This window comes from Bufo gargarizans, chromosome 3, assembly GCF_014858855.1.
Source record: "Bufo gargarizans isolate SCDJY-AF-19 chromosome 3, ASM1485885v1, whole genome shotgun sequence".
NCBI lineage: Eukaryota > Metazoa > Chordata > Amphibia > Anura > Bufonidae > Bufo > Bufo gargarizans.
In genome coordinates this window covers 13,992,722-14,064,810 of record NC_058082.1, presented here as the reverse complement: position 1 = coordinate 14,064,810, position 72,089 = coordinate 13,992,722, and the positions used below count along the sequence as shown (strand labels likewise).

The following is a 72,089-nucleotide window of genomic DNA, read 5'->3' as shown; positions in this document are numbered from 1 at the left end:
CGCTGTCAATCAGGAGCCGGGTAGATTCTTGGGGGCTGGGGGTTGGTTCTGCAGGAGGCGGAGTGCTGCTGCTGCTCGGAGCCGGGGCAGAGGACTCTGTGGCACTGGCTTGTGCCACGAGAGCCACTACTTCCTCGGCATCCTGAGAGGAAATGGGGCGGCTTCCACGCCCAAAAAAGTAACGAATGAGGCTAACGCCCCTGACACCTGCGCCAGCCCCTCCATGGGTAGAGGAGTGGCCTCGTGCTGGCAGCGGTCCAGCACTGGAACCAACTCCCCTACCAGTGCTGCCTGGACGCTCACGTGAAGTACGCATATTACTTTATATACAGTATGCAGAAAATAACAAAAAAAAAGTGGAAATTGGGAAAAACTTTATTGGGATGGTGACTATGGGGCAAAGATGTAATAAAATAGAATAGAATCACTAACACAATAACTGTAAAAGCTTTGTTTTGTGTAACTAACAAAAGACGCAGACAATAATCAATACAACAACTAAACAGTAAGAAACTAACACTAATAAACTTTTTTCATTTTTTTTTTTTAACTAACACAGACACTAAACTAAAACACACCTAAAGCCTACACTACACTATACCTAACCTACTCCCTGCACTAGAACCTATCAGCTACACTATTCCCTAACCTATACTATCTCACACTAACTAACACTATATCCTACACTAGAACCTATCTGCTGCACTAACCTACCGTATCTAACACTAACTACCAGTTCAGGATATATCGGATATGCACAGCACAGCATTCAGCTCCTCTCACAACCAACCACATGAAATTGCACTAAACGGCTGCTGGGGAGGTTCTTATACAGTAAGGGGGAGGGGCAGCTTTCCTATTGGTTGCTAGGGATGTTGCTAACCTCTGACAACTATAATTGCATCCTTCTCATTGGCCAACAAGGTAACAGAAGGGAGGGATCAGTGTTCTCTCGAAGTGGCGATATTCGAATTGCAATAAATATCCGCGTTATGAATATTCACACTCCACTCACTGACTCACTGTAAGTAATATTGGAGCCTTCTCTTTTGGACCAAAAAGCTAGAAGCCGGGAGGGATGATCCCATTTTTTTTACACAGTGACATCATTGGGAAGTGTAATGTGTAAAAAAAAAATAAACAAATATTCTTCATTACCAATATATAGTGCTATATTCTAAATACTTGCAAAATCGCAAAGTACCGATATTCACGATAAAAATTAGCTTTTCGAATATTCGCACTCAACACTATGGAGGATGAGGAGGCAGAGGCGGACATTGTCTCTGGACCAACGGCATAAGGCCTCATGCACACGACAGTTTATTTTCACGGTCCGCAAAAACGGGGTCCGTAGGTCCGTGATCCGTGACCGTTTTTTCGTCCGTGGGTCTTCCTTGATTTTTGGAGGATCCACGGACATGAAAAAAAAATCTAAGTCAAGTTTGCCATTGAAATGATAGGAAAAAACGGACACGGATCACGGACACGGATCATGGACACGGATGACAATCTTGTGTGCATCCGTGATTTTTCACGGACCCATTGACTTGAATGGGTCCGTGAACCGTTGGCCGTGAAAAAAATAGGACAGGTCATATTTTTTTCACGGCAAGGAAACACGGATCACGGATGCGGCTGCCAAACGGTGAAAAAAACCGGAAAACGGCCACGGATGCACACAACGGTCGTGTGCATGAGGCATAAGAACGTGGAGGAGGCAGTGCTGTCACCTTCCAAGTTGCTGGTGTGGCTGTGCAGGAACCACATTCACCCAGTGGGCCGTAAAGGACATGTACTGTCCCTGACCGTGGTTACAGCTTGACACGTCGGTGCTGCCGTACACTTTGTCAGATACCGACAGGCTCAAGGACTGGCCACCTTCTGTTCTACATACGTGTGCAGGGCTGGTACTGCCTTTTTGGCAAATAAATGACGGCTTGGGACTCTCCACCTCAGCACAAGCCATCAGTTCTCCGAAAGATGCAGAGTCCACCACTTGGAAAGGGAGGGACTGCAGCACCAGCAACTTGGACAGGAGCACGTTCAGCTTCTGGGCTGTTGGATGAGTGCACTCATACTGCTGTCTCTTGGCAATTGCTTCGGTGATCGATTGCTGACGGAATGACTGACGAGGAGAAGCAGGATGAGGACCAGCAGATGATGGGAAGGACAGACAGCTCCCTTTGGCTGAGGTGGTGGAGCCTTGACTGCCTGAAATTGGGTGCGTGCCACTGGGTGATGTAGCGGTTGCTGCAGCAGACTGGACCAGCACATCGGAGCCACAGTTCTCCAAGACCACTTTATGGTGACGCTGCATATGTTGACGCAGGGCCGTAGTGCCAACATTGGCACCCTGGCCACGCTTCACCTTCTGCCCACTGATTCTACATATGGCAATGTTCACCTCCTCTGGCAGCTTAACAGAAAACTGCCCTACAGCTGAGTAGGTGATTTTACCCCCAACACTCCCACACTGACTGCTACCGCCGCTGCCTCTGCGAACCAGTGCACCGCTACTTCCCAGGCAGGTAGGCTCCTGCAAAGCGGGTGGTCTACCCCGGGCACGTTTGTCTACCAACCGCACACTGCTGCCAACCTGCTGACTCCCGGCCACGCTAGCGACTTGCTGGCTCCGCCGCTGCCTTACGGGCAAGCTGCCACCCTCTTCTCCCGATGATGATGAAGCCCCTTAGTCACTCCCATGTGCGATCGGCTTCATCATCATCACTGAGTACTGTCTGCATATCATTGATGTCCTCCTCAACTGTCTCTGGGTCAGTCGCATCACAAGCTCCCGCGCCTATCTCCTCATCACTACTTGCCGGCCTAGTGGAGGAAGCGGCGAATGTCTCCTCCACATCTTGGCTGGCCAGTAGCTGCTGACTGTCCTCTAGTAGCTTGTCCTCGCTGTGTAGTGGAGCTGAACCCACAGCATATAATACTTCTCTGGCTGAGGGAACAGAAAAGGACAGAGGCAGGTTGACGACAGGTGAGGGCACAGGGCCTGCTCCCAGGCCATGCCAACTAAGGGTTGTGTCTGACGAACCCACCAAATCTTGGCTGGGGGTGTCTGATGTCACTTGGAACAAAGTGGATGACAGAGTCAACCATTCAAGAACCACTGGGTTTCTGGTCAAGACACGACTAGATGACACTGGGAGCTCAGGCCTCTCGCTGCGACCCCTGCTGCCACGGCCCCTTACTCTGCTGCGACCTGTGCCTGCGCCAGAAATAGTTAGACCTCTGCCATTCTCCTGTGCAAGGCCTGGCACTTCTCTGCCTGACATACTGTTACGTAGCTGAACTAAGTAAATTAAAAGCAAATTAAAACACCCCAAAAAAGTCTGTAATTTTCTCACTTAATAAGCCCTTTTTCCCATTAATACACAAAAAATGCTTTAGAACATATAACTGCCCTACACAAGGGCAAATAAGACGTAGAAATATTCCCTTGTAATAACCCTGTTAATGGCGGTATCACACAGCACTTGCACCCTAATAAGAACGGTTTGCTGGAATTACAGAGCTGTATAATGGCAATGTGGATCCCCAAAGTCGCTGATTGTTCCTTTTTAGGGATGAGCGAACTCGAACTGTATAGTTCGGGTTCGTACCGAATTTTGGGGTGTCCGTGACACGGACCCGAACCCGGACATTTTCGTAAAAGTCCGGGTTCGGGTTCGGTGTTCGTCGCTTTCTTGGCGCTTTTTGAAAGGCTGCAAAGCAGCCAATCAACAAGCGTCATACTACTTGCCCCAAGAGGCCATCACAGCCATGCCTACTATTGGCATGGCTGTGATTGGCCAGAGCACCATGTGACCCAGCCTCTATTTAAGCTGGAGTCACATAGCGCCGCCCGTCACTCTGCTCTGATCAGTGTAGGGAGAGGTTGCGGCTGCGACAGTAGGGCGAGATTAGGCAGTGATTAACTCCTCCAAAGGACTTGATTAACTGATCGATCTGCAGCTGTGGATCATTGAGCTGCTGATCCTCAATTGCTCACTGTTTTTAGGCTGCCCAGACCGTTTGTCAGTCACATTTTTCTGGGGTGATCGGCGGCCATTTTGTGTCTTGTGGTGCGCCAGCACAAGCTGCGACCAAGTGCATTTAACCCTCAATGGTGTGGTTGTTTTTTGGCTAAAGCCTACATCAGGGTGAAGCTGTCACACCAAGTGCATTTAACCAGCAATAGTCTGTTTATTTTTTGGCCATATACTAAATCAGGGGCAAGCTGCGCCCGTCACCAAGTGCATTTAACCCTCAGTAGTGTGGTTGGTCAAGCTGTGACACCAAGTGCATTTAACCAGCAATAGTCTGTTCATTTTTTGGCCATATCCCAGTCTAATTCTGTCACTAAATCCATACCGGTCACCCAGCGCCTAAATACTAGGCCTCAAATTTATATCCCGCTAAATCTCTCGTTACCGCTGTCCTGTTGTGGCTGGGAAAGTTATTTAGTGTCCGTCAAAGCACATTTTTTGTTCTGGGTTGAAATACAATTCCCAATTTAGCAATTTAAAAATTTAGTGGTTTCTGCTATATCAGAGCTATTTGAAATCTATCCCTAAAGGGGTATATAATATTCAAGGTGCACATTGGGTCATTCAGAATAACTTCACACACACCCGCTACTGTGTATTTCCAAGTCTAATTCTGTCACTAAACCCATACCTGTCACCCAGCGCCTAAATACTAGGCCTCAAATTTATATCCAGCTAAATCTGTCCCTAGTGCTGTAGCTGGGCGAGTTATTTAGTGTCCGTTCAAGCACATTTCTTGTTCTGGGTTGAAATACAATTCCCAATTTAGCAATTTCATAATTTAGTGGTTCCTGCTATATCAGAGCTATTTGAAATCTATCCCTAAAAGGGTATATAATATTCAAGGTGCACATAGGGTCATTCAGAATAACTTCACACACACCCGCTACTGTGTATTTCCAAGTCTAATTCTGGCACTAAACCCATACCTGTCACCCAGCGCCTAAATACTAGGCCTCAAATTTATATCCTGCTAAATCTCTCGTTACCGCTGTCCTGTTGTAGCTGGGAAAGTTATTTAGTGTCCGTCAAAGCACATTTTTTGTTCTGGGTTGAAATACAATTCCCAATTTAGCAATTTCATAATTTAGTGGTTTCTGCTATATCAGAGCTATTTGAAATCTATCCCTAAAAGGGTATATAATATTCAAGGTGCACATTGGGTCATTCAGAATAACTTCACACACACGCTTCTGTGCATTTCCAAGTCTAATTCTGTCACTAAATCCATACCGGTCACCCAGCGCCTAAATACTAGGCCTCAAATTTATATCCCGCTGAATTTGAATACAATACATTGGGCCAAATAATATATTTGTTGTTGTGGTGAACCATAACAATGAGAAAAACATCTAGTAAGGGACGCGGACGTGGACATGGTCGTGGTGGTGTTAGTGGACCCTCTGGTGCTGGGAGAGGACGTGGCCGTTCTGCCACATCCACACGTCCTAGTGTACCAACTACCTCAGGTCCCAGTAGCCGCCAGAATTTACAGCGATATATGGTGGGGCCCAATGCCGTTCTAAGGATGGTAAGGCCTGAGCAGGTACAGGCATTAGTCAATTGGGTGGCCGACAGTGGATCCAGCACGTTCACATTATCTCCCACCCAGTCTTCTGCAGAAAGCGCACAGATGGCGCCTGAAAACCAACCCCATCAGTCTGTCACATCACCCCCATGCATACCAGGGAAACTGTCTCAGCCTCAAGTTATGCAGCAGTCTCTTATGCTGTTTGAAGACTCCGCTGGCAGGGTTTCCCAAGGGCATCCACCTAGCCCTTCCCCAGCGGTGAAAGACATAGAATGCACTGACGCACAACCACTTATGTTTCCTGATGATGAGGACATGGGAATACCACCTCAGCATGTCTCTGATGATGACGAAACACAGGTGCCAACTGCTGCGTCTTTCTGCAGTGTGCAGACTGAATAGGAGGTCAGGGATCAAGACTGGGTGGAAGACGATGCAGGGGACGATGAGGTCCTAGACCCCACATGGAATGAAGGTCGTGCCACTGACTTTCACAGTTCGGAGGAAGAGGCAGTGGTGAGACCGAGCCAACAGCGTAGCAAAAGAGGGAGCAGTGGGCAAAAGCAGAACACCCGCCGCCAAGAGACTCCGCCTGCTACTGCCCGCCGCCATCTGGGACCGAGCACCCCAAAGGCAGCTTCAAGGAGTTCCCTGGCATGGCACTTCTTCAAACAATGTGCTGACGACAAGACCCGAGTGGTTTGCACGCTGTGCCATCAGAGCCTGAAGCGAGGCATTAACGTTCTGAACCTGAGCACAACCTGCATGACCAGGCACCTGCATGCAAAGCATGAACTGCAGTGGAGTAAACACCTTAAAACCAAGGAAGTCACTCAGGCTCCCCCTGCTACCTCTTCTGCTGCTGCCGCCTCGGCCTATTCTGTTGCTGCCGCCTCGGCCTCTTCCTCCGCCTCTGGAGGAACATTGGCACCTGCCGCCCAGCAAACAGGGGATGTACCACCAACACCACCACCACCACCTCCGTCACCAAGCGTCTCAACCATGTCACACGCCAGCGTTCAGCTCTCCATCTCACAAACATTTGATAGAAAGCGTAAATTCCCACCTAGCCACCCTCGATCCCTGGCCCTGAATGCCAGCATTTCTAAACTACTGGCCTATGAAATGCTGTCATTTAGGCTGGTGGACACAGACAGCTTCAAACAGCTCATGTCGCTTGCTGTCCCACAGTATGTTGTTCCCAGCCGCCACTACTTCTCCAAGAGAGCCGCGCCTTCCCTGCACAACCAAGTATCCGATAAAATCAAGTGTGCACTGCGCAACGCCATCTGTAGCAAGGTCCACCTAACCACAGATACGTGGACCAGTAAGCACGGCCAGGGACGCTATATCTCCCTAACTGCACACTGGGTAAATGTAGTGGCAGCTGGGCCCCAGGCGGAGAGCTGTTTGGCGCACGTCCTTCCGCCGCCAAGGATCGCAGGGCAACATTCTTTGCCTCCTGTTGCCACCTCCTCCTTCTCGGCTTCCTCCTCCTCTTCTTCCACCTGCTCATCCAGTCAGCCACACACCTTCACCACCAACTTCAGCACAGCCCGGGGTAAACGTCAGCAGGCCATTCTGAAACTCATATGTTTGGGGGACAGGCCCCACACCGCATAGGAGTTGTGGCGGGGTATTGAACAACAGACCGACGAGTGGTTGCTGCCGGTGAGCCTCAAGCCCGGCCTGGTGGTGTGTGATAATGGGCGAAATCTCGTTGCAGCTCTGGGACTAGCCAATTTGACGCACATCCCTTGCTTGGCGCATGTGCTGAATTTGGTGGTGCAGAAGTTCATTCACAACTACCCCGACATGTCAGAGCTGCTGCATAAAGTGCGGGCCGTCTGTTCGCGCTTCCGGCGTTCACATCCTGCTGCTGCTCGCCTGTCTGCGCTACAGCGTAACTTCGGCCTTCCCGCTCACCGCCTCATATGCGACGTGCCCACCAGGTGGAACTCCACCTTGCACATGCTGGACAGACTGTGCGAGCAGCAGCAGGCCATAGTGGAGTTTCAGCTGCAGCACGCACGGGTCAGTCGCACTACAGAACAGCACCACTTCACCACCAATGACTGGGCCTCCATGCGAGACCTGTGTGCCCTGTTGCGCTGTTTCGAGTACTCCACCAACATGGCCAGTGGCGATGACACCGTTATCAGCGTTACAATACCACTTCTATGTCTCCTTGAGAAAACACTTAGAGTGATGATGGAAGAGGAGGTGGCCCAGGAGGAGGAGGAGGAGGAGGAAGAGGGGTCATTTTTAGCACTTTCAGGCCAGTCTCTTCGAAGTGACTCAGAGGGAGGTTTTTGGCAACAGCAGAGGCCAGGTACAAATGTGGCCAGCCAGGGCCCACTACTGGAGGACGAGGAGGACGAGGATGAGGAGGAGGTGGAGGAGGATGAGGATGAAGCATGGTCACAGCGGGGTGGCACCCAACGCAGCTCGGGTCCATCACTGGTGCGTGGCTGGGGGGAAAGGCAGGACGATGACGATACGCCTCCCACAGAGGACAGCTTGTCCTTACCCCTGGGCAGCCTGGCACACATGAGCGACTACATGCTGCAGTGCCTGCGCAACGACAGCAGAGTTGCCCACATTTTAACCTGTGCGGACTACTGGGTTGCCACCCTGCTGGATCCACGCTACAAAGACAATGTGCCCACCTTACTTCCTGCACTGGAGCGTGATAGGAAGATGCGCGAGTACAAGCGCACGTTGGTAGACGCGCTACTGAGAGCATTCCCAAATGTCACAGGGGAACAAGTGGAAGCCCAAGGCCAAGGCAGAGGAGGAGCAAGAGGTCGCCAAGGCAGCTGTGTCACGGCCAGCTCCTCTGAGGGCAGGGTTAGCATGGCAGAGATGTGGAAAACTTTTGTCAACACGCCACAGCTAACTGCACCACCACCTGATACGCAACGTGTTAGCAGGAGGCAACATTTCACTAACATGGTGGAACAGTACGTGTGCACACCCCTCCACGTACTGACTGATGGTTCGGCCCCATTCAACTTCTGGGTCTCTAAATTGTCCACGTGGCCAGAGCTAGCCTTTTATGCCTTGGAGGTGCTGGCCTGCCCGGCGGCCAGCGTTTTGTCTGAACGTGTATTCAGCACGGCAGGGGGCGTCATTACAGACAAACGCAGCCGCCTGTCTACAGCCAATGTGGACAAGCTGACGTTCATAAAAATGAACCAGGCATGGATCCCACAGGACCTGTCCGTCCCTTGTCCAGATTAGACATTAACTACCTCCCCATAACCATATATTATTGGACTCCAGGGCACTTCCTCATTCAATCCTATTTTTATTTTCATTTTACCATTATATTGCGAGGCTACCCAAAGTTGAATGAACCTCTCCTCTGCCTGTGTGCTAGGCTTAAATATATGCCAATGGACTGTTGCAGTGGTGGCTGACATGAAGCCTGATTCTCTGCTATGACATGCAGACTAATTCTCTGCTGACATGAAGCCAGATTGTCTGTTACGGGACCTCTCTGCTCTGCCTGTGTGCTAGGCCTAAATATATGCCAATGGACTGTTGCAGTGGTGGGTGACGTGAAGCCTCATTCTCTGCTATGACATGCAGACTGATTCTCTGCTGACATGAAGCCAGATTGTCTGTTACGGGACCTCTCTCCTCTGCCTGGGTGCTGGGCCTAAATTTATGACAATGGACTGTTGCAGTGGTGGCTGACGTGAAGCCTGATTCTCTGCTATGACATGCAGACTGATTCTCTGCTGACATGAAGCCAGATTGTCTGTTACGGGACCTCTCTGCTCTGCCTGTGTGCTAGGCCTAAATATATGCCAATGGACTGTTGCAGTGGTGGGTGACGTGAAGCCTCATTCTCTGCTATGACATGCAGACTGATTCTCTGCTGACATGAAGCCAGATTGTCTGTTACGGGACCTCTCTCCTCTGCCTGTGTGCTAGGCCTAAATATATGCCAATGGACTGTTGCAGTGGTGGCTGACGTGAAGCCTCATTCTCTGCTATGACATGCAGACTAATTCTCTGCTGACATGAAGCCAGATTGTCTGTTACGGGACCTCTCTCCTCTGCCTGGGTGCTGGGCCTAAATTTATGACAATGGACTGTTGCAGTGGTGGCTGACGTGAAGCCTCATTCTCTGCTATGACATGCAGACTGATTCTCTGCTGACATGAAGACAGATTCTCTGTTACGGGACCTCCCTCCTCTGCCTGGGTGCTGGGCCTAAATATATGCCAATGGACTGTTGCAGTGGTGGCTGACGTGAAGCCTCATTCTCTGCTATGACATGCAGACTAATTCTCTGCTGACATGAAGACAGATTCTCTGTTACGGGACCTCCCTCCTCTGCCTGGGTGCTGGGCCTAAATATATGCCAATGGACTGTTGCAGTGGTGGCTGACGTGAAGCCTCATTCTCTGCTATGACATGCAGACTGATTCTCTGCTGACATGAAGCCATATTCTCTGTTACGGGACCTCTCTCCTCTGCCTGTGTGTGTGCTGGGCCTAAATATATGCCAATGGACTGTTGCAGTGGTGGCTGACGTGAAGCCTCATTCTCTGCTATGACATGCAGACTGATTCTCTGCTGACATGAAGCCAGATTCTCTGTTACGGGACCTCTCTCCTCTGCCTGGGTGCCGGGGCCTAAATATCTGAGAATGGACTGTTCCAGTGGTGGGTGACGGGAAGCCAGATTCTCTGCTATGGAACCTCTCTCCAATTGATTTTGGTTAATTTTTATTTATTTAATTTTTATTTTAATTCATTTCCCTATCCACATTTGTTTGCAGGGGATTTACCTACATGTTGCTGCCTTTTGCAGCCCTCTAGCTCTTTCCTGGGCTGTTTTACAGCCTTTTTAGTGCCGAAAAGTTCGGGTCCCCATTGACTTCAATGGGGTTCGGGTTCGGGACGAAGTTCGGATCGGGTTCGGATCCCGAACCCGAACATTTCCGGGATGTTCGGCCGAACTTCTCGAACCCGAACATCCAGGTGTTCGCTCAACTCTATTCCTTTTCCCCAGGCTGTAACCTCCCCGACTGATCCCTGTTCTACAGAAATGCTGTGGAATGATTCCTCCCTATCCTTTCCCTACACCTCTTCCTGCCCCATATCTGCAGTCTCCAAGCTATCCTCACCCGGTATGTAAGTGGAGGAGCTGGAGCTAGGATTAAATCCTCCATGGTAGAGGAGGGTTGGGTTGGCACTTGGGGCTGGCGGTGCACGTGGAAGGGATGCGTTCCTGGACTTCCTGCAGAGACAAATTCTCCCGGCCCTCGCGCTTCTCCACCTCCATATGCTTTTGTTTCCACAACATAAACCGTTACATGAGGACACATTTTGACCTGAGCCTTTTTCGACCATGTGGAAATAAAAGCTTATTGAAGTGGGGAAGTGCGAGTGACGGGAGCATTTGTCTCTGCAAAAATAAAGCCTTCATGTTGGCTGGACCCTAATCATTGAGAGAAATGGGAGTCCCAGATATCTGAAAATATCACCAAATATCACCAAATAGCGGTGGCACAACTCCACTTGTAACCTATGGGTCTCCACTGGCGGCATCATCTTTGGAGCTTCCTTGATCTCCTTCCTACGCCCTACCACCTAAGTTAGGAGTAACCTTCCTCCAGATCTAACGCTACCATTAAAGCCCGGCCTGCCCTGATCTCGCTTCGTGTTTCTAGTCCTTCAGATGGTGTCGCAGCCTCCGATCTCCTCATACATTATTTAAGCTCCATTATCGCAGAGACAAATCTTTCGACATGGGAACTTGCCGCAGTGAAGAAAATCAGTGACACACTTAATGGCTCAGCCTGCCAACACTTTTCTTCTCAACCAAGCGACCACAAGGGGGTCTGGACGGAGGGCAGAACGCTAAGATCAGGAATATTTAAAGGGAACCTGTTGCCTTTTATCTCATATACAGTATACTTTTACATAGCAGAGATTTTTCCTGCAGTTTGGGCTGAGTACACCAGAGTAGAGTCGGCAGTTGTTATCTACAGGCAGCAGGATTACAATGACAGTTAACACTTGTATTATAAAGCTGGAGGCAGATAACACAGGATCCACCACTTACAATGGGTAATGTCCACTGCTCAGCTCCTCCTTACACATTGACCACTGGTATAACATGGAGCATGCTCAATACATTGATAGAGGTCAGAAGGAGATGGAGTCAGCGGACTCCACACGTGCTGGACATAGCTCAGCCCCTTCCCTTCCTGCACATTGACCTCTGCGCATGTTACAGAGCATGCCCACCACTATAGAAGTCAGCAGAGAGTATGATATCTGCACAGAGCATGCTCACGACAATTACCTATAGATGTCAGTAGAGAACATGCACAGCTCAGCTACTCCTCCCTTTCCTGAAGGGATAACACAGAGCATGCTCAGCGGACACTAGGGACAGCTCGGCTACTCCTCCCTTTCTTCACATAAAGACATCTGCACAAAGCATGCTCACTACACTCTCCTACAGAAGTCTGTTCAAGTGATGAAGATTTCCTCTTCAGCCTGCTCCTACCTGCACGTTGACCTTTACACACCACAAAGCATACCCACTACACTCTCTCATAAAAGTCCATTTTGTGACCTAGGCTTTTTCTATCCAGGTGTCTACTGCAAGACAAATCTCTGGAACTGCTGCTCAGAGTAAGATGGTTACCATAGATATTAGAACTAAACAAAAAAATGATAAAGCAGCACATTCTCTTGAGACTGTTAGATCATCAGTGTGGAGAAGACACTCGAGCCTAAGGTCAACACGCACAAAGCCAAGCGTCAACACAGGACACTGGAAATGTGTTCTCTGGAGTGATGGATGATGAAGTCTGGTCATGGAGGTCTTTGCAGAATGCCTTGAATGTCTAATATGCTCATAAACAGTAAGTATGGTGGTCAGGGGTCCAAATACCTTTGGCCACACAGTGTATGTTTAGCAATATTTGGTGAATGCCCAACAATGCCAACTGCAGGTGCCAGGTGCACACGCTTGATGGTTACTTCACTCACTAGGAGGGTATTGTATTTGTCTCTTTATTTATTGTCCATATTAACAATCCATCAGTCCTAAGAGGGACCTCCCTGATCCAGTGCAATATTTGGTCTCAAGGCCTTAAGTACCTTAGCTCGGGGTCTCCTCACCTGCAGCTGTTACACTTGTTCAGGAAACTCCCGTGTGACCAGGCTGATGCAAGAGTCAGTGTGCAGCCTCCTCTTTGACCTTGCACTAATCCGATTCTGCTCTCCCTCTTGTCCCCCATTGACTCAGCTTCCTCGTATGGCACTTTGAGTAAGTAGACTCCTTCTATAATGCCCCACAGCGGTCCGTCCGTTGAATCTGCAGCCATCTCATCTGCAGGTCATGTTTTGAAGGAGAGAGGTGCTCTCCTAAGTGGGCATGCGAGAGTAGGACACCTCTTCCCATTTTCATTTAAATCCTTTGCTTCAGCAGGCTTGTTCCAGTGCCCACCTCCTGCGGGGAATGTGCGAGCACATGCACTGTACTTTTAAACAAAAAGCTGGTTTTCAAGCACTTATACAGGGAGTGCAGAATTATTAGGCAAGTTGTATTTTTGAGGATTAATTTTATTATTGAACAACAACCATGTTCTCAATGAACCCAAAAAACTAATTAATATCAAAGCTGAATATTTTTGGAAGTAGTTTTTAGTTTGTTTTTAGTTTTAGCTATTTTAGGGGGATATCTGTGTGTGCAGGTGACTATTACTGTGCATAATTATTAGGCAACTTAACAAAAAACAAATATATACCCATTTCAATTATTTATTTTTACCAGTGAAACCAATATAACATCTCAACATTCACAAATATACATTTCTGACATTCAAAAACAAAACAAAAACAAATCAGTGACCAATATAGCCACCTTTCTTTGCAAGGACACTCAGAAGCCGCCATCCATGGATTCTGTCAGTGTTTTGATCTGTTCACCACCAACATTGCGTGCAGCAGCAACCACAGCCTCCCAGACACTGTTCAGAGAGGTGGACTGTTTTCCCTCCTTGTAAATCTCACATTTGATGATGGACCACAGGTTCCCAATGGGGTTCAGATCAGGTGAACAAGGAGGCCATGTCATTAGATTTTCTTCTTTTATACCCTTTCTTGCCAGCCACGCTGTGGAGTACTTGGACGCGTGTGATGGAGCATTGTCCTGCATGAAAATCATGTTTTTCTTGAAGGATGCAGACTTCTTCCTGTACCACTGCTTGAAGAAGGTGTCTTCCAGAAACTGGCAGTAGGACTGGGAGTTGAGCTTGACTCCATCCTCAACCCGAAAAGGCCCCACAAGCTCATCTTTGATGATACCAGCCCAAACCAGTACTCCACCTCCACCTTGCTGGCGTCTGAGTCGGACTGGAGCTCTCTGCCCTTTACCAATCCAGCCACGGGCCCATCCATCTGGCCCATCAACACTCACTCTCATTTCATCAGTCCATAAAACCTTAGAAAAATCAGTCTTGAGATATTTCTTGGCCCAGTCTTGACGTTTCAGCTTGTGTGTCTTGTTCAGTGGTGGTCGTCTTTCAGCCTTTCTTACCTTGGCCATGTCTCTGAGTATTGCACACCTTGTGCTTTTGGGCACTCCAGTGATGTTGCAGCTCTGAAATATGGCCAAACTGGTGGCAAGTGGCATCTTGGCAGCTGCACGCTTGACTTTTCTCAGTTCATGGGCAGTTATTTTGCGCCTTGGTTTTTCCACACGCTTCTTGCGACCCTGTTGACTATTTTGAATGAAACGCTTGATTGTTCGATGATCACGCTTCAGAAGCTTTGCAATTTTAAGAGTGCTGCATCCCTCTGCAAGATATCTCACTATTTTTGACTTTTCTGAGCCTGTCAAGTCCTTCTTTTGACCCATTTTGCCAAAGGAAAGGAAGTTGCCTAATAATTATGCACACCTGATATAGGATGTTGATGTCATTAGACCACACCCCTTCTCATTACAGAGATGCACATCACCTAATATGCTTAATTGGTAGTAGGCTTTCGAGCCTATACAGCTTGGAGTAAGACAACATGCAGAAAGAGGATGATGGGGTCAAAATACTCATTTGCCTAATAATTCTGCACTCCCTGTATAAGGCTCCTCGTCCTCTATCTTGACTGGATAACATGCTGGCCATGTCACTGCTCGTTATTACAAGGAGCTGGCACAGCAGTCCTCATTAGAAGTCTACTGACCCTGCTTTTAAGCAGCTAAACATGATCCAGTGAGGCTGGATAGCGACACTAATGTTTGTCTTCATGGAACTGAGTTTTTCTTCCGCCTCAGAAAGTTTGAAGGTGAGTCACAGCTGGGTCCTGGCACCTGGTACATATAGGGGCACAATAGACCCTCTGCCCGATAAAAAGACATCCATATTTTAAAGAGCAAATGGTGGGAAGGGGCAACTGGTACACATTTTGCATTGGCCCCAACAGGTTTGTATTGCACCCCTATTTGCAGCTAGCCCCCAGCATCTTCCAGTAGAAGGATAACACCACTCAGTAAAAGAGAAGCCACCATATTGTGAGGAGGAAGGTCGTAAATCCACATAACATTGAGAAATACAGAATGTATTTTTGTCAGTTCTTCTTTACAATTTCTTTCCTGTAAGTCTCGAGAATGTCGCTCATCGTCTCCAGACATCACTCTCAGTCTCTATATCTGAGTTCTTAGGCTATGTCTTTTGGACAGACGCCGACACAGCTCAGGGGCCCCCAGGGGCCCACATCTTGTTGGTGTTCAGTATTTAATGAGCTGGGGGATTTTCTCTCAAGAATGAGGACAGAATGAGAAGGAGCCAAGATGAAACCTTTCAAGTGATGAGATTCTGAAGCCATCCTCTGGAGAAGACACTCAGCCTGATGAGACAGAGACAAAGCATCTTCTCTGCAGTCATACATGGTGATCTTCTAATGAAGAGGGGTAAGGGGAGAGCTTGAGAATTTACAGTCAGCTGCGGTCTGCATCTATACTATAGGGAAGCATAGTAAGAGCAGAGGTCAAAATTCATTGTTCTATCCACAACAACAAAAAATACCCCTCTGCATTATACTTTTATAACTTTCTTTATGCATAATATGCCAAGAGGAGGTTAGGAGGTCAGTGGTACTGCTCCTAGTCACCTAGAGTGGATAGATATTAATTTACATGGTGGTGGGTGTCACGAAATCGGCTTGTGACTGACGAAGACAGGCACTGAGCAATAGGAGTTGTCATCAGTGAGCAGTGTATTGGAGGTCACACATGACGTTGCAGGTGAAGTTACAGAAGTTCCCATATTAAGCAAATCCAGGAGGAGAGAACTCCTCAGCTTGTTCTCACATCTCCCAACATCTGACACTACTACCCCCAGTCTCAGAGATATCCATAAAACACATCCCCCTCCCCTGACTGTACTATCACTAGCAGGGGCCGGGGGTTCACTACCCCCAACATCTAACTACTACCCTCTGCGGTGAGGAATAGTTTGAAGCATGGCCAGAGCACTGAGACCCCTGTAAAGTGTAGATATCTTAAATCTTAACATTTCCTGAGGGTCACAGAGGTCATCAGCATACCTTATCTCTGGTACCAGGGAGATGTGAAGTCCATTACTACAACCCCTACTATGTAACACAACACACACTGACTACTAAAGAAGCACATTAACCCAATATATACATAATATTAGGAAAATGACATAGTCCACTGTGACACCCCTTCCCCCCCAGTGTTTTCCGGCTACCATGTTGTGTGACACAGGGGTCTCATCTTCCGGGCTGAGTGTATGTAATCAGATTTTATGTTCACTGCATTTGGGACTGTGTTTGATATCCCGTAACAGTAAAACAAAGTCTGTTCTACAAGAGCTGGTGTCAGAGTCATTTTCCTTGTTCGGAACTTCGTTGTATTCTGGGGAGCCTACCCCGGTACACGGCCTACAACTTGGCGTAGTCGGCAGGATGCAGCGACCGTTATGGACGAGAATGCGGCATGAGAGCCGGATCAGGACGCAGCTCAGGGTGCACCTGCGCAAGGCCAGCTTACCCCCAACGACATGTCCGCCCAGTAGGATACATCCTTGTGGGGGCGCTGTTGCGTCATCTTCCAAAATATGCATGACTGGACTGAAAGGATGGCGAGCGCAGTTAGAATGTGTAACCTGCCCCCCGAGCTGCAGGCAGAGGTTGTGTTTGGGAGCTCTAGAGTGTGACTTTAGACAGACAGTAATGTGTGACGTTAGACGGACAGTAAGTTGCGGGGCCACTTTTTTAACCAACCACAGCGAGAGGGCGAGACTCTGATGCAGAACTCCAATTCCCTACAGCAAACGCTCAATGAGATACAGCGGCAAGACCCAGAGGCCATAGAAGCCTTTCGGGAGATGGACTACTAAAAGACCAGTTCATAGTGGGGCTCTTCAACAAGTTCCTTCAGGACAAGCAGCAAGAGATAACTCGGACGACGGCTGACATGACATTCTACAGTGTCTACCAAGCTGCCGTGGAGAGGGAGGAAGAGCGCGTACCTGTGGCGGCGAGAGTGGTGAGTAGCACTCATGCTACAAGGGACCGGTCTGGGTCTAAAGAATCCGAATCCCTAAAGGATTTGGTATAGGCCCTGTGGACAGAATTAAGAGGACTTTGGCTAGAAGTGTCCCAGATGAAGGCGGAAACATCCAGGTCTCCGGAAATAACCCCATTATCCCGCACCACTCCACCCAGGAGGAACCAGGTGTGGGTGCCTGTCAAAAGAGGGCCCCTCTGTTGGGCTTGTTGACAGTATGGACATATGGCCAGAGAATGCCTCGAATGGATGGAGTCTGAGTTGAAGTTAAAGTTAGCTGGGCGTCCTGCGGTGGTACACCAGGAGCTAAGCCCTATGCATGAGGAACACAACCTGTATGCCAGCAGCCTTTTTATGGAAGCCGAGTTGGAAGGCCAGAAGGTATGATGCCTAGTTGATACATGGTCGGAGTGCACCCTTATGCCTCTGCAGTTCTTCAAAAGACACTTTAGACATATGATGGAGCCAGGGGACGGGAGCGTCATCAGGCTGACGGCCGCCAATAACAGAGAGATGGACATCCGAGGGATAGTCTGGATGCGGGTCCGAATGTTTGGACAAGACGTCGGCAATAAGGGGATCGTGCTGGTGGATCATCCATCCTGGAAAGAAATGGACATGACCCTAGGTATGAATGTACTAAGAGACCTAGACCATCAACTCTATGCCAAGGAAGGGCCGAAGTATTGGCAACAGGCCATCACACACCTTGCCCCGAAGAACTTCGGTGAAGATCCCACCTCGACAAGAACGAATATTGATGCTGCCAGTGGGGGCTGGACGACGTCTGAATGGACTGGAGGTCCTGATAGAGCACGCATATCAAGAGGAAGCGCAGGCTCGCCCACTGGTAGCCCGGACCCTCTCCATTGTGAAGAATGGATATGTGCCTGTACGCTGCCTAAATGTTGAAGACTGCGAGTTAACCGTCTCAGGAAACACCTTGCTGGCCAAAGTATATGTGTCCGAGGGGTAAATCTCTTGACGGAGGAGCTTCACACTATAGCCTGATAGAAGATCAGCCTGGACCTATGCTGTAGCGGTTCATCAAAGGGAGACCACGACAGCAGAGTGGAATGGTCGAGTGATCATGGCCCGGATGGGGGTGGACTGCAAGACTCTGACTCCCGGACAACAGAAGTTGCTGCAAGACACTCTATGGGAGTTTCAATAGGCATTGGGTGTGCTTCCGCCATTGAACACGAAATCCCTATCGTCGATGCTGCATCGATTAGGGAACATTACCGGCAAATCCCACCTAAAATGTACTAGGAGGTAAAGGATATGATATCCAGCATGTTGGAAAACCTGGTGATCCAGTAGAGTCAAAGTCTTTGGTCTGCTCCAGTAGTCTTGGTGCGGAAGAAAGATGGGAGTCTCTGGTTCTGCGTCGACTATCGGAACTGAATACTCAGACAGACCGTCCGTGGTCAGCCCTGAGCCAGGAGAAGTTCTTCTCAACTCTTAACCTGGCCAATGGGTATTGGCAGGTAGTGGTGGCCAAGAAGGACAAAGCGAAGACGGCTTTCATTTTATGTATGAGACTCTATGAGTTCAACCAGATGCTCCAATGCCCCGGCAACATTCCAGCGGTTAATGGAGCACTGTCTGGGGGTATCTCAACTTCGAGTTAGTATTCATATAACTGTACAACATAGTAGTGTTTGGGGCCTCCTTTGAAGATCACCTCCAGAAGCTGTGACAGGTCCTTGGATGGCTACAGGACCATGGGCTCAAGATCAAGCCCAAGAAGTGCCAACTGTTTGAACAGCAGATAGAGTATTTGGGACATGTTGGCACCCCGGAGGGGGTAAAACCGGCCCCCAGCAACGTAGAAGCTGTCCACAAGTGGCTCCATCCGAGTACACTATGAGAGGTGCAGGCATTCGTGGGACTGGCCGGCTACTACAGGAAGTTTATACCCAAATTTGATCATTTGGTGGGCCCGTTAAACGAGTTATTGAGGGGCACTTGCGGAGGCCCGAAGAATCGTCCTATTGTCTGGGGACCACGGCAACAAGAGGCCTTTGAGGTAGTGAAGGAGGCCCTGACCAGTGCCCCGATTATGGCTTATGCGCAGTTCGACACCCTATTCCTGCTATACACTGCCGGAAGTCTACATGGTCTGGGGGCCGTGTTATCCCAAGTCCAGGATGGAGTCATTGCCAATGGCAGCCGTTCTCTGAAGGAGTCAGAGCGCAACCCTGACAACTATAGCTTCTTTAAATTGGAACTACTGGTGCTGGTGTGGGCCATGACCGAAAGGTTTGCGGAGTACCTGACAGGTGCAGAGGTGACCGTGATGACAACCCATTAGCACATCTGGAAAATGCCAAGCTCGGTGCCCTTGAGCAGAGGTGGTTGGCTCGCCTTTCTAAGTTCCAATATCGCATCAAGTTCCGGCCAAGTAGGGATAACAGCAACACTGATGCACTCTCCCGGGTCCCTGTAAGGGTGCCGACTCAGAGAGGCGATGAGGAGCTAGAGGTTACTGAAACTCCTGACCTTGGTCGATTACCCATGTTCCAGGATGTGGCACATTCAAGTGGGGTGGTGTCCGGGATGTCCATGGTGTTGGGAAAGACGTTGGCTCATAGGGAGAGAGTCCTGAATGGCTGCCCGGACCTGTGGAAGATGAGAGAATGGGTCTGGACCAAGACCTGGCCTCGGCCGGAAGAGCAGGCCCAACTTCAGAGGACCAAAAGTTGTTGAGGCAGTGGGATAAGCTTATTGTTACCCAGGGCCTCCTGTGTCGGACCATATACTTACAGTCAGAGCTGCAGTACCAGCAACAGATTGTCATTCCCATGTCGTTGGGACCAGAGGCCTCCAGGGAAGCTCATTAAATGGTGTCCAGATCTGGCAGACATGGTAGCCCAGGCCTGTCTTAAGTGTCGGCCCTGCGGGCTGAGCAAGAGTACTGAACAGTGGGCTTCTGTCCAGGCTATCTGGACTTCAGCACGACTAGAGCTTCTTATGATCAATTATGTGCAGATTGGATACTCTACCTCTGGACACTCATACTGTCTAGTCATGACAGCCCATTTCACAAAGTATGCGGTGGATGTACCTACCAGAGACCAGACAGCAGAGTCGGCCGCCAAAGCGGTCTGCAAGCACTTTATACAGGTGTTTGGGTATCCACGGAGAATATATTCAGACCAGGGGGCATGTTTCCATGGTATTCTATTGAACAAACTGTACCAGTTGTATGGGATTGAACGCTTCCGCACCACCCCGTATCAGCCCCGAATAAATGGGGAGTGCGAACGTTTCAACCACACTTTGCTCCAGATGCTGCGGACTCTGGAGGATAGCCAAAAGGCTTGGTGGCCCGAATTCTTACCTGAACTGATGTGGGCCTATAATAACAGGTTACACAGTACCACCGGATACTCCCCACATATGCTCAGTTTGGGAGAGCCAGACGGGAGATAGAAGACCTCCAAATGCCCAGATGGAACCACCACCAAGAAGTACCACTGCATGGGTGCAAGAGCACCGCTGCCAGCTGAGATCGGTCCACAAAGTTGTGGGCGTGCACCTGAGACAAGTGGGATGGGTATGCCCCGGGTGATCAAGTGATGATCAAAGCCAAACAGACATCTGGGAAGTTGGATTGGCGGTGGGAGGTGGTCCAATACACAGTAAAAATGAGGGTAGACCCTGCCATCCTGGTATATGAGGCAGAACTAATAGGGACTGGGGGGCCCTCACGAAACTTACACTGTAAAATGTTGAGACATTGCAATTTTGATGAGCCAGTGTGCGTGGAGGAGGTCCCTCCTCATGCTCAGGGTACAGAGGAAATCCCCTTAGAGGAGGAAGGGGAGGAATGATGAGTTGTGGCAAGTTTGCCCCCCATAGAAAATGCTGAACAATTAGTAGCTCCACCAGATGTGCCAGATGTCCCCAGTGCTTCTGAGCCTCTCACTCTACGAAGGTCAAACAGGGCCAACTCTGGGGTGCCCCCACAGCACTATGCACAGGATGAGTTTCAGTGTGGATGGTTGCCGAGATCCACAACCTCTAGTAAGGTGGCATGTGAGATTGTGAAACAGCTCTTATTGCATGATCACTGTTATTTTGCTGTTTGGCCACAAGAGGCCGCTGTTTCCCCACACAGCTAAACATACTGCTCAGATTTAAATATCAGGAGGTGGAGCTGTGTGTCTAGAGGAAGGAAGCTGGCGTCCATCTTAGTTGCAGACTGGAAAAGTGTGTGAGAGAAGGAATGCATTACTATCCAAATGTGGAATCATTCCTTAGCGACCAGGACTGCAGCCAAGTGAAGCTGATCGTGTTAAGGACCCGGATCCTGTAATGTACCTCCGTTCGTTAATAGATGCTCCTAGTGCTTCCTGAGGACTCCAAGCACTCTTCTCTACAGAAAAGCCACCACAGGAACAGGAACAGCTCTTACAAGAGCTAAGAGTATAGCCAGGGGAGTATAGCAAATCTTCAGCGTATAGCAATCCCCAGTGTCGATCAGTTACCAAAACACCAGCCTCAACATGATGAAGGGTAAAACAGGAACTCTTTATTTGAACACACAGCATTGACTTATATAAACATGACATACCGAGGACATGACATAGCAACCAATCCTGTACAGTTTAAACACAAAACTAACCCTATTCAACAAACACACTGGCATTGTCTTTGACGCAATCAACAATGAACATGCAAACAGATATCTTCACCCCCTCCATAATGAATAAATGGGAAGAAGAGACACATGTGATGGGATTACCTCCTGAGTGTATCATATGGTGATCTACTCATCTAGGAGTCGGCTGCTATTATAATCAACGATCTTAATCCCATCACTAATGCAATCAGTGGGAGTCTCAGTGCAGAGTTAACCCTTTTTGTGTTGCTGAATCCACACCATGCCTTTTTAATGGGCAATAGGAAATATGTGGCCTATAAATGACACACATAAATCAGGGTTCATAGTTCCGTGTAACCTCAAAAGGTCTGAGGGGGTCTCCATAGTTCTCAGTCCATAGTCTGTAGGAAGGAGGTTGGCCCTCAGGCTTCTCCAGCAGCCGCAGTGACAGTTCAGTCCATCACAGATCCCTTCTAGGAGAAGGATTTCAGCTGCCAGGATCGCTGATAAGAGCTAAAAAGCAAAGCAACTTACCCTGGGGTACCGCACGTGTGTTGGATCAGCCTTTGATCAGTTCTCAGTCACCAGCTGAGGCAGACCAAACCGGGGTCGGTAAGACAGCTCGTGCACGCACCTCAATATAAGATCGGCGCCTAAATACTAGAGACTGAGATCAAACCTGCCAGTAGTTAGTGTTGCTGAGTGTTAGGCTATGAAGAATTGTTGCTTGTTTATCACAAGGACTTATCAGTTAAAGCTTTGGTTCGCTCCTGAGAACAGATAGGACTTCACCTTAATCTCCAGTTACCCCAGCGTGTTTATCGGGAGTGATATGTATATATATATATATATTAGGCACGTGACATATTACAGTTTGGGAAAAGGGAGGGGGATAGTACTGTATGGTCTGGTAAGATTGTAGGCTGCTGTGTCGTACCGCAGGCTAGACTGTATCTCAAACACACACGATTGTTCCTGTTCTTCAGGGTAATAACAGGTATGGCGAGACAGAGTTAGCTCTGCTGGCAGTAGGTAAATTGTGCAAGTGTTTTCCGGCTACCATCGGTGGGCACAGGGGTCTCAGCTTCCGAGCTGAGTGTATGTAATCTGATTTTATGTTCACTGCATTTGGGACTGTGTTTGATATCCCGTAACAGTAAAACAAAGCCTGTTCTACAAGAGCTGGTGTCAGAGTCATTTTCCTTGTTTGGAACTTGACTGTATCCTGGGGAGCCTACCCCGATACGTGGCCTACACTGGAATTAGAGAGCTGTATAATGGCAATGTGGATCCGCAGTCAGTGCAGCAAGGTGTAATAGGATTGTTCCTATTCCCCAGGCTGTAACCTCCCCGACTGAACCCTGTTCTACATAAATGCTGTGGAATGATTCATCCCCCTAATCCTTCCCCTACACATTGAATAATCTATCCATGCACTAATAAATCATTTTTTTTAGCACAATTAAGTCTTTCCCTGCACTGTCCCTAGCGCCTGCTGACGTCTCTCCCTGCACTAAGTGCACTGGGAAAATAGCTGAATCCAAGATGGCTGAGGCTATTCATAGGGCTGTGACATCACAGGGCTGGCTGGCTGCTGATTGGCTGCATGCATGGCATTATGGGTGATCCCACGTTCCCAGAGTTCCTTGTTCCATGTCCTCACACGTGCAGCAGCCATTGTTACCACTAATCACGAGAAAATTCGGCTTCGGTGATAATCAAATTCCACTTTGTCAACTTCGATTCGCTCATCTCTAGTGGTTATCACCCAGGTGGAGCAGGCTGTGTTAGGGGTGGTCCAGAGGATCTGGAGAAGAGGACAGGAGTGGCAGTGTCCTGATGATGATGTGTCACGGTGATGATGTGCCCGAAGGTAGTTTGGGGATGCCAATGTTTTAATGTTCATTTGGGTTTTCGGCAGGGTATGTGTTGGCAATGAAATGACGAACATGTGGTGTTAAGAGAGTCAGAGACCCAGCCAGGTTAAACTTAACAAGAGTCTCTCTTTACTGTATGCAGGACTGAAGTTGTAGTACATTCAGCAGTAGTTTGTATACAATGCAAAGTCCTACCAGATGTCCTAACATGAGCTGAACAGATGAATATGACATTAGCCTCGGATTAGTCTAGCTAAACCATGGCTGTAGTGTCCAATATTCTGGGGCACTTAGGGCATCTTAACCTGTTTGTCCTCTGCTTCAGCATGGTCTGGAATGCCTTAAGCTTGGTTAGCTTGTTGTCTCTCTCTTGTTGTAGCCATGCAGATCCTCCTCCCTTAGTTCTTGTTTGCTTGCATCTCCTGGAGTTCATGGAGGACTATGGCTCCAGGGGGTCATATAGGAAAGCAGCACATGGAGACTGCCCCCTACCTTCTCCCTCTCTACAGTTACTCTGAATAGAATATTCTGGAACTAGGGGATGTAGCCAGCCCACACCCTAAACACTAGAGAAGGCTGGGCCAGGATGATCCACCTGGCTCATGCTAGAAAAATTGTGTGCAACTGAGTGTGTAGCACATAGTATTAACATTACAAACATTATATACCAAACCAAAATGCTGTAGATACTCCCAGGTCTGGGATACTGCACTAGCAGTCATGAGGACCCATAGAGATGCTGGATAAAGTGACTGGTGTGACTCCCCAAGTAACACCAAGGTGGTGCAGGGGTGGCCTCTAATCGGCACTGTAGGACAGGCGAAAGCCATCAACCACTTTGGGCACACCCTGACATCATACAATATTTGACTAAATTTCACCAGTGCAGTCATGAAGTGATAATCCTTTGTTGCAGAATCTTGTTGAAGTCAATGCGGTGGGAGATGATGTCACTTTGTTAATCACATCTGATGATGTCACATGTAAATGTAAGATATCAAAGAAGAAATGTTATCACCAAAAAGTATTCATCCTGAAAACGGCGTCCATTATAATCCATAGAGATGGACAGACAGGCCATGAGCAATCACAAAGGGCTGTGACATTTTGGCCCTCTTTGTACAAACCGGATTCCAAAAAAGTTGGGACACTATACAGATCGTGAATAAATACTGAATGCAATGATGTGGAGGTGCCAACTTCTAATATTTTATTCAGAATAGAACATAAATCACGGAACAAAAGTTTAAACTGAGAAAATGGACCATTTTAAGGGAAAAATATGTTGAATCAGAATTTCATGGTGTCAACAAATCCCCAAAAAGTTGGGACAAGGCCATTTTCACCGCTGTGTGGCATCTCCCCTTCTTCTTACAACACTCAACAGACGTCTGGGGACCGAGGAGACCAGTTTCTCCAGTTTAGAAATAGGAATGCTCCCCCATTCTTGTCTAATACCGGCCTCTAACTGTTCCATCGTCTTGGGCCTTCTTTGTTGCACCTTCCTCTTTATGATGCGCCAAATGTTCTCTATAGGTGACAGATCTGGACTGCAGACCGGCCATTTCAGTGCCCGGATCCTTCTCCTACGCAGCCATGAGGTTGTGATTGATGCAGAATGTGGTCTGGCATTATCTTGTTGGAAAATGCAGGGTCTTCCCTGAAAGAGATGACGTCTGGATGGGAGCAGATGTTGTTCTAGAACCTGAATATATTTTTCTGCATTGATGGTGCCTTTCCAGACATTCAAGCTGCCCATGCCACACGCACTGATGCCACCCCATACCATCAGAGATGCAGGCTTCTGAACTGAGCGTTGATAACAACTTGGGTTGTCCTTGTCCTCTTTGGTCCGGATGACATGGCGTCCCAGATTTCCCAAAAGAACTTTGAATCGTGACTCGTCTGACCACAGAACAGTCTTCCATTTTGCCACACTCCATTGTAAATGATCCCTGGCCCAGTGAAAACGCCTGAGCTTGTGGATCTTGCTTAGAAATGGCTTCTTCTTTGCACTGTAGAGTTTCAGCTGGCAGCGGCGGATGGCGCGGTGGATTGTGGTCACTGACAATGGTTTCTGGAAGTATTCCTGAGCCCAATCTGTGATTTCCTTTACAGTAGCATTCCTGTTTGTGGTGCAGTGTCGTGTAAGGGCCCGGAGATCACGGGCATCCAGTATGGTTTTACCGCCTTGACCCTTACGCACAGAGATTGTTCCAGATTCTCTGAATCTTCGGATGATGTTCTGCACAGTTGATGATGATAGATGCAAAGTCTTTGCAATGTTTCGCTGGGTAACACCTTTCTGATATTGCTCCACTATCTTTCTGCGCAACATTGTGGGAATTGGTGATCCTCTCCCCATCTTGGCTTCTGAGAGACACGGCCGCTCTGAGAAGCTCTTTTTATACCCAATCATGTTGCCAATTGACCTAATTAGTGTTAATTGGTCTTCCAGCTCTTCGTTATGCTCAAATTTACTTTTTCCAGCCTCTTATTGCTACATGTCCCAACTTTTTTGGGATTTGTTGACACCGTGAAAATTTGAATCAACGTATTTTTCCTTTAAAATGATACATTTACTCGGATTAAACGTTTGATCTGTCATCTACGTTCTATTACAAATAACATAGTGACATTTGCCGTCTCCACATCATCGCATTCAGTTTTTATTCACAATTTGTTTAGTGTCCCAACTTTTTTGGAATCCGGTTTTTACTTGCTAAAGTCTATGTCAGTAGAGTCTATGGCTGGCAATAGTTTATCGGCAATAGATTATATTAGAGATGAGCGAATTTCATACTTTGAAATTCGTTCACACTTCGTTTGGTGGTAAAAGCAAAACTGCGTTATGGATTCCGTTGCCACGGACCATAAATAAATTCTATGACGGAATGCCATCATAATAGAAGTCTATGGGCTGCAAAACGGATCTGTCCCGTTTCCCTTATGCAGGGGAGTCCTCTCCTGACCCCGAGTCCTCTCCTGCATAACAGAAATGGGACGGATTTTTTTTTTGCAGCCCATAGACTTCTATTATGGCGGAATCAATAACGGAATCCCTCTAAAGGCATTCCGTTATGCATTCCATCATAGAATTGCGTTATGGTCCGTGGTAACGGAATCCATAATGCAATTCTGCTTTTACCACAAAACGTAGCGTGAACAAATTTGATAACAAGAAATTCGCTCATCTCTAGCCTGGATGTGTCCAAGTGTGAAGAGTGTGTGAGCGGTTCTCCCCACAGCAGCAAAGTCTGAATAGCCGAAGTAGCAGGTCAGCTTGCTGATTGTTATGGGTGGCCATGCAAATTCCAAGTTCTACAATTCTCCATCTCTCTCTTAATCTTGCAGTAATTTACACTGAGATCTCCAGAGCCTGAGAAGATGGACCATATAAAACAGCTTCCTCTCTCACTGAACTCTTCCCTAAGACTAACTGAGGTGGGGTGGATCTTGGGTCCCCACCTAACCTCTTGCAAAAGTCTGAACCAGGAGTATTATCCCTGGTTGTGCTAGCCATATGTAGTACCCCTGAACTGGGGGTAATGTAATGTTATGCGTTCCAGTAAGTGGAGCAGTTGATAGCAAATGGTTGGCAGGAACAGGGCTAACCATCCTGTTCCTCCAACCTTGGTAGGAGTGGGCTGGTCCCGCTTTCTGCCTGGAAGGGGAGATCCAGTGTAGCCTTAGGAGGGAGAGGAAGCACACTACAGAGCTCCTGCTCCATTGTAAAGATTCTCCAGAGAGACCAACTTCATTTAGCATCAAGAAAACACTTGAGAGACAAGGCAGTGAACGAAATCCTACATTTCAGACACTGCTGCAAGGTGAGGGACTACAGCTCAGACACCCATCAAGTCTGAGCCTGACAGTGGACAACTGGTGCCAGAACTGCACTCTGTTTTCATTGCTGCTGTACTCAGTAAAGGAGACTGTTCTACGTTCATTTCTGGCCTCATTCTTCAAATCACATTTGCATTGCACCGATCTCCGGGGGGCAATGACCTGAGGGAGTACACCATGACACAATAGTTCATCAGGGCCACTACCACTCCTATCTTCTGTACCGTCTACTCAGAGGTTCGCCGCACACACACAGCTATGCCAGGCAGAAGACATAACAATACATGGCATAACATTAAATATCAAAACATTAGCAGATAACCCCTGATCTGGGGAACGGCATATACCTGAGTAGGGACTCCCCTGGGCTCCTTGGAAGACCCTGATGAGGCCCCTGGTAGCAATTAATGAAAGTCGTTACCTTGAGAAGGAAAGCTGAAAATTCTGTTAATTGAGGAGGAAATATCAGGACAGAATTAAAAAACTAAAGATCAGAGAAGGAGGGCGTGACATCTACGCTACCATGTAATATGGGTGGTGAGGCTGCCTGGAACCTCTCCCATCCATTCTTACATCGCCCCCTTACCCACAATGCATTGGGTCATTAGACATTATATTCAGCCATGTCTACCTGTCTCACTGGGTTAGCTTTGTGACATGTCAGTTTCACGGCACACAATGTCTAGTGCTCTGAGCTGCTCAGCAGTGGAGACAGTGGGGTCAGCACAGCGGTGATATCCAGAGGAATAGCTTGATGCTCCATACGAGGGTCCCAATCCCCTGTGCCCCTTATAATACTGTTTGTTTCTTATGGGGTAGAGGGCCCGAGTACAACTGCTACCACAGCATCCCTTAGGATGTATGTTGGTCTTCTCAACGACACCATATCGCCCCTTGCTGTTTCATATGCTTAGGTAGACCTTTTTTCCATGTTCCTCATATTTTTGCACACAACTACTGTATGTTTAACCCTTTAACCCTGTGCTTTCCATGGTGGTGAGATTCGGGGACATTCGTGGAGCTCGCTGGCTCCTTTCCACATTGAGCGAGTTCCTCTCCTTGTTGCAGAAAGCCACCATGGCTTCAGCAGGACTGGGAATGGATCCTATATAGCACAAGTCCCTCAGAGGGTCCTGCTGTTGGTACCATGGAGGGCAGCCATACCGCCGCCTGCAGTTGGTGCCGGGATGCACTGTGAGGATGGCAGGACAACACTGGGGGCCACATATCTGCCGTTGCCATAAGGGTCCGCTCCATGCTTCTGAATGTGAAGGATCCTGCAGCAGGATTTAGATAAGCCCTGTCCACATCTGCCACATGTGAACACAACCTAAGAAAGATCTGCTCAGAATGAACAGATTACCACTGGCGAGGCTGTGAACCTCAAATTTAACTGTAAATCCATTAAACTGGAACAAGGTGCCCGACATGCTCAAAAAAAGTCACTCTACGGGTGATGAAGAATCATCTAGATAGCGAGAGAAGAAGCATTAACCTTTCTGCTGAAGGAGACAGAAGATGAAGATGAAGCGAGAAATTAAGAAAAAGACAAAGGAGGCGTCAGGACAATTTACCTAAATGTAGAATTCAGAGCTCAGCTCGAGACCACAGAGTCCCTGTGAGGGCTCTGCCGGAAGATTATCTAGACCACAAGAGACGTGAGCGTAGTCAGGAACAGAGGCAAGACTCAGGACAGGCCAGAAAGGAGATGCAGGACCCCAGGCATGAGGGTATCTGCAAATGTTGGGCCTGTTCCTGCCCTCCTGATCCTACTTCCTGCCGGGAGAGGGAGTTCTAGTCTAAAAAGAGAAGGGAGATGTCAAAGCTGCCATTCTTAAGAACTAGATCTAATTCTGCTGTGAGATTTACACTCCAGAGAGATCATCAATATCCAGAACACTGATCCAGAAAGCATCAGTTCGACAAGACAGCAAAATCACAGCTTTACAGGCACTGCTGAAGGTGAGGGACTACGGCTCAGACACCCATCACCTAGGACAACCCCCAGGCCAGACAAACGTCAAGCCTGACTGTCACAGTGGACAGCTATATCCACAAGTGCTAATAAATAGTCTTCCAAGCAGCTTCCATACCTCCTCGTCTGGTGCCAGAACCTGCACTGCTAGTTACCGCTGCTGGATGTGCCGCAGGTTATATTCTGCACTAAGTAAAAAGAGATTTTTATACGTTCACTTATGGCCTGATTCTTCCAACTATATTTCTACTGCACCGATGCCCAGAGTGCAATGACCTGAGGGAGTACACTGTGACACAGCACTTCATCCTGGGGCCACTACCACTCCCATCCTCTTCAGTATTTTCTCATTATTTCTTCATTACTTTTATATTTTTAATTTTTTCATTTATTTTTTCCTTTTTTCCTTTTTTGTCCACCCTGTATTTAACATTGATTTTTAACACCTATACTTATATTGTGTAAAACTATTGTGTGTAGCTGCCGACATTTATGCTTTCTGATGGATCTCATCATAGCGTCCATTATTTGCAGTTGATAACAGGATTTCCATCTCTGGGCGCTCTCATCTTTCTTCCTTGGCTGCAGTCATTCCTAAGCACACACCAGTCACCTACATTACAACGACATTAGATGTCCCTTTACAGTATGGTCAGAGCGCTTGCCCTTTTAGCCTCACAGTACACTGAGCGCATGCGCGGGCCTCGAGCTGGGTGACGTCAGTCCTCCTGTGCGTCACCTCCTGGGAGACGCTACATTCTAACTCTCTACAATTAGGCGGCACGCCCGGCATGGCGTCCGTATCCAGAGCAAGAGTTCTCCACCTCGGCCACAGGTAACGTGTTCTTCCTGCCCTAAGGAGCTTTACTCTGGTCTCTTCTGCTCAGACTTGTACCTATTTCTTCTCCTGCTTCTTCATAGTGACCAGTTACATAGTACTTAGCAGTTATATGGTTTAGATCATTTCGTAATATCTAATAAATGCTGTTTTATATTCTTTTCAGACCCCTTGAAAAAGGTCGTTATCCGACCGAAACGTTGGGACTATTTTCATGGCCTCTTATATTGATGTATATTCTGGAGGGAAACTATGTACAAAATGATGTGAAGTTGCACATTATGTATTAAAGCATCGCTTGAAAAGAATTCTTTGGTGTCATTGACCATTGAAGGGTGTGCAGGTCTCATCCTCCAGTTTGCTTGGCAATGAGATCAAGAGAGCCATGGGCCGATCCAGAAGGAGACAATGCAGGAGCAGAGCCACTAGTCACTGCTATTGGTGGAAGGACTCTGGAACAAGGCTAGCTGAGTAGCAGTCACCCCAAAATTGAGTACATGACGTTCTCCTGTCCTTGAGACAACAGGGTATCATGACACTGGTGTAGACTTGTCCCCAAAAACGGTTTTCATTGTGACCATGTCCCTGTTTAAAGTCCTAGAAACAATTGTGAAGTAATCCACTGAGCTATTAACTTTCTTCTCAGATACAAAATCTTGACAGTTCCTCCTCAGCATTCTCAAAATAGTACATTTCATGGAGAAATCTCAGTGTTGGTAGATCTCTGCTCTACGTTCATCCTGGGGAAGACAAAGAAGTTGATCCTACAGGGTGAAGGGACGACTGGGACAACTGGGGGATTTATTGTTCATTTTTGGGATCTTTTCAAAATTTTGAAAAATATGTGAAATCTGGATCTGGGCCTAAAACCCCCAAAGAATGTGTGAGAAGCTATAGGTGTTCTGCCACAGGGTCTCACTGGCTCTTCTGTGGGGAATGTAGTTTTTTATTATGGTGGAGGTCTGTGTCAGTTGCCCAAGACTGTGACCATCATGGCCCTGTGTTCGACCAGAGCGGGCTATTTCATGGAGGCAGTGACGTGCCAAGAGGGTTGGGTGCCAGAGAAGGGACCCAACCCGGGTGCTAAATACCTTAGACACACAACTGGGTGGAGGTACACAAGTGCCCATCCCATATGGGATTGTGAAAGTGCAAAGGTCCTGTGTTCCCAATGCAGGTGGACCTTAAGCATGGAGGATGGCAGTTTTCAGACACCATATTGGAAATAGAAATGAGGGGCACTGCTCTGACTCACCAGAGTGGGCATGTCCATGCATGGCTACAGGTCCCACCTGGGAGGAGTCCAGGAAGTGTTTATAGGGTAGTCCTGGTCCCACCTAGTAAGAGGGTAGTGGTGAGCATCCACATGTATGTAATGGTTCCTGAGCAGAAGGTCTGGTGAGTAAGGTGTGCGCTGCAGAAACTGAAATACCTAGAGATAGTCAGAGCTAGATGAGGACTGGGATAACCTTCAAGTGGCTGGGCACCCAAGACTTCTCCTGCTGAGAGACTGTAAGCGCAGAAGCCTGTGAAGTCTGCTGCCAGGAACTTGTCTCTTGCATTGTCCACAAGTCCTGGGCTTCCTCAAGAGTGCTGCTAAGCCTGTGCCGCCATGACTTTATATATTTAGGCCTCATGCACACGACCGTATTTTGTTTCCGTGTCCGATTCGTTTTTTTTGCGGATAGGATGCGGACCCATTCATTTCAATGGGTCCACAAAAAACGCGGACAGCACACCGTGTGCTGTCTGCATCAGTAAGTCCGTTCCGTTACTCCGCCCCAAAAATAGTGCATGTCCTATTTTTTTCTAGTTTGCGGAACGTCATCCGTTTTTTTTGCGGATCCGCAATTTGCGGACCGCAAAACACATACGGTCGTGTGCATGTAGCCTTATACTGTATATATGCTCCCTACAATCCAGCCACCGCGCTGCTCTCCAGCCATCATCCTCCTTTCCCTGGTCTGAGTACACACAACTGTGGCATCTCTGGGTCCCTATAGGATGCCGGTGGTCCGGTTTAGTTCCCTAGGGCAGCGGTCCGGGCCCTGGGGGATGGTCTGCTGGGCCGCGGCGATCAGGGCAGTCTTTAACGCTGTACTAATGAAGCGCTTCCATTATGGAAGCGCTTCATTAGTACAGAAGGACCAGGAAGCGGTGAAGGATCTGTACTCACCACTTCCTGGTCCTCGGCTCGCTATCGGCTGTGCAGGGCTGCGCACAGCGTGAGGTCTCTCTGTGACCTCACACTGTGCGCCGCTATACACAGCCGACAGCAGAATGAAGAGGATCGCGATGGTGACCAGGAGCAGGAGAGGTAAGTGGTTTATTTTATTTTATTTGCACTGGGGACTGATGGCTGACCTGGGGGACATTGGGCAGACATGAGGGGCTAATGGGGGGCTTATGGCTGACAAGAGGGGCTAATGAAGGCTTATGGCTGACATGAGGGGCTAATGGGGGGCTTATGGCTGACATGAGGGGCTAATGGGTGCTTATGGCTGACATGAGGGGCTAATGGGGGGCTTATGGCTGACATGAGGGGCTAATGGGTGGCTTATGGCTGACATGAGGGGCTAATGGGGGGCTTATGGCTGACATGAGGGGCTAATGGGGGGCTTATGGCTGACATGAGGGGCTAATGGGAGGCTTATGGCTGACATGAGGGGCTAATGGGGGCTTATGGCTGACATGAGGGGCTAATGGGGGGCTTATGGCTGACATGAGGGGTTAATGGGGGTTTATGGCTGACATTGGGAAGGTTTATGGCTGACATTGGGGGGGTTATGGCTGACATTGGGGGGGTTTATGGCTGACATTGGGGGGGTTATGGCTGACATTGGGGAGGTTTATGGCTGACATTGGGGGGGTTTATGGCTGACATTGGGGGGTTATGGCTGACATTGGTGAGGTTTATGGCTGACATTGGGGGGGTTATGGCTGACATTCGGGGGGTTTATGGCTGACATTGGGGGGGTTTATGGCTGACATTGGGGAGGTTTATGGCTGACATTGGGGGGGTTTATGGCTGACATTGTGGGCTGATAGATGGCTAAAGGTTTGGGGGTCTGATCTGAGGTCTGATTAACATTGGGGGTCTGATTGCTGGTCTGACCTGAGGTGTAATGAAAAAAGTTTTTTTTGTATTGTTCTCCTCTAAAACTAGGTGCATCTTATAGGGTGAAAAATACGGTACAGTGCAGCAGAAACCAGTGCAGCAGAGACCAGTGCTGCAGAGACCAGTGCCAGTTTATATAGTCGTTATATAGTGTTATATATTTTAATATGCACCTTGTGTTTTGTTATGCGCGTGAATCGGTCAGCCCTGCCCACCCCCTAAGCCCCGCCCCCGCTAGTATTTCATGAGACGATTCATTAACGAATAATTATGATGAAAAAAAATCAATAATTTTAACCCTTAAAATGTACAAATTTGAAACTGTTCTTATTTCTTGGACACAAAAGACAGAAAATCAGACTGGTGCCTCCATCCCGGTGCATGGAGACAACACATGATGTCATATGAGATGCGCAGCCTGGTTTCTTGCTGTTCCACTCATCGTCTATCTCAAGCCTCTGATCAGAGATACACTCTTCGCACACTGGATGATATGACGGCTGAGAGCACTTGTGGCATTGTCTGTGCAGGAACACAGCTCATTTGATCATCATTGACATCCGGAGTTTAATTGAAGGAGCTTCCTATTGTGCGGTTCACTGCACTTGACATTCAGCCATGCTTTCTGTGCTCCTTACTGAAGTTGAGAATGGAACACAAAGTTTCCCATAGAGATAGGACCTCGTTTCTTAGGAGGTTGGGAGGTTGAATTCAGTCCTGTAGATGGGAGAGAGCTCACTCTCCAGATAATAGAATAAAAGGTGAAGTTGTGTCATATAAAAGTAAACGGCTTCATATTCTGACATTGAATCACAAGTGTTTTGTCCAAGCATTTGATGTATATCACCAATGTCCTATAAATTACAGGTGGTACTGTCCTGCCCAAGCACATCACAGGAGACCTCAGCTAACTGCAGAGCACTTAGGGTACAGACACACGTTAGGGTTTATTTAATGGTACTTTTTAAGTCAAAATCAAGAGTTGACGGTGTCTCTCTCTATGGAATCTTTCCCTACAACTTTACTCTCTCCAGTTCTCTCGTGATGGTGTCTTAACATGTTTCCCACCACTTTGCAGAAGAGTCTTAATAGCTCAGTTGCTTGATCACTGTGCTGACTAGTATACCATAGCTTACAGATCTTCTGTGGCCTAGGACCCTGCAGGCTTTCTGGAGTAGTGTCCTCACAGATGAGCTGCCTCAATGGTCCACATGGCCTGGGGGAGCGGGAGATGGATCACATTCTCCCTCATTCCTCACTCTACATTCTTAGTCTCAGTCTCACTAGCTCAGCCCCACCCTTGGCAGACAGTCGGACCAGTCTACTCCTACCAAGAGGGGAGGAATGGAATGGCAAGTTGAAAGTTATATTTCTGTTGCCAACCATTTCAAACCATAGTCCATCTGCTGGTGAACAAGGTGTATAGCATTCTATTGCACTGAAACACATACAAGAAACCAGCAATTAAAGAAATACAATAGTAGTACCCCCCAGGTCTGGGTACTACATCCGTACCCCAAAACCATTATATACATGTAAATAAATAACTGGACCCCAAGCTGATATGTGGGCGAAAAAGAGGTCGGCCACAGCTTTATTCGTAAAAACACAGAGGACCTTGGTTTTAATGAACCATTAAAATCACATTACCTCCCGATGAACACATGGTCCATTATTTTCTGGGAGACATCAAGAAACAAGGGGGTTTAGTTAAGTGGAGTTATTCAGCCCAATCCTTACCTATGTTAGTTCTTTTTTCCTGAGATTGAGTCATGTTCCGTGTCTTCGCAGCTATCACCATCTGGACCTCGGTGAGCAGAGGCCCCTCAGGACAGAGGTCTTTCGGATCTTTCTGTAAACACATATTCCCTGAAGGTTTTCTCATTAATGAGGTCTAATTACTGAGTTTATCTGGCGTCTCCAGGGGTCAGAGAGATTTCTGGACACTGATATATACTGGTGGCAAGTGCACTGATGACTGGGGAGACGACCAGTACTCTACTATACGAGGTGAGTCATCTCGTGCATTAAGGGTCAGGTATTAGGAGATATTCATGAAGAATAATAGGATCATCTTTTACTCAATTTTAAGTCATCAAGTAATACAAAGGCTGGAAAACCTTACTTCGCATCTCCCTCTATAGTAACACGCTCTCCCTGTCCACAAACATCATGGAGCAGAAGTAACCATTGGGCCCCACTCTATTATGACCAGCATCAGGAGCTGGTGGACACCCTTCCCCAATTTATTGGCATAAACCTAGGTATAAATCACAAAGTCCTCAAATCAAGTCTGTTGCCAAAATTAGGTTGTTGTGAGTGCCTGCACATAATTATCCTCTTTAAGATCTAGATTCCCCTTTCTTCTCTGTGGTACAGGAGACTTTTTTCTCTTTTCCAAGAGCTTTGGCCCTTCTTTGAGCAGTGCCCACCAGTTATCATAAACTGGTGTTATCTCTATTGATGTGAATTCTGGTGCCCAACTATAAGTCAAGTTGATATTCTTCCACATGGCTTGTTCTGCTGGCTCTGTGGTCTGGTCGTGCTTTGCTACTGCAGACTTAGTAAAGTGGTCCACAATAGCAAATACTTGTGCCTCATAGGGATTATTGTATTTACAGATAATCCATCAACATCAGATGCAGGACAGAGAAGATCTGGATGTCGCCTATCGGGGTTCACTGTTACCCTGTTGTGTGGCAGATTTTGCAGTCTTCTAATTCCACTTTCTATAGTTGAGGTGGTGAAAAAACTGCTGGCGCCAGGCAGATGTTCTTGCTGGTCCCAAATGACCTTTCTCATGCATCGAGTTTACTGCCCCTCTGAGCTCACTGTCTGGAAATACAATTTCCCAAGGCCTACCTCCGTCAGTACCTCTACCTTTCAGTATGTTATATCTTCACAGGGATCCAGCCAGTCATGCTGCTGAAGCAGTACTTTTCCTAATGGTGTCAGTTGGGCTGGAGTGCCTCAATGACACTCTTTCTTATAGTCTTGACTTTATCGTACCATCACTACTTGCTTTTCCACTCTTCAGTGGACTACTACATCCACAGAGATGTTGAGGGTTCTGTACTACAGATAGGGGCATTATCCATGCCACACCACACAATCAGAATGAAGTTGGCGATGGACCTCCAATGTCCCCATGGCTATATCCCATTTAGTACCTTGTACTTGTACTTGAACTTGCTTAAACTATCCGCAGCTGTTCTTAGGCTCCCAGACTGGCAGTCTCCAAATGCTCTAGGGCAGTCAACAGAACATCACATTAACAGTTATCAGTGCCAGGTTGGGCAAATTGTATTCTTCTGTCCATTTCTTAATGTTTTTCTAACATGGACAACCACTTGCTTCCTGCAATCCCGATCTTGAGGCAGGATGGCTTCTATTAGTGTACAGGAAAAAGGTTTGGTGTACTGCTTTTTGAATCCAGAGGGAAAACAAACCAGGCTGGTGTAGTGAGCTGCATTTATATTTATATAAGGAGATATATAACGCGAGTTTGACCGCGACGCGTGGTTGATTAAGTGTGGTTGCGTAAGTGTGTGACTTAAGATTAAGTGACTTTAGATTCAGGGACTTCAGTGGGGACTGCAATTTGCCAGTTTCTTAGCACTACATTATATTGTATTTTTCGCTTTTGTGGTGTAATCCCCATTTAGTATGTGTTGCACAATTGACAGCGCAGTCCAGTGCACATCTTGCACGATGTCTGCAGTCTTGGAACAGCCGTTCCAGGGTGTATATCTTTGTTCTAGATGTGAGCAAATTACCCGTTTGGAATCGCAAATCGAGTCTCTAAATGGGCAAGTTGCACTGAGAGGCATTGACAATTTGCAAAAGAGTTTGCTTCTCACCGAGCAAGCACTCTTTGGGGTAGATGAGGGGGAGGGTGACAGAGAGGAGGCAGAGGAAAGTGAGGGAGCTAGCTGGGTAACAGTTAGAAAGCGGGGTAGAGGGAAGAATGCCAGGGAGGCTAGCCCTGATCTGACACACCCCAACAAGTTTGCACGTTTGGCAGATGAGGGGGATGTCAGTCCAGGGACGGCACTGCTGCAGCCGGACACTTCCTCTGCCAGTCAGGGGAATGCCAGCTCCAGTGAGCAGGGCACCAGGAGAGCCGGGCAGGCCAGACGGGTACTGGTAGTGGGAGACTCAATTATTAGGGGAACAGATAGGGAAATCTGTCACAAAGACCGTGATCGCCGAACAGTGTGCTGTCTTCCTGGCGCTAGAGTTCGACACATCGCGGATCGGGTTGACAGATTACTGGGAGGGGCTGGAGAAGATCCAGCAGTCATGGTCCATATCGGAACCAATGACAAAGTTAAGGATAGGTGGAGAGTCCTTAAAAATGATTTCAGGGATTTAGGTCAAAAGCTTAGGGCAAGGACCTCAAAGGTAGTATTTTCCGAAATACTGCAGGTACCACGGGCCACACAAGAAAGGCAGCGGGAGATAAGGGAGATTAACAAGTGGCTCAAGAACTGGTGTAGGAAGGAGGGGTTTGGGTTCCTGGAGAACTGGGCCGACTTCTCTATCGGCTACAGGCTCTATCGTAGGGACGGGCTGCACCTCAATGGGGAAGGGGCAGCTGTGCTGGGGAGAAAGATGGCTAGAAGGTTGGAGGAGTGTTTAAACTAGGGACTGGGGGGGAGGGTAATTACGTTATAGGACGGGAAGATAGCGCAGATAGAGACCGGGGGCAAGGTAATGGGACTGGGGGAGGAATGGAAGGAGGGACTAGAACAATTCAGAAGGAAAGGTGTAGGGTAAAAAATATACATAAACCTCTCAAATGTATGTATACTAATGCCGGAAGCCTGACTAATAAACCGGGGAACTGCAATTAGTGATGTGTGAGGAGGACTATGACATAGTGGGAATAACTGAGACACGGCTGGATGATAGCTATGACAGTGGGAATAACTGAGACACGGCTGGATGATAGCTATAACAGTGGGAATAACTGAGACATGGCTGGATGATAGCTATGACAGTGGGAATAACTGAGACATGGCTGGATGATAGCTATGACAGTGGGAATAACTGAGACACAGCTGGATGATAGCTATGACAGTGGGAATAACTGAGACACGGCTGGAGGATAGCTATGACAGTGGGAATAACTGAGACATGGCTGGATGATAGCTATGACAGTGGGAATAACTGAGACATGGCTGGATGATAGCTATGACAGTGGGAATAACTGAGACATGGCTGGATGATAGCTATGACAGTGGGAATAACTGAGACACGGCTGGATGATAGCTATGACTGGGCAGTTCATGTACAGGGTTACAGTTGTTTAGAAAGGATCGTCAAAACCGGAGAGGGGGGGAGGGGTCTGCCTTTATGTAAAGTCCGGTCTAAAGCCCACACTCCGCGAAGATATAAGTGAGGGACATGAACATGTGGAGTCTCTGTGGGTAGAGATACATGGAGCTAAAAACAATAATAAATTTCTAATAGGAGGTTACTATAAACCACCTAATATACCGGAGTCCACAGAAAATCTACTACTAAACGAGACAGACGAGGCGGCAAATCATAATGAGGTGGTTATTATGGGGGAACTCCGCAGATATAGACTGGGAAACTGAGACCTGTATATCTCATAAGGGAAACAGGTTCTTGGCAATAACCAAAGACAATTACCTCTCCCAACTGGTTCAGGACCCAACTAGAGGGACGCCAATACTGGACTTAGTATTAACCAATAGGCCTGACAGAACAACAGACGTGCAGGTCGGGGGACACCTGGGAAATAGTGACCATAAAGTAATAACCTTCCAATTATCATTCAAAAGAGGGTTTCTACAGGGAGGAACAAAAATGCCAAACTTCAAAAAATCAAAATTTAGCCAACTAAGAGAGGCCATAGGCCGAACTAACCGGGACAAAGTCCTCAAAAATAAAAATACAGCCACAAAATGGGATATCTTTAAAAGCGTCCTAAAATCTCATTGTGAGAGGTACATACCGTATGGGAATAAAGGGTTAAGGAACAAAAAGAAACCAATGTGGATAAACAGAACTGTAAAGAAAGCAATAAATGACAAAAAGAAAGCATATAAAACACTAAAACAGGAGGGGAGCGAGGAAGCACTGAAAAACTATAAGGAAAAAAATAGAACATGTTAAAAACAAATAAAAGCGGCCAAACTAGAGACCGAGAGATTAATTGCCAAAGAGAGTAAAACTAACCCTAAAATGTTCTTCAATTATATAAATGTTAAAAAGTATAAATCTGAAGGTGTCGGCCCTTTAAAGAGTAATGAGGGGGGAGTCGCAGAGAGCGACGAGGAGAAAGCAAAGCTGTTAAATATTTTTTTCTCCAATGTATTTACTGAGGAAAATAAACTGTCAGATGACATGCAGAATGCAAAAATAAATTCCCCATTAAAAGTGTCCTGTCTGACCCAGGAAGAAGTACATCAGCGACTTAAAAAGATTAAAATAGACAAATCGCCAGGACCAGATGGCATACACCCCCGTATCCTAAGGGAATTAAGTAATGTCATAGCCAGACCCTTATTTCTGATATTTGCAGATTCTATACTGACAGGGAATGTCCCACAGGATTGGCACATGGCAAATGTGGTTGTCACCACCAGACATCTGAGAAGCTCTGACAGATGTCTTTCAGAACCTCCTCCTTGAGCTCCGATTGTGGTTGATGGTAATCTTGAATTTCAGGTCTCTAGGATTGTGGATTCTCGTGTTGTCCGCGGTTCTCTCCAGTACCTCGTTCATTGGGAGGGTTATGGTCCTGAGGAGAGGATGTGGGTCCCAGTGACGGACATTAAGGCCACTCGTCTCATCAGGGCTTTCCATAGGTCCCATCCTAAGAAGCTGAGCTCTGAGTGTCCGGAGTCCACTCGTAGAAGGAGGGGTACTGTCACTACCAGACATCTGAGAAGCTCTGACAGATGTCTTTCAGAACCTCCTCCTTGAGCTTCCTTTTGTTTTGCTTTCATTTTCTCATCTCGTTAGCCTCTCTCAGCTGTGATGTAGTTGCACTGATTGCATCCCTTTAAATTCCTTCCCAGACTGCTTCACTTTGCGGTTTATATTCCTTCCTGGAGTGTGTGCATGCTGATCTTACTTCTGAGTCTTCTACAGATAAGTTTTATTCATTAATTTGTGTTTTTCTGTTTGCTGGATACCAGGTGACCCTGACTCCCTCCGTATCAAGTGTAGGGAGCTGGTGGCCATGTCCCCTCACTATTATAGGGTGTTCAGGTGTCATACAGTCGAGGTACGAGGATATGCGATCATCTACCATTGGGATTTTTGCATAGGCTGAGCAGTCAGGGAGAGAGCCAGGTCTGATGCAGGGCTCTCCCTTTTGTTCCTTAGTTTTGGATCCAGTTAGTCGGATATTCATTTTGTGTCTTTTAGTTTCCTGTACACCTTCCTTGACATTATAAACCGCCAAAACCGTCTCAAGCATGGATCCGGTTTCAGTTTTGACTGAACGCATGCAGGGTCTTTCATTGGAGGTAGCAGATCTCCGTGAGACTCTTTCTCAGTTTCAGGTGACCGGTTCAGCTTGCGTTCATGGAGTTTGTTCTGAGCCTAAGATCTCGCTCCCGGATACGTTCTCCGGGGGTAGTGAGAATTTTGTTTGTTTTAGAGAGGCTTGCAAAATCCATTTTCGCCTACTTCACCATTCCTCTGGTGATGAGGAACGGAGGGTGGGAATCATCATCTCGCTGCTCAGAGATAACGCTCAGTCCTGGGCCTTTTCGCTGCCGGTGGGGGCACAGCCCCTCCGTTCAGTGGATGAATTCTTTTTAGCCCTGGGTCAGATATATGATGATCCGGAGTCTAGACTACGTCTTTTATGCCAGGGTAAACAGTCCGCAGAAATATACTGCTCAGAATTTTGGAGATGGGCAGCTGATACTGGTTGGAATGATGCTGCACTCCGAAGTCAATCTTGCCATGGTCTTTCAGAGGGATTGAAAGATGCATTTGCCTTTCATGAGAGACCTACCTCCTTGGACTCTGCCATGTCTCGGGCTGTTCGTATTGACAGGCGTCTTGGAGAGAGAGAGGAGAAATCACTCCTTTCTGTCATACTCAGTCCCAGGACAGTGCGGCGGTCTCATTCACTGCACAGGGGTCTCAGTCGCTCTCAATCCCTTCTGAGCAGGAGCCCATGCAGCTCTGTTTGATTGCCTCCGACAGTGGAAGATTCAGTCCTCATAGGAAGGTTTGTTTCTGTTGTGGGGATATAAATCATTTGGCAAATGTTTGTCCCTCTAGGAGATTCAGACAGTCTTTTGAGAGTAATAAAGAAACTAAAAGAAAAAAATCCTTTAAAAATGTTCCATCAGTTACCATTGGCAGGGTTGATGCGGAAATTGAAGGTTTTCCGTTTGCTTGTAATTCCCGTTTTGTCCTACCTGCCAGGGTGGCGCTAGAGAGCAAGAACATTTTTTGTGAGATTTTTGTAGATAGTCGAGCAGCTGTCAATCTTATTGATAATCAATTGGCTATAACTCATGGTTTCCAGGTATGCACTTTGGGAAAGGATATACCTGTTTTTGCTATTGATTCCGCTCCACTTTCTCAGAAATCGTTAAAGGGCATAGTTCACAATATCCGTTTGATTGTGAGTGATGCTCATGTTGAGGATGTGTCATGTTTTGTCCTCAGCGGGTTGCCTACTCCTCTTGTGTTGGGGCTACCCTGGCTCACTAAACATAACCCCACCATTGATTGGCAAGCGAGGCAAATAAATGGTTGGAGTGACTTTTGCAGACAGAATTGCCTCACGACATCTGTTTCTGAGGTTTCCACTAAGACTGTACCATCTTTTCTCTCTGAATTTTCGGATGTCTTCTCTGAGAGTGGTGTTCAGGACTTGCCCCCGCACAGGGAGTACGATTGCCCTATTAATCTCACCCCAGGCGCCAAGCTGCCTAAATCTCGTTTATACAATCTCTCCCAACCTGAAAGGGTCGCTATGCATGCTTATATCTCTGAGAGTCTGAGAAAGGGACACATACGACCCTCGAAGTCACCTGTTGCCGCTGGTCTTTTCTTTGTTAAGAAAAAAGATGGTTCCTTAAGACCATGTCTGGATTTCAGGGAGCTGAACAGTATCACAATTCGTGACCCTTATCCGCTTCATTTGATCCCGGACCTGTTTAACCAGATTGTTGGGGCTAAAGTTTTTTACAAGTTGGATCTAAGAGGGGCATACAACCTGGTCAGGGTCAGAGAAGGAGACGAATGGAAGACGGCCTTCAATACCCCTGAGGGCCATTTTGAGAATTTGGTTATGCCTTTTGGTTTGATGAATGCTCCAGCCGTCTTTCAGCATTTTGTGAACAGCATTTTTTATCACTTTGCGGTTTATATTCCTTCCTGGAGTGTGTGCATGCTGATCCTACTTCTGAGTCTTCTACAGATAAGTTTTGTTCATTCATTTGTGTTTTTCTGTTTGTTGGTACCAGGTGACCCTGACTCCCTCCGTATCAAGTGTAAGGAGCCGGTGGCCGTGTCCCCTCACTATTATAGGGTGTTCAGGTGTTATACAGTCGAGGTATGAGGATATGCGATCATCTACCATTGGGATTTTCGCATAGGCTGAGCAGTCAGGGAGAGAGCAAGGTCTGATGCAGGGCTCTCCTTTTTGTTCCTTCGTTTTGGATCCAGTGAGTCGGATATTCATTTTGTGTCTTCTAGTTTCCTGTACACCTTCCTTGACAGTGGTACCAATATTCAAAAAGGGTCCAAAAACAGAGCCTGGAAACTATAGGCCGGTAAGTTTAACATCTGTTGTGGGTAAACTGTTTGAAGGTTTTCTGAGAGATCCTATGTTAGAGCATCTTAACGGAAATAAGCAAATAACGCCATATCAGCACGGCTTCATGAGGGATCGGTCATGTCAAACTAATTTAATCAGTTTCTATGAGGAGGTAAGTTCTAGACTTGACAGCGGCGAATCAATGGATGTCGTGTATCTGGACTTCTCCAAAGCATCTGACACTGAACCACAGAAAAGGTTAGCATATAAAATGAGAATGCTCGGACTGGGAGAAAACGTCTGTAAGTGGGTAAGTAACTGGCTCAATGATAGAAAACAGAGGGTGGTTATTAACGGTACACACTCAGATTGGGTCACTGTCACTAGTGGGGTACCTCAGTGGTCAGTACTGGAGGGGTCACTGTCACTAGTGGGGTACCTCAGGGGTCAGTATTGGCCCCTATTCTCTTCAATATATTCATTAATGATCTTGTAGAAGGTTTGCATAGTAAAATATCAATTTTCGCAGATGACACTAAACTGTGTAAAGTAATTAACACTGAAGAGGACAGTATACTGTATATATATACTACAGAGGACAGTAACTGTGTATATATACTACAGAGGACAGTATACTGTATATATAGTACAGAGGACAGTATACTACTACAGAGGCATCTGGATAGATTGCAGGCTTGGGCAGATAAGTGGCAGATGAGGTTTAACACTGACAAATGTAAAGTTATGCACATGGGAAGGAATAATGCAAGTCACCCGTACATACTAAATGGTAAATCACTCGGTAACACTGACATGGAAAAGGACCTAGGAATTTTAATAAACAGCAAACTAAGCTGCAAAAACCAGTGTCAGGCAGCTGCTGCCAAGGCCAATAAGATAATGGGTTGCATCAAAAGGGGCATAGATGCCCGTAATGAGAACATAGTCCTACCACTTTACACATCATTAGTCAGACCAGACATGGAGTACTGTGTAGAGTTCTGGGCTCCAGTGAACAAGGCTCCATAGCAGAGCTGGAGAAGGTCCAGAGAAGGGCAACTAAAGTAATAACTGGAATGGGGCAACTACAGTACCCTGAAAGATAATCAAAATTAGGGTTATTCACTTTAGAAAAAGACGACTGAGGGGAGATCTAATTACTATGTATAAATATATCAGGGGTCAGTACAGAGATCACTCCCATCATCTGTTTATCCCCAGGACTGTGACTGTGACGAGGGGACATCCTCTGCGTCTGGAGGAAAGAAGGTTTGTACACAAACATAGAAGAGGACTCTTTACGGTAAGAGCAGTCAGACAATGGACTCTGTACTGTAAGAGCAGTGAGACTATGGACTCTGTACTGTAAGAGCAGTGAGACTGTGGACTCTTTACTGTAAGAGCAGTGAGACTGTGGACTCTTTACTGTAAGAGCAGTGAGACTATGGACTCTATACTGTAAGAGCAGTGAGACTATAGACTCTTTACTGTAAGAGCAGTGAGACTATGGACTCTTTACTGTAAGAGCAGTGAGACTATGGACTCTTTACTGTAAGAGCAGTGAGACTATGGACTCTATACTGTAAGAGCAGTGAGACTATGGACTCTTTACTGTAAGAGCAGTGAGACTATAGACTCTTTACTGTAAGAGCAGTGAGACTATGGACTCTTTACTGTAAGAGCAGTGAGACTATGAACTCTTTACTGTAAGAGCAGTGAGACTATGGACTCTATACTGTAAGAGCAGTGGGACTATGGACTCTTTACTGTAAGAGCAGTGAGACTGTGGACTCTTTACTGTAAGAGCAGTGAGACTATGGACTCTATACTGTAAGAGCAGTGAGACTATGGACTCTTTACTGTAAGAGCAGTGAGACTATGGACTCTATACTGTAAGAGCAGTGAGACTATGGACTCTTTACTAGGGATGAGCGAACTCGAACTGTATAGTTCGGGTTCGTACCGAATTTTGGGGTGTCCGTGACACGGACCCGAACCCGGACATTTTCGTAAAAGTCCGGGTTCGGGTTCGGTGTTCGTCGCTTTCTTCGCGCTTTTGTGACGCTTTCTTGGCGCTTTTTGAAAGGCTGCAAAGCAGCCAATCAACAAGCGTCATACTACTTGCCCCAAGAGGCCATCACAGCCATGCCTACTATTGGCATGGCTGTGATTGGCCAGAGCACCATGTGACCCAGCCTCTATTTAAGCTGGAGTCACATAGCGCCGCCCGTCACTCTGCTCTGATTAGCGTAGGGAGAGGTTGCGGCTGCGACAGTAGGGCGAGATTAGGCAGATTAACTCCTCCAAAGGACTTGATTAACTGATCGATCTGCAGCTGTGGATCATTGAGCTGCTGATCCTCAATTGCTCACTGTTTTTAGGCTGCACAGACCGTTTGTCAGTCTCATTTTTCTGGGGTGATCGGCGGCCATTTTGTGTCTTGTGGTGCGCCAGCACAAGCTGCGACCAAGTGCATTTAACCCTCAATGGTGTGGTTGTTTTTTGGCTAAAGCCTACATCAGGGTGAAGCTGTCACACCAAGTGCATTTAACCAGCAATAGTCTGTTCATTTTTTGGCCATATACAAAATCAGGGGCAAGCTGCGCCTGTCACCAAGTGCATTTAACCCTCAATGGTGTGGTTGTTTTTTGGCTAAAGCCTACATCAGGGTGAAGCTGTCACACCAAGTGCATTTAACCAGCAATAGTCTGTTCATTTTTTGGCCATATACAAAATCAGGGGCAAGCTGCGCCTGTCACCAAGTGCATTTAACCCTCAATGGTGTGGTTGTTTTTTGGCTAAAGCCTACATCAGGGTGAAGCTGTCACACCAAGTGCATTTAACCAGCAATAGTCTGTTCATTTTTTGGCCATATACAAAATCAGGGGCAAGCTGCGCCTGTCACCAAGTGCATTTAACCCTCAATGGTGTGGTTGTTTTTTGGCTAAAGCCTACATCAGGGTGAAGCTGTCACACCAAGTGCATTTAACCAGCAATAGTCTGTTCATTTTTTGGCCATATCCCAGTCTAATTCTGTCACTAAATCCATACCGGTCACCCAGCGCCTAAATACTAGGCCTCAAATTTATATCCAGCTAAATCTGTCCCTAGTGCTGTAGCTGGGCGAGTTATTTAGTGTCCGTTCAAGCACATTTCTTGTTCTGGGTTGAAATACAATTCCCAATTTAGCAATTTCATAATTTAGTGGTTCCTGCTATATCAGAGCTATTTGAAATCTATCCCAAAAAGGGTATATAATATTGAAGGTGCACATTGGGTCATTCAGAATAACTTCACACACACCCGCTACTGTGTATTTCCAAGTCTAATTCTGTCACTAAACCCATACCTGTCACCCAGCGCCTAAATACTAGGCCTCAAATTTAAATCCCTCTAAATCTCTCGTTACCCACCGCTGTACTGTTGTTGCTGGGCAAGATATTTAGTGTCCGTCAAAGCACATTTTTTGTTCTGGGTTGAAGTACAATTCCCAATTTAGCAATTTCATAATTTAGTGGTTTCCTGCTATATCAGAGCTATTTGAAATCTATCCCTAAAAGGGTATATAATATTGAAGGTGCACATAGGGTCATTCAGAATAACTTCACACACACGCTTCTGTGCATTTCCAAGTCTAATTCTGTCACTAAATCCATACCTGTCACCCAGCGCCTAAATACTAGGCCTCAAATTTAAATCCCTCTAAATCTCTCGTTACCCACCGCTGTACTGTTGTTGCTGGGCAAGATATTTAGTGTCCGTCAAAGCACATTTTTTGTTCTGGGTTGAAGTACAATTCCCAATTTAGCAATTTCATAATTTAGTGGTTTCTGCTATATCAGAGCTATTTGAAATCTATCCCTAAAAGGGTATATAATATTGAAGGTGCACATAGGGTCATTCAGAATAACTTCACACACACGCTTCTGTGCATTTCCAAGTCTAATTCTGTCACTAAATCCATACCGGTGACCCAGCGCCTAAATACTAGGCCTCAAATTTAAATCCCTCTAAATCTCTCGTTACCCACCGCTGTACTGTTGTTGCTGGGCAAGATATTTAGTGTCCGTCAAAGCACATTTTTTGTTCTGGGTTGAAGTACAATTCCCAATTTAGCAATTTCATAATTTAGTGGTTCCTGCTATATCAGAGCTATTTGAAATCTATCCCAAAAGGGTATATAATATTGAAGGTGCACATTGGGTCATTCAGAATAACTTCACACACACCCGCTACTGTGTATTTCCAAGTCTAATTCTGTCACTAAACCCATACCTGTCACCCAGCGCCTAAATACTAGGCCTCAAATTTAAATCCCTCTAAATCTCTCGTTACCGCTGTACTGTTGTAGCTGGGAAAGTTATTTAGTGCCCGTCAAAGCACATTTTTTGTTCTGGGTTGAAGTACAATTCCCAATTTAGCAATTTCATAATTTAGTGGTTCCTGCTATATCAGAGCTATTTGAAATCTATCCCAAAAAGGGTATATAATATTCAAGGTGCACATTGGGTCATTCAGAATAACTTCACACACACGCTTCTGTGCATTTCCAAGTCTAATTCTGTCACTAAATCCATACCGGTCACCCAGCGCCTAAATACTAGGCCTCAAATTTATATCCCGCTGAATTTGAATACAATACATTGGGCCAAATAATATATTTGTTGTTGTGGTGAACCATAACAATGAGAAAAACATCTAGTAAGGGACGCGGACGTGGACATGGTCGTGGTGGTGTTAGTGGACCCTCTGGTGCTGGGAGAGGACGTGGCCGTTCTGCCACATCCACACGTCCTAGTGTACCAACTACCTCAGGTCCCAGTAGCCGCCAGAATTTACAGCGATATATGGTGGGGCCCAATGCCGTTCTAAGGATGGTAAGGCCTGAGCAGGTACAGGCATTAGTCAATTGGGTGGCCGACAGTGGATCCAGCACGTTCACATTATCTCCCACCCAGTCTTCTGCAGAAAGCGCACAGATGGCGCCTGAAAACCAACCCCATCAGTCTGTCACATCACCCCCATGCATACCAGGGAAACTGTCTCAGCCTCAAGTTATGCAGCAGTCTCTTATGCTGTTTGAAGACTCCGCTGGCAGGGTTTCCCAAGGGCATCCACCTAGCCCTTCCCCAGCGGTGAAAGACATAGAATGCACTGACGCACAACCACTTATGTTTCCTGATGATGAGGACATGGGAATACCACCTCAGCATGTCTCTGATGATGACGAAACACAGGTGCCAACTGCTGCGTCTTTCTGCAGTGTGCAGACTGAACAGGAGGTCAGGGATCAAGACTGGGTGGAAGACGATGCAGGGGACGATGAGGTCCTAGACCCCACATGGAATGAAGGTCGTGCCACTGACTTTCACAGTTCGGAGGAAGAGGCAGTGGTGAGACCGAGCCAACAGCGTAGCAAAAGAGGGAGCAGTGGGCAAAAGCAGAACACCCGCCGCCAAGAGACTCCGCCTGCTACTGACCGCCGCCATCTGGGACCGAGCACCCCAAAGGCAGCTTCAAGGAGTTCCCTGGCATGGCACTTCTTCAAACAATGTGCTGACGACAAGACCCGAGTGGTTTGCACGCTGTGCCATCAGAGCCTGAAGCGAGGCATTAACGTTCTGAACCTGAGCACAACCTGCATGACCAGGCACCTGCATGCAAAGCATGAACTGCAGTGGAGTAAACACCTTAAAACCAAGGAAGTCACTCAGGCTCCCCCTGCTACCTCTTCTGCTGCTGCCGCCTCGGCCTATTCTGCTGCTGCCGCCTCGGCCTCTTCCTCCGCCTCTGGAGGAACGTTGGCACCTGCCGCCCAGCAAACAGGGGATGTACCACCAACACCACCACCACCACCTCCGTCACCAAGCGTCTCAACCATGTCACACGCCAGCGTTCAGCTCTCCATCTCACAAACATTTGATAGAAAGCGTAAATTCCCACCTAGCCACCCTCGATCCCTGGCCCTGAATGCCAGCATTTCTAAACTACTGGCCTATGAAATGCTGTCATTTAGGCTGGTGGACACAGACAGCTTCAAACAGCTCATGTCGCTTGCTGTCCCACAGTATGTTGTTCCCAGCCGGCACTACTTCTCCAAGAGAGCCGTGCCTTCCCTGCACAACCAAGTATCCGATAAAATCAAGTGTGCACTGCGCAACGCCATCTGTAGCAAGGTCCACCTAACCACAGATACGTGGACCAGTAAGCACGGCCAGGGACGCTATATCTCCCTAACTGCACACTGGGTAAATGTAGTGGCAGCTGGGCCCCAGGCGGAGAGCTGTTTGGCGCACGTCCTGCCGCCGCCAAGGATCGCAGGGCAACATTCTTTGCCTCCTGTTGCCACCTCCTCCTTCTCGGCTTCCTCCTCCTCTTCTTCCACCTGCTCATCCAGTCAGCCACACACCTTCACCACCAACTTCAGCACAGCCCGGGGTAAACGTCAGCAGGCCATTCTGAAACTCATATGTTTGGGGGACAGGCCCCACACCGCACAGGAGTTGTGGCGGGGTATTGAACAACAGACCGACGAGTGGTTGCTGCCGGTGAGCCTCAAGCCCGGCCTGGTGGTGTGTGATAATGGGCGAAATCTCGTTGCAGCTCTGGGACTAGCCAATTTGACGCACATCCCTTGCTTGGCGCATGTGCTGAATTTGGTGGTGCAGAAGTTCATTCACAACTACCCCGACATGTCAGAGCTGCTGCATAAAGTGCGGGCCGTCTGTTCGCGCTTCCGGCGTTCACATCCTGCCGCTGCTCGCCTGTCTGCGCTACAGCGTAACTTCGGCCTTCCCGCTCACCGCCTCATATGCGACGTGCCCACCAGGTGGAACTCCACCTTGCACATGCTGGACAGACTGTGCGAGCAGCAGCAGGCCATAGTGGAGTTTCAGCTGCAGCACGCACGGGTCAGTCGCACTACAGAACAGCACCACTTCACCACCAATGACTGGGCCTCCATGCGAGACCTGTGTGCCCTGTTGCGCTGTTTCGAGTACTCCACCAACATGGCCAGTGGCGATGACACCGTTATCAGCGTTACAATACCACTTCTATGTCTCCTTGAGAAAACACTTAGGGCGATGATGGAACAGGAGGTGGCCCAGGAGGAGGAGGAGGAGGATGAGGAAGAGGGGTCATTTTTAGCACTTTCAGGCCAGTCTCTTCGAAGTGACTCAGAGGGAGGTTTTTTGCAACAGCAGAGGCCAGGTACAAATGTGGCCAGCCAGGGCCCACTACTGGAGGACGAGGAGGACGAGGATGAGGAGGAGGTGGAGGAGGATGAGGATGAAGCATGGTCACAGCGGGGTGGCACCCAACGCAGCTCGGGTCCATCACTGGTGCGTGGCTGGGGGGAAAGGCAGGACGATGACGATACGCCTCCCACAGAGGACAGCTTGTCCTTACCCCTGGGCAGCCTGGCACACATGAGCGACTACATGCTGCAGTGCCTGCGCAACGACAGCAGAGTTGCCCACATTTTAACCTGTGCGGACTACTGGGTTGCCACCCTGCTGGATCCACGCTACAAAGACAATGTGCCCACCTTACTTCCTGCACTGGAGCGTGATAGGAAGATGCGCGAGTACAAGCGCACGTTGGTAGACGCGCTACTGAGAGCATTCCCAAATGTCACAGGGGAACAAGTGGAAGCCCAAGGCCAAGGCAGAGGAGGAGCAAGAGGTCGCCAAGGCAGCTGTGTCACGGCCAGCTCCTCTGAGGGCAGGGTTAGCATGGCAGAGATGTGGAAAACTTTTGTCAACACGCCACAGCTAACTGCACCACCACCTGATACGCAACGTGTTAGCAGGAGGCAACATTTCACTAACATGGTGGAACAGTACGTGTGCACACCCCTCCACGTACTGACTGATGGTTCGGCCCCATTCAACTTCTGGGTCTCTAAATTGTCCACGTGGCCAGAGCTAGCCTTTTATGCCTTGGAGGTGCTGGCCTGCCCGGCAGCCAGCGTTTTGTCTGAACGTGTATTCAGCACGGCAGGGGGCGTCATTACAGACAAACGCAGCCGCCTGTCTACAGCCAATGTGGACAAGCTGACGTTCATAAAAATGAACCAGGCATGGATCCCACAGGACCTGTCCGTCCCTTGTCCAGATTAGACATTAACTACCTCCCCATAACCATATATTATTGGACTCCAGGGCACTTCCTCATTCAATCCTATTTTTATTTTCATTTTACCATTATATTGCGATGCTACCCAAAGTTGAATGAACCTCTCCTCTGCCTGTGTGCTAGGCCTAAATATATGCCAATGGACTGTTGCAGTGGTGGCTGACATGAAGCCTGATTCTCTGCTATGACATGCAGACTAATTCTCTGCTGACATGAAGCCAGATTGTCTGTTACGGGACCTCTCTCCTCTGCCTGGGTGCTGGGCCTAAATTTATGACAATGGACTGTTGCAGTGGTGGCTGACGTGAAGCCTGATTCTCTGCTATGACATGCAGACTGATTCTCTGCTGACATGAAGCCAGATCGTCTGTTACGGGACCTCTCTGCTCTGCCTGTGTGCTAGGCCTAAATATATGCCAATGGACTGTTGCAGTGGTGGGTGACGTGAAGCCTCATTCTCTGCTATGACATGCAGACTGATTCTCTGCTGACATGAAGCCAGATTGTCTGTTACGGGACCTCTCTGCTCTGCCTGTGTGCTAGGCCTAAATATATGCCAATGGACTGTTGCAGTGGTGGGTGACGTGAAGCCTCATTCTCTGCTATGACATGCAGACTGATTCTCTGCTGTCATGAAGCCAGATTGTCTGTTACGGGACCTCTCTGCTCTGCCTGTGTGCTAGGCCTAAATATATGCCAATGGACTGTTGCAGTGGTGGGTGACGTGAAGCCTCATTCTCTGCTATGACATGCAGACTGATTCTCTGCTGACATGAAGCCAGATTGTCTGTTACGGGACCTCTCTGCTCTGCCTGTGTGCTAGGCCTAAATATATGCCAATGGACTGTTGCAGTGGTGGGTGACGTGAAGCCTCATTCTCTGCTATGACATGCAGACTGATTCTCTGCTGTACATGAAGCCAGATTCTCTGTTACGGGACCTCTCTGCTCTGCCTGTGTGTGCTAGGCCTAAATATATGCCAATGGACTGTTGCAGTGGTGGGTGACGTGAAGCCTCATTCTCTGCTATGACATGCAGACTGATTCTCTGCTGACATGAAGCCAGATTCTCTGTTACGGGACCTCTCTCCTCTGCCTGTGTGTGCTAGGCCTAAATATATGCCAATGGACTGTTGCAGTGGTGGCTGACGTGAAGCCTCATTCTCTGCTATGACATGCAGACTAATTCTCTGCTGACATGAAGACAGATTCTCTGTTACGGGACCTCTCTCCTCTGCCTGGGTGCCGGGGCCTAAATATCTGAGAATGGACTGTTCCAGTGGTGGGTGACGGGAAGCCAGATTCTCTGCTATGGAACCTCTCTCCAATTGATTTTGGTTAATTTTTATTTATTTAATTTTTATTTTAATTAATTTCCCTATCCACATTTGTTTGCAGGGGATTTACCTACATGTTGCTGCCTTTTGCAGCCCTCTAGCCCTTTCCTGGGCTGTTTTACAGCCGTTTTAGTGCCGAAAAGTTCGGGTCCCCATTGACTTCAATGGGGTTCGGGTTCGGGACGAAGTTCGGATCGGGTTCGGATCCCGAACCCGAACATTTCCGGGATGTTCGGCCGAACTTCTCGAACCCGAACATCCAGGTGTTCGCTCAACTCTACTCTTTACTGTAAGAGAAGTGAGACTATGGACTCTTTACTGTAAAAACAGTTCGACTATGGACTCTTTACGGTAAGAGCAGTGAGACTATGGACTCTATACTGTAAGAGCAGTGAGACTATGGACTCTATACTGTAAGAGCAGTGAGACTATGGACTCTATACTGTAAGAGCAGTGAGACTATGGACTCTTTACTGTAAGAGCAGTGAGACTTTGGACTCTTTACTGTAAGAGCGGTGAGACTGTGGACTCTTTACTGTAAGAGCAGTGAGACTATGGACTCTTTACTGTAAGAGCAGTGAGACTATGTACTGGTTACTGTAAGAGCAGTGAGACTATGGACTCTTTACTGTAAGAGCAGTGAGACTATGGAATCTTTACTGTAAGAGCAGTGAGACTATGGACTCTATACTGTAAGAGCAGTGAGACTATGGACTCTTTACTGTAAGAGCAGTGAGACTATGGACTCTTTACTGTAAGAGCAGTGAGACTATGGACTCTTTACGGTAAGAGCAGTGAGACTGTGGACTCTTTACGGTAAGAGCAGTGAGACTATTGGACTCTCTGCCTGAGGAGGTGGTGATGGTGAGTACAATAAAGGAATTCAGGAGGGGCCTGGATGTATTCCTGGAGTGTAATAATATTACAGGCTATAGCTACTAGAGAGGGGTCGTTGATCAAGGGAGTTATTCTGATGCCTGATTGGAGTCGGGAAGGAATTTTTTATTCCCCTAAAGTGAGGAAAATTGGCTTCTACCTCACAGGGTTTTTTTTGCCTTTCTCTGGATCAACTTGCAGGATGACAGGCCGAACTGGATGGACAAATGTCTTTTTTCGGCCTTATGTACTATGTTACTATGTTACTTAGCATTGGCTAGAACAGGAGCATGCGTCAACAGTGTCTACAGATGTTGGGAGGATTGACCTACGGTACCTCAGCCCTCACTGCAATGGCCTTTCTGTTTGTGGCCCTATTCAAAACAAAAGAAGGTTGCTGAGAAGATGGTGGTGTCCAGGGGCATAACTGCCATAGACGTAGATCATGCGATTGCTATGGGGCCCAGGGCAAGAGGGGGCCCAGCCTTAGTTGGGATTATCTCCTCTTCTACTGGAGAAGAAAACTTGGTCAGTACTCTACCATCTAAAGGAACAACTTTTAGCAAATGAGACTGGCTTAAGGGTCATTGAAAAGGGTTTAGGCTGAAACCCTCCTGTCCTGTGTAGGGGGCCCGGTTTGATATTTGCTATGGGGCCATTCTTTATGTACGCCACTGGTGGTGTTGTCATCTAGGTAAATTAGTAGGCATTTAAAATGAAGCTTTACCAGACACAGTTCTATCCGCTTCAGCTCCAGTTAGCATTTGTCATTGGAGCTAACATGTTGCGTCGGTAAACATTATTATATTGAATTACATATAAAGTATTACAGGAACATCAGATTTATCACACTCTCCACCTCCACTAACCATTTCTTGTTGAATTCTAGGCTCCAGACTAAAATGTCCACTTACATTCCACCCATACTGGCAATGAACATGCTGTTACCTGCCTTGAGTCATACCCAGGTGGCACTTCCTTCAGATAACATGGAGAGAAAGTGAGTTTAAAAGACGGATTTGGTTATCACTTGGCATCTGGTGTCTACTAGACTGGACAGCTCCTCTCCGTTAAACTCAGACACCACCATTGAGCTTGACATCTTTCTGGGTTAGCTTCCTGGGGCACCTTTTTAAACCGCCTTCTTTCAGCTCTTCCCCCATGTTCTCCAGAGATGCCAGTTGGACTTCCATGCTTTCATCGGCTTCTAACACCAGTATGCTTGCTTGGCCACTGGTTTCATCCCATCTTTCTTCTTCTTTAAAGTGATCACTTTATTCAGCACCTGATGTATAGTGAATTCAAGTTCTCATATGGGTTACTCCACAATGGTTATTTTCTGAGGCCTAATGCACACTAGTCCTGGAGCACAATGCCATGTTTGATAAAGGATATGGTTCCTTGTTCTTTGCTCATTGTAACATTTCCATCAATTCTTGTAGGCCAATTTGTAAGTTGCAGATGGACGGGCGACAAACAGACTTAGACCGGGTTAGATTAACTCATTCCTTACAGAAGAGGATGCGGTACACAGATATAAAGTGTGACAGGCTGTATGCAACTTGGATAGAAGAGTCTTTTCATGGCTCACAGTGGTGGTCAGGATAATATAATGCTTGATCAGTCTCTGCTCTCAGCGATCGTTCCTGACTGAGCTGAGGACGACTTCAGACCAGTATTGTGCTCCGCACCGCACACAACTGGTGCTTTTTTCTGAGGATGTCTGTCTCGGGGTGCAACATGTTGAGTTCTCCCACTAGTCTGATGGGGTCCTTTAATCGCCAGTTGCCAACAGATGCTCTGGTATGGGTCTGAGTCTAGCACTGAAAATCTGCACTAGGACCACAAGGCTGTACCATTTCCTCGTGTCCAATTTGGCTGCTCTGGCGCTCAAGCTTTGTCTCTGACTGATATAGAGGCCTGGACTCTGCACACATGTGCACACCCAGGTTCTCTGCCCACTTCCTGTCTGGGCTGAATCTCCTTCCTTGGTTGTCTCCTTCCCCTGGTGCCCTCTGCTGGAGTTAGATGTTATAGCAGCGTATGTGTGTGTTACAACCAGCAAATTGAGATTGTATGATTTTTGTAATTCTCACTTTGTCTCCTTGATCTTTTGCTCTGTTTCTTGACGTCTTGAGTCTTAACATAATGTATTAACTGTCTCTCTAAATCACACATCTGAGGACCCCCACATCTGAGGCTGCCCCAGTGGAGGCATGTTACTGCACCAACGGGTAACATATCTAGCCGCCATCACCCTGGTCCTTGTCCACACGTATATTAGGAAGCTGATTGGTTTCATTGAAGTCTGGAAGTGAAGGAGGGCCCCACAGATGTCCTTACACTGCCACCCTATTGGTGATAGGTTTCAGTGTCATATACAGATGTAGCAAGCATTAACTTGACACATTAAACTATTACAGTAAACTTTAATTTGACACACCAAAAACCACTGAAGGTTGGATGTTATGGACTCCTTTGGGGGAATTTTTTCTTTTTGTGTTTTATTCATTTATTATATATGTGTAACAGTTTTTCTTCTACAGCTTTCAGTTTTGCTGCTTCTGCAGACTATTTCTCTTTGCTTCACGCTGAATCTGTCAGAGAACCATTCTGTTGGCTTAATCTGTGGCCCTCATCTCCGGACTCCTGACAGCTCATAAATAGGGATGAGCGAACTCGAACTGTATAGTTCGGGTTCGTACCGAATTTTGGGGTGTCCGTGACACGGACCCGAACCCGGACATTTTCGTAAAAGTCCGGGTTCGGGTTCGGTGTTCGTCGCTTTCTTCGCGCTTTTGTGACGCTTTCTTGGCGCTTTTTGAAAGGCTGCAAAGCAGCCAATCAACAAGCGTCATACTACTTGCCCCAAGAGGCCATCACAGCCATGCCTACTATTGGCATGGCTGTGATTGGCCAGAGCACCATGTGACCCAGCCTCTATTTAAGCTGGAGTCACATAGCGCCGCCCGTCACTCTGCTCTGATTAGCGTAGGGAGAGGTTGCGGCTGCGACAGTAGGGCGAGATTAGGCAGATTAACTCCTCCAAAGGACTTGATTAACTGATCGATCTGCAGCTGTGGATCATTGAGCTGCTGATCCTCAATTGCTCACTGTTTTTAGGCTGCCCAGACCGTTTGTCAGTCACATTTTTCTGGGGTGATCGGCGGCCATTTTGTGTCTTGTGGTGCGCCAGCACAAGCTGCGACCAAGTGCATTTAACCCTCAATGGTGTGGTTGTTTTTTGGCTAAAGCCTACATCAGGGTGAAGCTGTCACACCAAGTGCATTTAACCAGCAATAGTCTGTTCATTTTTTGGCCATATACAAAATCAGGGGCAAGCTGCGCCTGTCACCAAGTGCATTTAACCCTCAATGGTGTGGTTGTTTTTTGGCTAAAGCCTACATCAGGGTGAAGCTGTCACACCAAGTGCATTTAACCAGCAATAGTCTGTTCATTTTTTGGCCATATCCCAGTCTAATTCTGTCACTAAATCCATACCGGTCACCCAGCGCCTAAATACTAGGCCTCAAATTTATATCCCGCTAAATCTGTCCTTAGTGCTGTAGCTGGGCGAGTTATTTAGTGTCCGTTCAAGCACATTTCTTGTTCTGGGTTGAAATACAATTCCCAATTTAGCAATTTCATAATTTAGTGGTTTCTGCTATATCAGAGCTATTTGAAATCTATCCCTAAAAGGGTATATAATATTCAAGGTGCACATTGGGTCATTCAGAATAACTTCACACACACCCGCTACTGTGTATTTCCAAATCTAATTCTGTCACTAAACCCATACCGGTGACCCAGCGCCTAAATACTAGGCCTCAAATTTATATCCCGCTAAATCTCTCGTTACCGCTGTCCTGTTGTGGCTGGGAAAGTTATTTAGTGTCCGTCAAAGCACATTTTTTGTTCTGGGTTGAAATACAATTCCCAATTTAGCAATTTCATAATTTAGTCGTTTCTGCTATATCAGAGCTATTTGAAATCTATCCCTAAAAGGGTAGATCATATTGAAGGTGCACATAGGGTCATTCAGAATAACTTCGCACACACCCGCTACTGTGCATTTCCAAGTCTAATTCTGTCACTAAATCCATACCGGTCACCCAGCGCCTAAATACTAGGCCTCAAATTTATATCCCGCTGAATTTGAATACAATACATTGGGCCAAATAATATATTTGTTGTTGTGGTGAACCATAACAATGAGAAAAACATCTAGTAAGGGACGCGGACGTGGACATGGTCGTGGTGGTGTTAGTGGACCCTCTGGTGCTGGGAGAGGACGTGGCCGTTCTGCCACATCCACACGTCCTAGTGTACCAACTACCTCAGGTCCCAGTAGCCGCCAGAATTTACAGCGATATATGGTGGGGCCCAATGCCGTTCTAAGGATGGTAAGGCCTGAGCAGGTACAGGCATTAGTCAATTGGGTGGCCGACAGTGGATCCAGCACGTTCACATTATCTCCCACCCAGTCTTCTGCAGAAAGCGCACAGATGGCGCCTGAAAACCAACCCCATCAGTCTGTCACATCACCCCCATGCATACCAGGGAAACTGTCTCAGCCTCAAGTTATGCAGCAGTCTCTTATGCTGTTTGAAGACTCCGCTGGCAGGGTTTCCCAAGGGCATCCACCTAGCCCTTCCCCAGCGGTGAAAGACATAGAATGCACTGACGCACAACCACTTATGTTTCCTGATGATGAGGACATGGGAATACCACCTCAGCATGTCTCTGATGATGACGAAACACAGGTGCCAACTGCTGCGTCTTTCTGCAGTGTGCAGACTGAACAGGAGGTCAGGGATCAAGACTGGGTGGAAGACGATGCAGGGGACGATGAGGTTCTAGACCCCACATGGAATGAAGGTCGTGCCACTGACTTTCACAGTTCGGAGGAAGAGGCAGTGGTGAGACCGAGCCAACAGCGTAGCAAAAGAGGGAGCAGTGGGCAAAAGCAGAACACCCGCCGCCAAGAGACTCCGCCTGCTACTGACCGCCGCCATCTGGGACCGAGCACCCCAAAGGCAGCTTCAAGGAGTTCCCTGGCATGGCACTTCTTCAAACAATGTGCTGACGACAAGACCCGAGTGGTTTGCACGCTGTGCCATCAGAGCCTGAAGCGAGGCATTAACGTTCTGAACCTGAGCACAACCTGCATGACCAGGCACCTGCATGCAAAGCATGAACTGCAGTGGAGTAAACACCTTAAAACCAAGGAAGTCACTCAGGCTCCCCCTGCTACCTCTTCTGCTGCTGCCGCCTCGGCCTATTCTGCTGCTGCCGCCTCGGCCTCTTCCTCCGCCTCTGGAGGAACGTTGGCACCTGCCGCCCAGCAAACAGGGGATGTACCACCAACACCACCACCACCACCTCCGTCACCAAGCGTCTCAACCATGTCACACGCCAGCGTTCAGCTCTCCATCTCACAAACATTTGATAGAAAGCGTAAATTCCCACCTAGCCACCCTCGATCCCTGGCCCTGAATGCCAGCATTTCTAAACTACTGGCCTATGAAATGCTGTCATTTAGGCTGGTGGACACAGACAGCTTCAAACAGCTCATGTCGCTTGCTGTCCCACAGTATGTTGTTCCCAGCCGGCACTACTTCTCCAAAAGAGCCGTGCCTTCCCTGCACAACCAAGTATCCGATAAAATCAAGTGTGCACTGCGCAACGCCATCTGTGGCAAGGTCCACCTAACCACAGATACGTGGACCAGTAAGCACGGCCAGGGACGCTATATCTCCCTAACTGCACACTGGGTAAATGTAGTGGCGGCTGGGCCCCAGGCGGAGAGCTGTTTGGCGCACGTCCTTCCGCCGCCAAGGATCGCAGGGCAACATTCTTTGCCTCCTGTTGCCACCTCCTCCTTCTCGGCTTCCTCCTCCTCTTCTTCCACCTGCTCATCCAGTCAGCCACACACCTTCACCACCAACTTCAGCACAGCCCGGGGTAAACGTCAGCAGGCCATTCTGAAACTCATATGTTTGGGGGACAGGCCCCACACCGCACAGGAGTTGTGGCGGGGTATAGAACAACAGACCGACGAGTGGTTGCTGCCGGTGAGCCTCAAGCCCGGCCTGGTGGTGTGTGATAATGGGCGAAATCTCGTTGCAGCTCTGGGACTAGCCAATTTGACGCACATCCCTTGCTTGGCGCATGTGCTGAATTTGGTGGTGCAGAAGTTCATTCACAACTACCCCGACATGTCAGAGCTGCTGCATAAAGTGCGGGCCGTCTGTTCGCGCTTCCGGCGTTCACATCCTGCTGCTGCTCGCCTGTCTGCGCTACAGCGTAACTTCGGCCTTCCCGCTCACCGCCTCATATGCGACGTGCCCACCAGGTGGAACTCCACCTTGCACATGCTGGACAGACTGTGCGAGCAGCAGCAGGCCATAGTGGAGTTTCAGCTGCAGCACGCACGGGTCAGTCGCACTACAGAACAGCACCACTTCACCACCAATGACTGGGCCTCCATGCGAGACCTGTGTGCCCTGTTGCGCTGTTTCGAGTACTCCACCAACATGGCCAGTGGCGATGACACCGTTATCAGCGTTACAATACCACTTCTATGTCTCCTTGAGAAAACACTTAGGGCGATGATGGAAGAGGAGGTGGCCCAGGAGGAGGAGGAGGAGGAGGAAGAGGGGTCATTTTTAGCACTTTCAGGCCAGTCTCTTCGAAGTGACTCAGAGGGAGGTTTTTGGCAACAGCAGAGGCCAGGTACAAATGTGGCCAGCCAGGGCCCACTACTGGAGGACGAGGAGGACGAGGATGAGGAGGAGGTGGAGGAGGATGAGGATGAAGCATGGTCACAGCGGGGTGGCACCCAACGCAGCTCGGGTCCATCACTGGTGCGTGGCTGGGGGGAAAGGCAGGACGATGACGATACGCCTCCCACAGAGGACAGCTTGTCCTTACCCCTGGGCAGCCTGGCACACATGAGCGACTACATGCTGCAGTGCCTGCGCAACGACAGCAGAGTTGCCCACATTTTAACCTGTGCGGACTACTGGGTTGCCACCCTGCTGGATCCACGCTACAAAGACAATGTGCCCACCTTACTTCCTGCACTGGAGCGTGATAGGAAGATGCGCGAGTACAAGCGCACGTTGGTAGACGCGCTACTGAGAGCATTCCCAAATGTCACAGGGGAACAAGTGGAAGCCCAAGGCCAAGGCAGAGGAGGAGCAAGAGGTCGCCAAGGCAGCTGTGTCACGGCCAGCTCCTCTGAGGGCAGGGTTAGCATGGCAGAGATGTGGAAAACTTTTGTCAACACGCCACAGCTAACTGCACCACCACCTGATACGCAACGTGTTAGCAGGAGGCAACATTTCACTAACATGGTGGAACAGTACGTGTGCACACCCCTCCACGTACTGACTGATGGTTCGGCCCCATTCAACTTCTGGGTCTCTAAATTGTCCACGTGGCCAGAGCTAGCCTTTTATGCCTTGGAGGTGCTGGCCTGCCCGGCGGCCAGCGTTTTGTCTGAACGTGTATTCAGCACGGCAGGGGGCGTCATTACAGACAAACGCAGCCGCCTGTCTACAGCCAATGTGGACAAGCTGACGTTCATAAAAATGAACCAGGCATGGATCCCACAGGACCTGTCCGTCCCTTGTCCAGATTAGACATTAACTACCTCCCCATAACCATATATTATTGGACTCCAGGGCACTTCCTCATTCAATCCTATTTTTATTTTCATTTTACCATTATATTGCGAGGCTACCCAAAGTTGAATGAACCTCTCCTCTGCCTGTGTGCTAGGCCTAAATATATGCCAATGGACTGTTGCAGTGGTGGGTGACGTGAAGCCTCATTCTCTGCTATGACATGCAGACTAATTCTCTGCTGACATGAAGACAGATTCTCTGTTACGGGACCTCCCTCCTCTGCCTGGGTGCTGGGCCTAAATATATGCCAATGGACTGTTGCAGTGGTGGGTGACGTGAAGCCTCATTCTCTGCTATGACATGCAGACTGATTCTCTGCTGACATGAAGCCAGATTGTCTGTTACGGGACCTCTCTGCTCTGCCTGTGTGCTAGGCCTAAATATATGCCAATGGACTGTTGCAGTGGTGGGTGACGTGAAGCCTGATTCTCTGCTATGACATGCAGACTAATTCTCTGCTGACATGAAGACAGATTCTCTGTTACGGGACCTCTCTCCTCTGCCTGGGTGCTGGGCCTAAATATATGCCAATGGACTGTTGCAGTGGTGGGTGACGTGAAGCCTCATTCTCTGCTATGACATGCAGACTGATTCTCTGCTGTCATGAAGCCAGATTGTCTGTTACGGGACCTCTCTGCTCTGCCTGTGTGCTAGGCCTAAATATATGCCAATGGACTGTTGCAGTGGTGGGTGACGTGAAGCCTGATTCTCTGCTATGACATGCAGACTAATTCTCTGCTGACATGAAGACAGATTCTCTGTTACGGGACCTCTCTCCTCTGCCTGTGTGTGTGTGCTGGGCCTAAATATATGCCAATGGACTGTTGCAGTGGTGGGTGACGTGAAGCCTGATTCTCTGCTATGACATGCAGACTAATTCTCTGCTGACATGAAGCCAGATTGTCTGTTACGGGACCTCTCTCCTCTGCCTGGGTGCTGGGCCTAAATTTATGACAATGGACTGTTGCAGTGGTGGCTGACGTGAAGCCTGATTCTCTGCTATGACATGCAGACTGATTCTCTGCTGACATGAAGCCAGATTGTCTGTTACGGGACCTCTCTGCTCTGCCTGTGTGCTAGGCCTAAATATATGCCAATGGACTGTTGCAGTGGTGGCTGACGTGAAGCCTCATTCTCTGCTATGACATGCAGACTGATTCTCTGCTGACATGAAGCCAGATTGTCTGTTACGGGACCTCTCTGCTCTGCCTGTGTGCTAGGCCTAAATATATGCCAATGGACTGTTGCAGTGGTGGGTGACGTGAAGCCTCATTCTCTGCTATGACATGCAGACTGATTCTCTGCTGACATGAAGACAGATTCTCTGTTACGGGACCTCCCTCCTCTGCCTGGGTGCTGGGCCTAAATATATGCCAATGGACTGTTGCAGTGGTGGCTGACATAAAGCCTGATTCTCTGCTATGACATGCAGACTAATTCTCTGCTGACATGAAGCCAGATTGTCTGTTACGGGACCTCTCTCCTCTGCCTGGGTGCTGGGCCTAAATTTATGACAATGGACTGTTGCAGTGGTGGCTGACGTGAAGCCTGATTCTCTGCTATGACATGCAGACTGATTCTCTGCTGACATGAAGCCAGATTGTCTGTTACGGGACCTCTCTGCTCTGCCTGTGTGCTAGGCCTAAATATATGCCAATGGACTGTTGCAGTGGTGGCTGACGTGAAGCCTCATTCTCTGCTATGACATGCAGACTGATTCTCTGCTGACATGAAGCCAGATTCTCTGTTACGGGACCTCTCTCCTCTGCCTGTGTGTGTGCTGGGCCTAAATATATGCCAATGGACTGTTGCAGTGGTGGCTGACGTGAAGCCTGATTCTCTGCTATGACATGCAGACTGATTCTCTGCTGACATGAAGCCAGATTGTCTGTTACGGGACCTCTCTCCTCTGCCTGTGTGTGTGCTGGGCCTAAATATATGCCAATGGACTGTTGCAGTGGTGGCTGACGTGAAGCCTCATTCTCTGCTATGACATGCAGACTAATTCTCTGCTGACATGAAGACAGATTCTCTGTTACGGGACCTCTCTCCTCTGCCTGGGTGCCGGGGCCTAAATATCTGAGAATGGACTGTTCCAGTGGTGGGTGACGGGAAGCCAGATTCTCTGCTATGGAACCTCTCTCCAATTGATTTTGGTTAATTTTTATTTATTTAATTTTTATTTTAATTCATTTCCCTATCCACATTTGTTTGCAGGGGATTTACCTACATGTTGCTGCCTTTTGCAGCCCTCTAGCTCTTTCCTGGGCTGTTTTACAGCCTTTTTAGTGCCGAAAAGTTCGGGTCCCCATTGACTTCAATGGGGTTCGGGTTCGGGACGAAGTTCGGATCGGGTTCGGATCCCGAACCCGAACATTTCCGGGATGTTCGGCCGAACTTCTCGAACCCGAACATCCAGGTGTTCGCTCAACTCTACTCATAAACACTCATTATAGCTCAATTCTGAGCTGTTAGGAAAGCAGAGGGCTACAGATCCAGCTGACCGAGCAACTCCCTGACAGATTCGGTGTAAGGCAGAGAGCAATAGTCTGCAGAGGCAGAGAAACTAAAACCTGTAGAAGAAAAACTGTTCAAAACTTTTAACAAAGGCCATTTGAAAAAAAAAATTTTTTTAGCCCAAATAAGTTAAATGCAATAATAAAAAAATGCCCCTCAAAGGTGTCCATAGCCTGTAAGTCATGATTTGCTGCAACTGCATATTTAACAAGTCAACGTTTGCTACATCTGTACATCAATCTTTATAGTATACCCATGTACAACATGTAGGTAGGAAGTCTTCTGGTGTCTGTCTGATGGTAAAACACATCCGACTCACCACCCAAAAGAAAACATTTCCACTGTCCAGTGGCCATGTACTTACTCTGCAGTTGTCTACTGGAGAGTCTTGACCATCACAACCTCATTTATGTATAGGCTGTATATATTCAGGCTTCAGAGCTGTACTTCAGAGCAGAGAAGCAACCTGGCTCCATGTCATAGTATCTCACTTGTCTTATTCCACCAGGAGACATGAACTCATCACAAGCCTCTGGCTCGATCCCTCCTGAGTTTCTTCTAGTAGGTCTCTCATGGCTTGAGGGCAAGAAGCTTCCTGCATCTCTATTGTTCCTGTTGATGTACTTGGTGGTCATCTTCAGTAACTGTACCATTATGGCACTCGTCAAGACAGATAAGAAGCTCCAGAAACCAATGCATATATTCATATCTCTGCTGGCTCTAGTAGACCTCAGTGTATCCACCTCAGTCATTCCAAAAGTCTTGACTATTCTGTGGTTTGATTCCAACACAATCACCAGTGCTGGATGTCTGACTCAGATCTACGTCCTTTACAGTATGTTGAGTCTCCAGTCTTCTCTCTTTGCTCTCATGTCCTTTGACCGTTATGTGGCTATCTGTCACCCACTCAGGCATTCTACCATAATGAGCCGATCCTTCATGATTATATCTGTGGCCTTCATTGTGTCACGTACTTCAGTCTTCATAATTCCTTTGCCGGTGATAACAGCCAGACTGACTTTCTGTAAAGTAAACATTATTTACCACTCATATTGTGAATATGTTGAACTTTTAAAGCTTTCCTGTGGAGACCTGCAGTCGTGTTTCATCCACATGGCCATCCTTATCTGCATCTTCCCAGGCGGAGACAACAGCCTCATGATTTTCTCTTATGTGCAGATTTTGAGGGTTGTTTACATGTTGAAGTCTCCCCAAGCTCGGTGGAAGTCCCTCAGCACTTGTACTTCCCATGCCATTCTGCTGTCGTTATTTTACATGTCGTCATGTTTGCCTCTTTATCTCTTTCTTTTTTATCCTAATTCTCCCCTTTATGTCAAGACAATCACTGCGACCATTAGCTTTCTTCTGCTGCCCATGATAAACCCAATCGTTTATGGAGCAAGATCTAAAGAAATTCAGGATGGACTGAGAAGGGTTTACTGGAGAACACTGCTGTCTTGAGGTGGAAGAGATGGAGACTAATAAAAACTGAGTTGGAATATACAGTGTGACAAACTCCCCTCTTTTGAGGTTGCCACGAGTGCTCGGAGAGGACTACTTGCCAGCCTCTTACAATGTGATTACGCTCCCATGTTGTATGCACCGGTTTTATGCAATAAAAAATTTTGAATAAAAATGAAGCCCGATTTTTCCAAATACCACACCCATCAATACCTTATTTTGATTTTCTTCCAAAGATCCATAAAACACTGATTAATCCCCCGGGTCGTCCGATTATATCGGGGATCGATTCGCTTACTTCAAATCTGTCTGCGTATATCGATACCATCCTACCGAAATATGTTGTTCATCTTCCATCTTACCTTAGGTACTCCAGCCATTTAATCACTCTTTTACATGAAGTTATCTGGAAACCATGGACGTTACAGCCCTATATAGTAATATTATTCACACACTAGGCATCCAAGCGGTAGAAACTTTCCTTTTGGAAGATTTCTTTCTTCCATCTACCCAGAGGACTTTTATCCTTGACTCAATTGAGTTTATATTAAATCATAACTATTTTAAATATAGAGACTAATTCTTCCTGCAAAAATGCGGCACAGCGATGGGGACGAAATTCGCCCCCGCATATGCAAACTTATTCATGGGGGCATTTGAGAAAAGTATAGGCTTACAGGATACTAAGAATATCATATTTTACAGACGTTTTATAGATGATATTATCTTTATATGGCAGGGTGACCGCGAGTCTTTAGATAATTATATCTCAGGTCTGAACTCCAACAGGTGGAACCTTACATTTACGACCCATGTAGACCAGGAATCGGCCATCTTTCTGGACTTAGAAATATATAGTAGAGCCAATCACATAATGACGAAAACACACTTTAAAAGTGTTGATTCTAATAGTTTTTTAGACTTTAAGAGTAGTCATTATAAGCAATGGAAAAGAAATATCCCTTACGGCCAGATGAAAAGGGTCAGGAGAAACTGCTCAGATGAATCGGCCCTTAAAGAGGACCTTTCACTCGTATACAAACTAAAAACTAACTCTATCTGTGGGCAGAGCGGCGCCCAGGGGTCCCCCTGCACTTACTAGTATGCCTGGGCGCCGCTCCGTTCGCCCGGTATATGCTCCGGTGTCTCAGCTCCGTCTGTTGTACTGGACTGATTTTTTGTAGGAGGTGTGTCCCTTGCTGCAGTGCTGGCCTATCGCAGCACACAGCTCATAGACTGGCTATGAGCTGTGCGCTGCGATTGGCCAGTGCTGCAGCAAGGGACACGCCTCCTACAAAAAAATCAGTCCAGTACAACAGACGGAGCTGAGACATCGGAGCCTATACCGGGCGAACGGAGCGGCGCCCAGGCATACTAGTAAGTGCAGAGGGACCCCTGGGCGCCGCTCTGCCCACAGATAGAGTTAGTTTTTAGTTTGTATACGAGTGAAAGGTCCTCTTTAAAGAGCAGCTTCTGGTTCTACAAAATAGATTCCGACAGAAAGGTTACCCATCAGGCCTCATTCAGGATTCCCTGAATAGAGTTCTGAAGGAGAACCAGAAGGATTGTCTACAACCAAAGAAGAAAAAAGAGAGCTCGAGACCCCCAGGACCTAACTTCATCACGAGATATAACTCAAGTTTTAATAATATTAGAATGATTATGAAAAAACACTGGCCGATTATATGTAAAGATCCTATTATAGGCAAAGATCTGCCGAGTCACCCAACCATCACATACCGCCGAGCACGCACCTTGAAGAGCCTCCTGGCACCATCTTGCCCAAAAAATTCTGAGTCTAATCATGGAGTCCACACAACCAACATTGACCTACCACAAAGCAAAGACAAAATTGGATCATACAAGTGCGGCTCCAAGCGATGCAAATGTTGTGACACAATTCAAGATGATATAGATGAAACAAAGATTAATAATAGTGGAGAAGTAATCAAACTCAAGTATTCAATGAATTGTGGCACAAGAAATGTGATCGATATGTTGGAGTGCCCCTGTGGCCTCCAATATATTGGCCGCTCCACACAAACCCTCAGAGAGAGACTTAATCAGCACCGCTCAAATATTAACCGAGGGTATTTAAAACATAGTGTCTCCAAACACTTTTCCATTAAACACAACAATGATCCCAGTAAGTTGCTACTGACACCAATAGATTGGATTCCCTATTCATACGCCCAATTATGTAAGAAAGAAATGTTCTGGATCTTTCGTTTTAATACTCTAGCTCCCTTTGGACTTAATGAGTCCCTTGAGCACTGTAATTACTGAACTCATCATATCCTCCCCACTGTCCACTTCAGTGAGGCAGACGATAGATGAGGGCTCTAAACCACACTAAGAGACATTAATTAGGAATCCGCAAAGGCAAGTCTGTGTATATATATATAAAAAAACATGGGATATTTTTACCTTTTATATTAACCTATGAAGCTTCCTCTTAACATATCAATGCATCTTCGAGTTTTAAATGTATATCAATGTCTTTGCTAATAGACTTGCTATATTTCTATATATTTTTATATATATATATTTTTTTTTTTTTACATATCTACATTTTTTTAAAAATATATTTATATATTTATATACTAATATTTATATTTATTATTATATTAGTTTTACTGTATTCTCTATTTTTTTTATATAGATGCTTGGGGCATGCTATTTAAATATGCCCCAAGGCAACTTACCAATTGGTAGTTTATACACTTCTTGTTGTGATTGTTAAGGGACTAGGCATATCATTCAAAGTCTCTTCACTGTATAATATTTAATTTCAGTTATCTGTCCCCTTATGTTTTAATATGTAGTGCAGGATTCAAGTCCATGGGATTATATATTTATCCCCTTCCTGCATGCAGCGGTGCGCTCCTGTTTGGAGCGCATCACTTAGTTAAAGAAGCATAGCTACTCCCCTCTGCAGGAAGCCGATGTTGTGCGCTCCAGGCTGGAACGCATCATATATCCAAAGGATCGTGGCCGCTCCCCCCGACAGGAAACCAGAGCGGTGCGTTCCAGCTTGGAGCGCATCAGGTGACAGTCGGCCACACAGGAAGTAGATTCACTGCGGTGCGCTCCAGGCTGGAGAGCACCAATGAAGAGCATATTACCCAGCAGGCAAGCTGTAGTTGCGTTCCACAGTGGGCCCTCGCATTATAATCAGAGGGTGTAGACCTCTGGCTGCAATATAGTTTTTTATGGCAAAACGTTATGTTACTACTAAATACAAAAAAATATAGCCATTGAATCCCTGCAATATAACAATATTCAGTTAGAGTTCCCCACCAACTCACTTCCTGTTCCGGCCCTGGAGGTCATGTGACCAGGAAGTTACTGCCCACAATGAGATGCCACATGGAACCAACCAAACGAATGATATGCATCCTCCCTATTTAACCGTGAGTCTTTTCAGTGTTATGTTATGCTTATATTTGTGCTCTTGATAAAGGGGACTTAGTTGTAATCCCCGAAACGCGTCGAGCTTTTTATTGGAATAAAACAAGCATCCTTGGTTGAAGCCCTCAAATTTTCTTCCATCACGAGGACGGGGTGTGTATCCATCTTACAGGCGACCTCGGCGAGGGAGGTAAGGAGGACAGGTGTCTTAAGTTTATCCTGTTCATCCTCCTCCCTGGTGAAGTAAGTCCTTTGACTCAACTTATTTCTTATTTTAATATTATTCCACTATGGTTATGGCATACATTTCTATATAGCTCTGACATAACAGCAATAGACCCGCCATTTGAGCGGTTGTAGCCAATCTGTATATTGTTTTATATACATATATTTCTTTACTGCCACCCTTGTAACACCGGTCACATGTAACTGGCGCCCCACTATACTGTTATGTGTTTTCTTGCATATGGTACACTGCTAGTGTCCCTGTGCTGTGTTTCTTTCTAAGTGGGTAGCTGCCTCGCACTGTGGCCAGTCCATCACAAGCTGGTAATCTGACGCCAATTTCGAGTTCTCCTCTGGAGCTTTACCCCTCCTATTCTTCTTTCCCTGTCCCATTTCCCCTTTCCACACATCCACTCCAATTTTTTTCTTTTATCTTCTACGTTTATGCAATAAAGACATAGTTATATAAGTTCATGTATTTTTCTGTCTTTTGGAATTGTATTGTATGTTATGTGAGGGCACCCAGATAGCTAATTTTAGTGTATTCGTGTATTCTGAGTGCCATTCACCTAATAATATGCACTGAGACTTGAGCTATCTGAGGATATGTTAAATGTCTGTGTTTACTGTAAGGGTTGCGACATTGTATGTTTAAATGGTGATTTCTGTCCTGTTGTCTCCACATGTGTATTGGCGATTTCCCTTTGTCCTGAGAGATAATTGAATTGCTCCTCGGGTGTCTCCAGGGCAGAGAGGAGGAAACCATGATGCATTGTGGGGATGTATTATGTCTGTGTGTCCTAAATTGCTGCATATCTGTCCTGTGTCACAGTCTTCTTTCTGGTCCCCTAGGGGCGTGTCCACCAGATAGGGACCTGCATAAATACGGGCGGGTAGCCCTCAATAAAGAGTTCCTGTTTTACCCTTTGTGGCGAAACCAACCTCGCCACAATGTTTTGGAGGGGGCTGTTTAACGGCCTCTTGCCTCAGGATTATGGCCCATACTAACTTTTAAACCCCTGAACCTATTCAAGTGAATTTTGGATAGGTTTGTCCCCAAGTTATACTGTTTAAATTGATGTAAGTTATATGTATGGACAATGTAAACTCACAAAGTTGTAACAATTTATAATAAGTGTAACTTGTCAGCTTGGGAGTAGAGTTGAGCGAACACCTGGATGTTCGGGTTCGAGAAGTTCGGCCGAACATCCCGGAAATGTTCGGGTTCGGGATCCGAACCCGATCCGAACTTCGTCCCGAACCCGAACCCCATTGAAGTCAATGGGGACCCGAACTTTTCGGCACTAAAACGGCTGTAAAACAGCCCAGGAAAGGGCTAGAGGGCTGCAAAAGGCAGCAACATGTAGGTAAATCCCCTGCAAACAAATGTGGATAGGGAAATTAATTAAAATAAAAATTAAATAAATAAAAATTAACCAAAATCAATTGGAGAGAGGTTCCATAGCAGAGAATCTGGCTTCCCGTCACCCACCACTGGAACAGTCCATTCTCAGATATTTAGGCCCCGGCACCCAGGCAGAGGAGAGAGGTCCCGTAACAGACAATCTGGCTTCATGTCAGCAGAGAATCAGTCTTCATGTCATAGCAGAGAATCAGGCTTCACGTCACCCACCACTGTAAGAGTCCATTTTCATAAATTTAGGCCCAGCACCCAGGCAGAGGAGAGAGGTCCCGTAACAGAGGATCTGGCTTCATGTCAGCAGAGAATCAGTCTGCATGTCATAGCAGAGAATCAGGCTTCACGTCAGCCACCACTGCAACAGTCCATTGTCATAAATTTAGGCCCAGCACCCAGGCAGAGGAGAGAGGTCCCGTAACAGAGGATCTGGCTTCATGTCAGCAGAGAATCAGTCTGCATGTCATAGCAGAGAATCAGGCTTCACGTCAGCCACCACTGCAACAGTCCATTGTCATAAATTTAGGCCCAGCACCCAGGCAGAGGAGAGAGGTCCCGTAACAGACAATCTGGCTTCATGTCAGCAGAGAATTAGTCTGCATGTCATAGCAGAGAATGAGGCTTCACGTCAGCCACCACTGCAACAGTCCATTGGCATATATTTAGGCCTAGCACACAGGCAGAGGAGAGAGGTCCCGTAACAGACAATCTGGCTTCATGTCAGCAGAGAATCAGTCTGCATGTCATAGCAGAGAATGAGGCTTCACGTCACCCACCACTGCAACAGTCCATTGGCATATATTTAGGCCTAGCACACAGGCAGAGCAGAGAGGTCCCGTAACAGACAATCTGGCTTCATGACAGCAGAGAATCAGTCTGCATGTCATAGCAGAGAATGAGGCTTCACGTCACCCACCACTGCAACAGTCCATTGGCATATATTTAGGCCTAGCACACAGGCAGAGCAGAGAGGTCCCGTAACAGACAATCTGGCTTCATGTCAGCAGAGAATCAGTCTGCATGTCATAGCAGAGAATGAGGCTTCACGTCACCCACCACTGCAACAGTCCATTGGCATATATTTAGGCCTAGCACACAGGCAGAGCAGAGAGGTCCCGTAACAGACAATCTGGCTTCATGTCAGCAGAGAATCAGTCTGCATGTCATAGCAGAGAATGAGGCTTCACGTCACCCACCACTGCAACAGTCCATTGGCATATATTTAGGCCTAGCACACAGGCAGAGCAGAGAGGTCCCGTAACAGACAATCTGGCTTCATGACAGCAGAGAATCAGTCTGCATGTCATAGCAGAGAATGAGGCTTCACGTCACCCACCACTGCAACAGTCCATTGGCATATATTTAGGCCTAGCACACAGGCAGAGCAGAGAGGTCCCGTAACAGACAATCTGTCTTCATGTCAGCAGAGAATCAGTCTGCATGTCATAGCAGAGAATGAGGCTTCACGTCACCCACCACTGCAACAGTCCATTGGCATATATTTAGGCCTAGCACACAGGCAGAGCAGAGAGGTCCCGTAACAGACAATCTGGCTTCATGTCAGCAGAGAATCAGTCTGCATGTCATAGCAGAGAATGAGGCTTCACGTCACCCACCACTGCAACAGTCCATTGGCATATATTTAGGCCTAGCACACAGGCAGAGCAGAGAGGTCCCGTAACAGACAATCTGGCTTCATGACAGCAGAGAATCAGTCTGCATGTCATAGCAGAGAATGAGGCTTCACGTCACCCACCACTGCAACAGTCCATTGGCATATATTTAGGCCTAGCACACAGGCAGAGCAGAGAGGTCCCGTAACAGACAATCTGGCTTCATGTC

General features: G+C 47.4%; 1 protein-coding gene across 1 annotated transcript; it reads left to right on the top strand.

Moving 5' to 3' along the window:
• Positions 1–17,391: 17,391 nt before the first annotated feature.
• LOC122930840 (olfactory receptor 51E1-like) lies at positions 17,392–65,194 on the top strand. The gene is made up of 3 exons (XM_044284485.1): positions 17,392–17,523; positions 17,575–17,770; positions 64,242–65,194. Exons 1-3 carry the CDS (start codon positions 17,392–17,394, stop codon positions 65,192–65,194), a joined length of 1,281 nt encoding a protein of 426 aa, XP_044140420.1.
• Positions 65,195–72,089: the final 6,895 nt, after the last annotated feature.

Coding starts and splice junctions, on each gene's coding strand:
- LOC122930840 (XM_044284485.1), top strand. CDS start 17,392: ATGGAGTCTGAGTTGAAGTTAAAGTTAGCTGGGCGTCCTGCGGTGGTA. Junction 17,524..17,574: donor CCGAGTTGGAAGGCCAGAAG/GTATGATGCCTA, acceptor ATGCCTCTGCAG/TTCTTCAAAAGACACTTTAG. Junction 17,771..64,241: donor AGAAATGGACATGACCCTAG/GTATGAATGTAC, acceptor TTATTCCACCAG/GAGACATGAACTCATCACAA.